Consider the following 72,089-nt stretch of genomic DNA (forward strand, 5'->3'; position numbering starts at 1 on the left):
GGAAGAATTCTTTACTGATTTCTTCCAGTCATTAATCATTGCCTACAGCCTCACTATTAGGGAAGCATCTCAGTCTACATATGTGCATTCAATTACAGGTTGATTGTTTTAGTTTATGGATTGTCTAGCTACTGTATTTCTTTTTCCCCCACCCCTCTCCATTTCTCTCCAGTCCTTATTTCCTAACGTAGTTCTTCACTGACTTTTATGATAAACGGAAGCATGGGGAGTGGAAAAAGTAAAATAAAATTAGTCTTTAGATCACTGTTACTAAAACTACCACCCAAATTTAGGGATATTCAAGCAATCTGTTATGGAATAAATAGATTATACAATTATTACATTTGCTTCTGTTATTCTTCCTGTCTCTTTCTGAAAAAGCAGCATAATGAAATGGGAAATTTTGATAAGCTGAGACTCAGACAGCTTGGCTTTGAATCCTGGCTCCATCACATAATAGTTGTGGTCTCAGCCAAATATCTGAGACTCAGTTTCTTATCTATGAAATCAATTAATGCCTTGACTTCCCACATGTATCATAGGAAAATCAATAATTTACAGTAAGATCCCCATTTAGAAGCTTTATGATATACGTATAAGACCATCTTATTATATAAATTCACAAAAGTTATACCAACTCAATCTATGTCATTACACAAGTATTCCAACACTGCTGCTTAAAAATTCACCTGAAAGCTCCGTCACTTAAAATACCCATCACACACTATCATGGTTCTGGGTGCAGCTGCAGAAGCTCATCTCTCCTGAGCTCAGGTTACTGGCTCCAGTCCTTGTATGCTTTCTCTGTGACCCAGACTGAACGGACAGAACCATTTAGGGAAGCTCTTTTCATAGCAATAGCAGAAATCAGGAGGCCCAAAGTTCAGTGGAACAGGCACTTTCCAAACCCCACTTTGTTCTATGTCTGCTCATAATTCATTTGCTAAGTAACATCACATTGGCAAGTTCAAAAAGAGACAGGGAAGTACATTCTGGCTTCAGAGGGAGAGACTGTGAAATTACACAGCAAGAGCATAGATACAGGAAAGGTGAAGTACTGGGGACAAAAATCCTGTTTATCCCACTTCTAATGACTATTCCAGATTCTGTCTGTCCTCTCCAGCTATCTGTCCTCTGGCCATCTACATGCCACTCACCCTTTAATATTTCTCATGTAAGAGGACATGATGTTTTATTGGAATCTTCAGTTTGTATTGTGAGAATGAACCTTATTAATTACATATTATACACAGACACCCATGCAGTATGTATTTTTAGGCAAGCCCATTTATATAAAATATTCAAAATGATTGATTTCTTCTTGCCATTTGAGAGGACATAATTGGGCTTCCCTGGTGGCTCGAATAGTAAAGAATCTGCTTGCAATATGGGAGACCCAGATTCAATCCCTGGGTCAGGAAGATCCCCTGGAGAAGGGAATGGCAACCTGCTGCAGTATTCTTGCCTGGAGAATCCCATGGAACCTGACAGGCTACAGTCCATGGGATCACAAAGAGTTGGACATGACTGAGCCACTAACACTGAAATGCTTAATCTTCCATAAACAAATTTTCAATGTAACAGGGCTATATCATTGAACAAATTTGAGTAAAAAAATTCTTGCTTGCAAATATTTCTAGGTTTCTCATATATTTGTTTGCCTTCTTATATGTAGAGCAATACACAGACACATATCTGAACTTTTGCAACCTAGGTCCTTGTGATACTGTGATTTATAATAGGAATATATTTTTGGGCTTCATCCAGGTTTTTGACATGGACAGATCTCCTGAGACTGTTGAAATTTCCTAGGCCCTGACAGTGATAAAGGTGCCTATTGTTGTTAATAGTGTGACTTCTGGAAAGCACCCAGGTAAATTTAGGAGTAGGGGCTGGTGTCTGGAAAACCTAACTATGTGACCAAAGGGTTGGAACTTTGAGCTTAACCACTACCCCCGAACTCTGATGAGAGGAGTGGGGCTGGAGGTGGAATCAGTTGCCAGTGGCCAATGATTTATTCAATCATGACTATGTAATGAAGCCTCTATTTAAAAAAAAAAAAAAAACAAGCAAAAAAACCCCAAAGCATGGCTTTCTGAGAGCTTCAGTGTTGATGGACGTGTAGAGATTTGGGGGAGAGTTGGCCAACAGAGAAAGCATGGAAGCCACACACACTTTCCCTATACCTTACCCTATGCAGCTCTTTCATCTAGCTGTTTCTGAGTTATAGCCTATTGTAACCTACTAAGTAAAATGTTCCTCTAAATTCTGTGCATTGCTCTATCAAACCCAGGGAAGGTGGGTTTTATTTGTGGTGGGCCAAGCTTTCAGGGCTTCCCTGATTGCTCAGCTGGTAAAGAATCTGCCTGCAGTACAGGAGACCTGGGTTCGATCCCTGGGTTGGGAAGATACCCTGGAGAAGGGAACAGCTGCCCACTCCAGTATGCTGGGCTGGAGAATTCCATGGACTGTATAGTCAGTGGGGTTGCAAAGAGATGGACACGACTGAATGACTTTCACTTTCACTAGCTTTTCACAGTGGCAGTATCATAGCCAATGAAGTTTATCCAAGGCATGATTATTGCTAATTGAAAACTTCTCCCTATTAGCTGGTGGGCCAGCAGCACAGGAAATAACCTGAGCTTGCTGTTGCAGTTTGAAGTTGAAGTTGGCCTGAGGCCAGAGCCTATGGAATCATTCAGTGCCTCAGTGGACATGAAGTATAAAATGCCAGTTTCAGCTCTCAAAGCTTATTTATTTCCCCCATGTTTTTATTATTTATTTATTTATAGTTTTAATCTTTTTGGTCGTGCTGCACAGTATGTACAATCTAGTGCCCTGACCAGGAATTGAACATGAAACCCCTGTACTGACCGCACAGAATCCTAACCACTGGACCACCAGGGAAGTCCCTCTCCAACTTTTTTGTCCCACATGAGAGCTTATCCCTCAGTTCCTCACTTCTCTGAATTGGTATTCCTCTAGTCATGTCAAACTTTTTTTTAACTCCTAATTTAATTCTTAATTTTTGAAAAAAAAATATAATGTAATTTCTCACTTTTTGACTTGGTATTTCTCTAATAACTTCAAACTTTTTTTTTCTAGTTTTCTGAGTGATAGGGCTGCTCCATGGCTAGTCCTTGACTGTCTGAAACACTACCTTCAACTATAAAGTATTTAAAGAAAAAAAATACAAAAACCACTTTCTAGCTTCCCTTGTACCACCATCCTGCTTTCCCTAAGGCTGTTATGTAATAGAGTCAGTTAGACTTAATAGAGAACAAATTGGGTGAATTATTTGTAGCTAGCCCAGGAGATAATGCTCCATATTTTTCAAGGCTTGTTATTCTGTTTAAAGCCACAGGGTTTTAATTATGACTTTGATTTGATCTTTCAAAAGAAACTATGGGAGTAATCACATTTATTTTTTGCCTTTACATCAGATAGACACTACTTATCCAAAGATGAAGACTTTCACTCATTCAACACAAAGGAGATATGTCACTACTCTGTTTAAAAAAAAAAAAAAATTGAACAACTGAACAACTTGACTTTTTTTTTTCTCTTCCATGTGACACACAGGTTCTAAAATTACATATCAGATATTCTATGCCTTTTGGGATAATATACTGGCTATGAGCAACCCTATTATTTTGGTAGAAGTTATTTTAACTTTGGATTTGGGAAAATGTAAATATTACTTCCCAGCCCCCAGCCCAAGACTGTGTGGTTCATGCCTCATTCAGCCCTCCTGCTGTGGTTCCAGTTTTTATCCTTCTCATCACAGAGTATGAAACAGCATATACTTCATGCTCCATTAGTGTACAAATTGTTTCATTTCTCTTCATTTCTTCCTATCTCTCTCTCCTTACCTTTGTCCAAAATCAGTATATGGCACTTAGAAAATTTTTTTTTTTTGGTGACTGAACATTTCTCATAGTAAGTAAATAAGTAACATTTCTCATTTCTCACTCAAAAGGGGCATATTTACTAGATTTCTAGTTCCTTGGTTTACAGTGAAGACCCTTGCTATCCCATGAACCAGGAAATTTACAAGTAAATTGTGTATTCTCTTTTATTATAACAAGCTAAGATGCTGCATAGGGTCTGTCTTCAGGGAGCCTACCATCTGGTGAGTCTCATTCCTTGCTCATAATGTGCCAGGCACTGTGATCAGCATTTGACAGTCATTGAATAAATATTCACTTAAATGTGTGGTTGAATGAAAAGAAGGAAATAAACTGCTGATGGCTGCTGCTGCTAAGTTGCTTCAGTCGTGTCCGACTCTGTGCAACCCCATAGAGTGACCATGAAATTAAAAGAATTAGATGTTTCAAATACGTATTATCAAGTTATACTAACTTAATGTGTCTACCTGCACAATAGTAATGCCTTTCATATGAGTACAAGGTCCGGATCCCTGTTTTACTTTATTACTCTGGGTGAGGCATGGTGAGACCAGATGCAGATAAAAGAGAGAGAAACCAGGAAGAATCCACAAACAGAAAGAGTTATGTTGTGCTTACAGCTTCCTGGAGATAGCACAGAGTACCCTGCAGAGCCACTCAGGGGAAGGATTAGGACTGGTCATAAAGCAGAAGCGAGGGGCACTGAGGAAAAGAATTTTACCATGGTTTCTATGGGAAGAAAAGACTGAGGCATGGCAAGTAGGTTTAGAATTGATTTATCTAAATAATTTCAGCATGCTCTGGGGCATCAGTGTTGTCCCTGGTTTTCTGGTATCAGACTCTGGGAGACTAGCATGGGTGTGTAGTGAACCAGACTGTAAGAGTTAAGTAAGGGAAGTATTGGGGATGTTGACTTAATCTGCCAGACAGAAGAGGGAAATGAGGGACTTCCCTGATGGTCTAGTGGTTAAGAATCTGCACTCCCAATGCAACATTTGTTCCCTGGTCAGGGGATCCCACATGCTGTGAGCCATGGCCAAATACAGAAAAGAAAAGGGAACTGACTGGCCTCTAGCCAAAGCCTCAAAAACTGGATCAAGACAACACATATACACACATACACAACAGTTCCTGCATCCCTCCTTCCAGCTCTGAAAACTTGTCAATGGCCTTGCCGGTACATGCTGCACAAATTTGGAAATCAAAATTTTAAAATAATAATAATAGAAGAGAGAAAAGAAAGATGGAGAGAGAAGAAAGGAGTAAGCTAATAAAATTTTCTCCTCATTCATGAACAAATTCTTGTAGATACAGTTCCAACTTGTAAGTAAGTAGTTATGCTTGCATATAGTTTCATTTTTTAAAGGTATCTTGGATTCTGAAAGCAGTAGAAAGAGAGATAAGATAAACTCTAAGTAAGAGACTTCTGATTGTTATCACTCTGTTCAACACTTATTTTCCGCTTCGGAGACAAAGGAAATGTGTAAGAAAAGTAAATGTCTATGCTGTAGATTGATTGTGTTTTTCTGTGAGCAATAACTTTCTGTTGCGGATCACCCAGTCTGTGGTATTTTCTTATAGCAGCCGGATGGACTAAGTCTATTTTCAAATAACTTAGATTAAGGGAATAAAATATTGTTTAATGGACAAGCAACATGTTGTTGTTGTTCAGTCACTCAGTCATGTCCGACTCTTTGCTACCCCTCGGCCTGCAGCACGCTAGGCTTTCCTGTCCTTCAGAATCTCCCCGGAATTTGCTCAAACTCATGTCCACTGAGTCAATGAAGCCATCAAACCATCTCATCCTCTGTTGCTCCCATCTCCTCCTGTCCTCCATCTTTCCCGGCATCAGGGTCTTTTCCAGTAAGTCGGCTCTTTGTATCAGGTGGCCAAAGTATTGGAGCTTCAGCTTCAGCATCAGTCCTTCCAATAAATATTCAGGGTTAATTTCCTTTAGGATTGACTGGGGCTTCCCTGATAGCCCAGTTGGTAAAGAATCGCCTGCAATACAGTAAACCCTGGTACGATTCCTGGGTCAGAAGGATCCGCTGGAGGAGGGATAGGTTACCCACTCCAGGATTCTTGGGCTTCCCTTGTGGCTCAGTTGGTCAAGAATCTGCCTGATCTCCTTGCTGTCCAAGGGACTCTCAGGAGTCTTCTCCAGCACCACAGTTCAAAAGCATTAATTGTTTGACACTCAACCTTCTTTATGGTCCAACTCCCACATCCGTATATGACTACTGGAAAAATCATAGCTTTGACTATACAGACTTTGTTGGCAAAGTGATGTCTTTGCTTTTTAATAAACTGTCTAGGTCTGTCTTAGCTTTTCTTCCAAGAAACAGGCGTCTTTTAATTTTATGGCTTCAGTCACCATCTGCAGTGGAGCAAAAAAAAATAAAGTCTGCCACTGTTTCCATTGTTTCCCCATCTATTTGCCATGAAGTGATAGGACCTGATGCCTTTGTTTTTTGAATGTTGAATTTTAAGCCAGCTTTTTCACTCTCTTCTTTCAATTTCATCAAGAGGCTCCTTTAGATCCTTTTTACTTTCTGCCATTAGGGTGGTGTCATCTGCATATCTGAGGTTATTGATATTTCTCTTGGCAATCTTGATTCCAGTTTGTGATTCATTCAGCCCAGCATTTTGCGTGATGTACTCTGCATATAAGTTAAATAAGCAGGGTGACAATATACAACCCTGAAATATTCCTTTCCCAATTTTGAACCAGTCCATTTTTCCATGTCGGGTTCTAGCTGTTCCTTCTTGACCTATGTTCAGATTTCTCAGAAGGCAGGTAAAGTGGTCTGGTATTCCCATTTCTGGTATTTCCATTTGTTGATGACATTGGAAAACCAAGTAGAAACAGTTAGCAAATGTTATGCAATATCTCTCATCATTCACTAAAATAAGGCTTATGAATTTTAATTGTAAAGATTTGAAAACTTATCTTGGGTTATAGATAGGTTTCTTATAGAGAAATTTTCTTTTAATAATATCAGAATTTATTTTCCTATAAAGTTTAGTCCGGCAAGAGAAGAGAGAAGAAGAAAAAGAAAAACATACAAACACATACACAAACCAACAATGAGCATTACCTTCCTTGATACTTCCTAGTGCTAACCATTGACTTGTCACCTGAAGGGAAAATTTTGTCAGAAGACAAAGATCCCAATAAATTAAACTTGATATTGAGTCTTCAGTTCAGTTCAGTCTCTCAGTCGTGTCTGACTCTTTGCGACCCCATGAATCCCAGCATGCCAGGCCTCCCTGTCCATCACCAACTCCTGGAGTTTACCCAAACTCATGTCCATCAAGTTGGTGATGCCATCCAGCCATCTCATCCTCTGTCATCCCCTTCTCTTCCTGCCCCCAATCCCTCCCAGCATCAGGGTCTTTTCCAATGAGTCAACTCTTCAAATGAGGTGGCCAGTGTATTGGAGTTTCAGCTTCAGCATCAGTCTTTCCAATGAACACCCAGGACTGATCTCCTTTAGGATGGACTGGTTGGATGTCCCTGCTGTCCAAGGGACTCTCAAGAGATATTGAGTCTAACTACTTGTATTTTTCTTAAAAATATCATGCTGTTGTAAAAACCAGTTGTTAATGAGGTGATTGACTCTGAATGTCACCTCAGTTGCTTTCTAATTTTTTTTAAGCATAATTTTTCAAGCTTTTAACCATAAATTGAATTCTACATGATATGTTGTCATACATTCTAAGTAGAGATAAAAATATGAAAATGTGCCATCCAGTTTTCCTGATACTACTGGTTTTCATTGGAATACAATGTAATGAGAGACTGCCGTAGTGGCCACCTATGTTGAATCTGCTGTGTAACCTACTGAGTCAAACAGTCAACAGTTGCCAGGTGGATGTCTAACAATGTATGGCACATTTAAGGGGACACTTTCAATGCTTTATTGGAATCCTGATCATGAACTTCCACATTTTTTCCTTCTCTTTAATATCAATCATCAAGAGTTTGCATGTTTTATTATAATTAGAGCACATAGCATGGAGTTGGAGAAACAGAAGGAAAACTATGAGCTGTGGAAGAGAATATCTCCAGGATTTCCAAGTTTATTCATTTTTTATTGTATTCTTTCAGCATACGTGCATTGTTTTCAACATGTCACATACACTCTTAAGTGCTGAAGGTACAGAGATGAAACCGGTGGTTGCTGTCTTTCAGGGTTATCAGAACAAATTGATTGTGCAGTATCACAATCCTCAAGATGAGTTTTGTTTTTAACAAGTGCCCTTGTATCTTTATGTAATGGCTGTATTGACGTATAAATGAAACGTAAAGGATGAGTTACTTGATATGAGACTTCAGATGAGAAGAGTCTTTTATCTTGAGCACCCTGTTCACGTGAGGATGTAAACAGCATGTATTATGGTTGCAAAATATTACAGAAGCAAATATATGAGTAATGCTGGAGTAGAATTTGCAAAATGGAGACACGCAAGAGATAAAGCTGTGCAAAACATTTAATAACTTTGAAAAGACAGAGTCATTAAAATTTTGACAGAATAATATCAGGATAAGATTTAATTGTTACTGTAATGACTACCTGATTCTTCTATAGAATGGATTACAGAGTATCCCAGTGAATTGTTTGTGTATTTTTCAGTCTGTTACCTGACCTTCTCTTGTTCTGGTCTCATTTTCAGGGTAATCATGTTTTCCAGAAACTTCTTTTCTCTGACTTCTAGTGTTCTTCGTTCAGTAAGACTCCCAGGTAGAAGTCTGGAAGGGAGAGAGAAATGATGTATTTTTAACCTTTTTTTTTGGCTTTCTTGTTGCCACTGACAATGACTACCTTATTTGTCAGATCCAACTCTCCTTCTCCTCCCTCCATCATTACATTTCACGTGGAAAGCTTGTGTTCTGGCTCCTTTCAGATGATTCTTCATTAATGGGTCTGGTATGCCTACTTTTATTAAACACACAGCTCTAAGGGTGTAGCATCATCCCTCTGTTGCTAATCTATGGATTTCCTTAGCATTCTCTCTTGGGCTTTCAAGTTTTTTCCTTACTAGTGTGAACAAGTGTCTATTGATCTATCTATTTAGCTCATATATAATTAAAGTATAATTGAATATATACTTGAATGACCTAGAGGCTCTTGTTTTCATGTTTAAAATTGTACTACCACCTTTAAATGAATTATGTATAACAGTGAGATGCACAATGCAATGGACTATCCTAGTATAAGCCCTCACTATCAATTATCCAGTGAGTTTAGTAATATAGAAAAGGATAAACTATATAAACTATTTAAAGATAGAATTACAATTTTGAAATTTTTTTATGGTAGTGAAAAATATAGGAGGATGGTTTAGGATTTGAGTCAATGAGGTGAACATTTAGTAAGGAAACAGAACATACAGATTAGGAATTTGTGTGGTAATAGTATCTTTGATGGGGTCATTCTGAGATGTATATTAAGCTGACTAATGCAAAAGAGGTATACATTATAGTTGTAGGATAGTTATTATAGATAAGCAGTGTCTGCCAGGGTACATTATATTTTGTATAGATTTGAGTTTGTGTCAGGTAATTTATTTCTTCTGCCTAAACAATTTTTTTTTCAAGTTTCTTGTAGTGCTGGTCTGCTAGTAATAGAGTTTCTACTTTTATTTCAGACTGATATATATATATATATATATATATATATATATTTTTTTTTTTTTTTTTCCCTATTTACAGTGCTATTCAAATATAGCTCCATCTCTTCTGGTTAGCATAGTTTCTGATAAGAAGTCTGTTATATATCTTATCCTTATGTAAATGCAATATGGTTTTTCTTTCTTTGTCTTCCTCCTTCAAGATTTTCTTTTGATCTTTGGTTTTCAGAAGATTTGAATATGATGTGTCTAGGTGTGCATGTTATATTTATTCTACCTACCATTCCAAGTTTCTTGAATCTATAATTTGACATCGTTCATTATTTTAAGAAAACTGTCATCATTTCTCCAAATATTCTAGGATTCCAGTTTCACAAATGTTAGTCTACTTGATATTTTCCTGTATTTCTTTATTATAGCATTATCTTTGTTTACTCTTATTCCTTTATGTTTCACATTGGATAATTTCTATTGATCTAGCTTTAAAGTCACTGTCTTAGTCAGCTTGGGTGGCAATAACAAAATACCATAGACTGAGTGGCTAAAAAGCAGGAACTTCCTTCTAATACTTCCAGAAGCTAGGAGGTCCAAGATAAGACGGCCAGCATGGTCAGGTTCAAGTGAGAGCCCTCTTCCCTTGCAGATGGCCTCCTTCTCACTGTATCCTTACCTAGTGAAGAGAGAGAAAGCTCTGACCTCTTTTCCTTCTAATAAGGAAGGAATCTTATCATTCATCATTCAATGCCACTCTCTTGACCTCATCTAAATCTAATTTTGTCTTAAAGACCTCCTTTCCAAATACCATCATAATGGAAGTTAGAGTTTCAAAATACAAACTTTGAGGATATACAAACATTCAGTTCATAACATTTGCTACTGCTCCCCCCGCCCCTGCAATTTTATATTCTTCTTACAGGCAAAATGCCTTCATTCCATTTCAACTGCTCCTATAATCTTAATTTGTTCTAATGTCAACTCTAAAGTTTAAAACTCAAAGTCTCATCTACTGTGAAGTTGCTCAGTTGTGTCTGACTCTTTGTGATCCCATGGACCATAGCCTACCAGGCTCCTCTGTCCATGGGATTTTCCAGGCAAGAATACTGGAGTAGGTTGCCATTTCCTTCTCCAAAAGGTCTTCCCAACCCAGGGATTGAACATGGGTCTCCCACATTGTAAGGAGACGCTTTACTGTCTGAGCCATCAGGGAAACCACCAGGGAAGTCTCATCTAAATATTACTTAAATCAGATATAGGTTAAACCCCAAGTACAGTTTATCCTGAGATTTTTTTTTTCCCTCTAGCTGTGAACCTATAAAACCAAATAAGTTATGCTCTTCCAAAATACAGTGGTGGAATTTGCATTTTTCTCATTTCAGAAGGAAGAAATTAGAAGGATGAGTCCCTATCAAGTTCAAAACCTAGGCAGAGAAACATCATTAGATCTCAATGCTAGTATTAATATAATCCTCTTTGTCTCAGTGTTACACCTTCCAGTCATACTAGGGTGGTAGTTTTACCTCTTTGATTCTACTAAGTAAGAATTAAGCCCCCAAGACCCTGGCAGCCCCACCCTCAAGGCTCCAGGCAAACATCATCTGTCCTGTTGACCTTGAGGCAATAGTGTTTCCCTTTGAAACCAATGAGAGAGACCTGATAATCTCTGACTCACCTTCAGCGTTATTCTCCTTTTGTCTTGAAGGCTTGTTGTTGTTGTTCAGTTGCTCAGTCATGTCTGACTCTTTGAGACCCCATGAACTGCAGCATTTCAGGATTCCCTGTCCTTCACTATCTCCCAGAGTTTGCTCAAACTCACATCCATCAAGTCAGTGATGCCATCCAACTATCTCATCCTCTGTGTCCTCTTCTCCTGCCCTCAATCTTTCCCAGCATCAGAAAGAAAGTGAAAGTGATGTCACTCAGTCCTGTCTGACTCTTTGTGACCCTATGGCCTGTAGCCCACCAGCTCCTCCATCCATGGGATTTTCCAGGCAAGAATATTGGAGTGGATTGCCATTTTCTTCTCCAGGGGATCTTTCCGACCCAGGGATCAAACTCAGGTCTTCCACATTGCAGGCAGACTCTTTACCCACTGAGCCAGAAGGGAATCCCAGCATCAGGGTCTTTACCAATGATTGGTTCTTCATATCAGGTGGCCAAAGTATTGTAGCTTCAGCTTCAGCACCAGTCCTTCCAATGAATATTCAGGGTTAATTTCCTTTAGGATTGACTGGTTTGATCTCCTCTCAGTCCAAGGGACTCTTCAAGGATTCTTGAAGACTAGCACATGTTTATGGACAAATATTTCTATGGTTCTGTCCTGTAGGCCCTAAGAAGTCTGACAGCTTTACTTAATTTTGTCTGATCTACATCTCTTTCAGTTTAAACTGATAGGGTTTCTGCTGGAGTGGATGATTAGGCCTATGATTCTCACCCAGACTAATCACTTTATCGAATGGTTGCTTGTACACACAATTAAAATTCTCTTCAGAAAAATGCTTTCTCAGTTTTGCAATATGGATAGGCTGAGAATTTTTCAGATCTTTAAGTTAAGCTTTACTTTGGTTAACAATTTTGTCTTCAAGTCTTTTTTTCTCTCTTCTGAAGTTTTCTATAAGCAATCAAGGGAAAACAAGCTACTTCTTCAACATTTTTCTTAAAAGTCTCCTCTGCTGCTTCTGCTGCTGCTAAGTCACTTCAGTCGTGTCTGACTCTGTGTGACCCCATAGATGGCAGCCCACCAGGCTCCCCAGTCACTTGGATTCTCCAAGCAAGAACACTGGAGTAGGTTGCAATTTCCTTCTCCAATGCATGAAAGTAAAAAGTGAAAGTGGAGTCGCTCAGTCGTGTCAGACTCTTAGCGACTCTGTGGACTGCAGCCTACCAGGCTCCTCTGTCCATGGGGTTTTCCAGGCAAGAGTCATGGAGTGGGGTGCCATTGCCTTCTCCTAAAAGTCTTCTCTACCAAATATCAAATTTCATCTTTTGCAAGCTGTATTTTCTACACAGCACTAGAATATGAACAAAATTCAGCCATGTTCTTTGCCGTATCATAGCAAGGATGATCTTTTCTCCATTGTCCAATAACATGTTCTTCATTTCTGCCTGACACGTCACCAGGATAACCTGTATTGTACACATTTCCAAAAATATTTTGCTCATAATTTATATAAGTATATTCTAAAACAACGTAAGCTTTCCCAGTAACTTTCCTTTTTTTTTGTTTTTTCCTGAGCTTTCACCAGAATCACCTTTAATAGTCCTTTCCTGACGGTCTTGGATTTTTCTATCCAGTACCTCAAAACTCCTCCAGCTTTTACCAATTATTCAGTTCTAAGATGCTTCCACATTTTTAGGTATTTGTTATGACATCAATCCACCTCTCAGTATCAATTTTTGTCTTAGTCAACTCAGACTGCCATGACAATAAGTAGTTTAAAAACAGAAATGTGTTTCTCACAGTTCTGTAGTTTGGGAAGTGAAAGATAAGGAGTGTCAGTATGTTCAGATTCTGGTAAGGGCCTTCTTCCTGGTTTGAAGACAGTTGCCTTTTCCCTGTGACCTCACATAGCGGAGAAAGAATAAACATGAGTCCCTTCCTCTACTTCAGTTCAGTTCAGTCACTCACACAACACTCAGTTGTGTCCAACTCCTTGCGACACCATGGAGTGCAGCACGCCAGGCCTCCTTGTCCATCACCAACTCCTGGAATTTACCCAAAATCATCTCCATAGTGTCTGTGATGCCATCCAACAATCTCATCCTCTGTTGTCCCCTTCTCCTCCTGCCTTCAATCTTTCCCACTATCAGGGTCCTTTCCAGTGAGTCAGCTCTTCACAGCAGGTGGCCAAAGTATTGGAGTTTCAGCTTCAACATCAGTCTTTCCAAAGAAAACTCAGGACTGATCTCCTTTAGAATGGATTGGATCTTCTTGGAGTCAAAGGGATTCTCAAGAGTCGTCTCCAACACCACAGTTCAAAAGCATCAATTATTCACACTCAGTATTCTTTATAGTCCAACTCTCACATCCATACATAACTACTGGAAAAACCATAGCCTTGACTAGATGGACTTTGTTGGCAAAGTAATGCCTCTGTGTTTTTTGTTTTTTTTTTTCCCCCTCTGTTTTTTAATATGCCATCTTTCTTCTAAGGAGCAAGCATCTTGTAATTTCATGGCTGCAGTCACCATCTATAGTGATTTTGGAGCCCCCCAAAATAAAGTCTGTCACTGTTTCCAATGTTTCCCTATCTATTTGCGATGAAGTGATGGAACCAGATGCCATGATCTTAACTTTCTCAATGTTGAGCTTTAAGCCAAAATTTCACTCTCTTCTTTCACTTTCATCAAGAGGCTCTAGTTTTTCTTCACTTTCTGCCATAAGGGTGGTGTTATCTGCGTATCTGAGGTTATTGATATTTCTCCCAGCAATCTTGATTCCAGCTGTGCTTCCTCCAGTCCAGCGTTTCTCATGAAGTATTCTGCATATAAGTTAAATAAGCAGGGTCACATTATATAGCCTTGACATACTACTTTCCTGATTTGCACCAGTCTGTTGTTCCATGTCCAGTTCTAACTGTTGCTTCCTGACCAGCATACAGATTTCTCAAGAGCCAGGTCAGGTGGTCTGGTATTCCCATCTCTTTCAGAATTTTCCATAGTTTGTGGTGATCCACAAGTCAAAGGCTTGGCTTAGTCAATAAAGCAGAAATAGATGTTTTTCTGGAACTCTCTTGCTTTTTTGAAGATCCAATATGTGTTGGCAATTTGATCTCTGGTTCTTCTACCTTTTCTAAAACTACATCTGGAAGTTCATAGTTCATGTACTATTAAAGCCTGGCTTGGAGAATTTTGAGCATTACTTTGCTAGCATGTGAGATGAGTGCAATTGTGCCATAGTTTGAGCATTCTTTGGCATTGTCTTTATTTGGGTTTGGAATGAAAACTGACCTTTTCCAGTCCTGTGGCAACTGCTGAGTTTTCCAAATTTACTGGCATATTGAGGGCAGCACTTTCACAGCATCATCTTTTAGGATTTGAAATAGCTCAATTGGAATTCCATCACCTCCACTACTTTTGTTCATAGTCATGTTCCTAAGGCCCACTTGACTTCACATTCCCAAATGTCTGGCTCTAGATGAGTGATCACACCATCGTGATTATCTGGGTCATGAAGATCTTTTTTGTACAGTTCCTCTGTGTATTCTTGCCACATCTTCTTAATATCTTCTGCTTCTGTTAGCTCCATACCCTTTCTGTCCTTTATTGAGCCCATCTCAGCATGAAATGTTCCCTTTCTATCTCTAATAATCTTGAAGAGATGTCTAGTTTTTCCCATTCTATTATTTTCCTCTAATTCTTTGCACTGATCACTGAGGCTTTCTTATCTCCTCTTGCTATTCTTTGGAACTCTGCATTCAAATAGGTCCCTTTCTCCTTTGCCTTTAGCTTCTCTTCTTTTCACAACTATTTGTAAGGCTTTCTCTGACAACCTTTTAGCATTTCTTTATCTTGGGGATGGTATTGATCCCTGTCTCCTGTACAATGTCACAAACCTCCATCCATAGTTCATCAGGCACTCTGTCTATCAGATCTAGTCCCTTAAATCTATTTCTTACTTCCCCTGTATAATCATAAGGGATTTGATTTAGGTCATACCTGAATGACCTAGTGGTTTTCCCTACTTTCTTCTATTTCAGTCTGAATTTGGCAATAAGAAGTTCATGATCTGAGCCACAGTCAGCTCCTGGTCTTGTTTTTACTGACTGTATAGAGCTTCTTCACCTTTGGCTGCAAAGAATACAATCAATCTGATTTCAGTGTTGAGCATCTGGTGATGTCCATGTGTAGAGTCTTCTCTTGTGCTGTGGGAAGAGGGTGTTTGCTATGACCAGTGTGTTCTCTTGGCAAAACTCTATTAGCCTTTGCTCTGCTTCATTCTGTACTCCAAAGCCAAATTTGCCTATTACTCCAGGTGTTTCTTGACTTCCTTCTTTTTCATTCCAGTCCCCTATAATGTAAAGGACATCTTTTTGGTGTCTTAGTTCTAGAAGGTCTTGTAAATCTTCCTAGAACCATTCAACTTCAGTGTCTTTAGCATTACTGGTCGGGGCATAGACTTGGATTACTGTGGTACTGAATAGTTTGCCTTAGAAATGAACCGAGATCATTCTGTCATTTTTGAGATTGCATCCAAGTACTGCGTTTTGGACTCTTTTTTTTTCACTATGATGGCTACTCCATTTCTTCTAAGGGATTCTTGTCCACAGTAGTATATATAATGGTCATCCAAGTTAAATTCACTATTTCAGTCCATTTTAGTTCTCTGATTCCTAAAATGTCGACGTTCACTCCTCCCATCTCCTGTTTGATCACTTTCATTTGGCCTTGATTCATGGACCTAACATTCCAGGTTCCTATGCAATATTGCTCTTTACAGCATCATACCTTGCTTCCATCACCAGTCACATCCACAACTGGGTGTGTTGTTTTTTCTTTGGCTCTGTCTCTTCCTTCTTTCTGGAGTTATTTCTCCACTGATCTCCAGTAGCCTAGTGGGCACCTACCAACCTAGGGAGTTCATCTTTCAGTGTCCTATCTTTTTGCCTTTTCATACTGTTCATGGGTTTCTCAAGGCAAGAATACTGGAGTGGTTTGCCATTCCCTTCTCCAGTGGACCTCATTTTATCAGAACTCTCCACCATGACCCATCCGTCTTGGGTGGCCCTTCATGGCATGGCTAATAGTTTCATTGAGTTAGACAACGCTGTGGTCCATGTGATTAGATTGATTACTTTTCTGTGATTGTGGTTTCAGTCTGTCTGCCCTCTGATGCCTTCTCCCAGCGCCTACCATCTTACTGGGGTTCCTCTGACCTTGGACATGGGGTATGTCCTCAGGCCACTGGTCCTGACTTTGAATGTGGGGTATCTCCTCTCGGCCCCTTGCCACTTCAGAGCCACACGACTGCTGTTCACCTTATAAAGAGACTAATCCCACGGTGGAAACTCCATGCTTATGATTGCATTTCAATTTAATTACCTCCTCAAAGTCCTACCTACAAATACCATCACTTTAAGAATTAGGGTTCCATAATACATATTTTGCAAGGACACAAGTCTGAATCTCTTTTGCCTATTTAGAATCCAACAAGTCAGTCAAAGGCATTTTGCATCTCTGCTACTATATTTTGCTTGGTTTGGTTTTATTTTAATCCTAATGTTTTCATTTGATTCTTATGGTTTCCATATTTTTACTAATCCCATCTGATTAAAATATCTACCATTTACCCCCAAAGTCTTGGCATATTAATGATAGGTATTTTAAATGGCTTTGATGTAAACTTACCTGAATCAGTTCCATTGAACTCAACTCAGATCTTCTTACCTGAGCCAGTCCTTATCTGAATCTAGTTCTGCTGATTATTTTGTCTCTTGACAGTGTGAATTATTTTCTTTGTATGTTGTTTTTGTTTTTTAGTTAAAATCTGATGATCAATGGGACAGTAAAGAACAAGATAAATAATACATATGCTTGGGAACAAGCATCTTCCTTACTCTATAAACCTTTGGTGTCTTAGTCTATTTGGGCTACTGTAACAATACTACAGACTAAAAAGCCTCTTGATGAAAGTGAAAGAGGAGAATGAAAAAGTTGACTTAAAGCTCAACATTCATAAAACTAAGATCATGGCATCTGGTCCCATCACTTCATGTCAAATAGATGGGGAAACAGTGGAAACAGTGTCAGACTTCATTTTTCTGGGATCCAAAATCACTGCAGATGGTGATTGCAGCCATGAAATTAAAAGACCCTTACTCCTTGAAAGGAAAGTTATGACCAAACTAGATAGCATATTGAAAAGCAGAGACATTCCTTTGCCAACAAAAGTCCATCTAGTCAAGGCTATGGTTTTTCCAGTAGTCATGTATGGATGTGAAAGTTGGACTGTGAAGAAAGCTGAGCACCGAAGAACTGATGCTTTTGAACTGTGGTGTTGGAGAAGACTCTTGCAAGTCCCTTGGACTGCAAAGAGATCCAACCAGTCCATTCTAAAGGAGATCAGTCCTGGGTGTTCTTTGGAAGGAATGATGCTAAAGCTAAAACTCCAGTACTTTGGCCACCTCATGCGAAGAGTTGACTCATTGGAAAAGACTCTGATGTTGGGAGGGATTGGGGGCAGGAGGAGAAGGAGGCGACAGAGGATGAGATGGCTGGATGGCATCACCGACTCGATGGATGTGAGTTTGAGTGAACTCCGGGAGTCGGTGATGGACAGGAAGGCCTGGCGTGCTGCAATTAATGGGGTCGCAAAGAGTTGGACACGACTGAGCGACTGAACTGAACTGAAGTATCAGTATAAGCAACAGAAATGTATTGCTTATGATTTGGAGGCTCAAATTCCAATTTGAGGGTGACAGCTTGGTTGGGTTTTAATGAAAACCCACTTTCCGGTTCATAGACAGTATCTTCCTGCTGTGTCCCCACATGTGGAAGGGACAAGAGAGAGCTTTCAGGCCTCTTTCACAGGGTATTCATGAGGGCAAGAAGACTCCACTTTCATGACCTTTCCAAAGGCCCCCACCTCCTGATACAATCACACTGTGCATTAGGATTCCAACACAGACGTTTGGTTGGGGGAAGAGGGACACAAAAATTCAGACCATAGCAGGGGGGCACTGGGAGCCTGAGTCATTCAGCTCAAAAGCTGAGCTGGCTTACAGATCACAAACAGTTGGACATGACTGAAGTGACTTCGCACATACTTAAATTCATTTGGTGTTACTGAATGGCCCAGATAAAAAGTGCTTTGCCAGAGAGATTTTCTGTGTTCTTGCTCCACTCTCAGCTTTAGCCTTCACTTACAAGCTTGATCTCCCAGAGGGTCTTTCTGCATCCTTTGCTTCTCTTCCCATGCCATAGTGCTGTTTTTGGTTAATTGTATTTTCTAGATTGTGAATGGGAGTGGATAGGTCTTGTGTGTGTGTGTTTCTGTTGCAGTGGTTCAGTCTTAAGTCTCAGGCAGTTTCTGTGTCTTTAGATTTAGAGGGTGGGGCTAAAGGAATTCCCCTGCTCCAGAAATGGTGTTCTCCAAAAGTCTGGGCTCAAGGTAATTTGCAGTCCCTCTTCCATGCTTCCTATCTTCCCACAAGCTGCAGCTACTCCCCTTCTCCAGGCGTGCTCCATGAGGAAAGCCATCAGTAGACGCCTGCCCTGACTCCAGTCTTTCTCATTGTCACCTGATGAGGTTCATTGAAAAGAATCTGAGAATGCCTATGGACTCTCCTTTGTCTGTTACTTCCATGGCTTCTGTATTTAGAAGCTATCAAATGCTCAGCACTTACAAATTCTTTAAATATATTAGCTGAGTTCTTTCCTAACTGTCTTCTTTCCTAACTATATGTCTTCCTCCTATGATTGGCCCAAGGTGAGATAGTATTCATGTCCCTTTTCTCCTTGGAGGCACTTTTTTATTCTTAGATTTCAGGCTAATTGGTTTCACTATAATTTCAGTTCCCTGATCAGTATGAGTCTGTATCTTATCCAGCTTTTCCTTGTTAGGATAAAAGAAACCCTCTTTCCAACTTTCTACATTCTAAGCAGAAGATGGAAGTCCTCAGAATACTTTCTATGTCATATTTTTACTTTGCCCTTACATCTTTAGTTATTCAGGGATTTTAGTTTATAATCAGTAATAAAAGCAAAATTTAACCTCTACTCATGACCATGTTAGTCACTTTCTTAATACTTCCCATATCAGCTCTGGGAAGAAAAAAAAAAAAAAAAACTTTGGGAAATAATGATTCTAGGAGTCTCCCTCCCCAAAATAACATATTTTTAAATGCTTCTTTGTTTGAACCCAGGAGAATTATCACAAAGGTGCAGTTCTTAACTATGTGGTGTATCTGTCTTAATGTATTTGGGCTACCATAACAAGGTAATATACACTAAGTGGCTTATAAACAACAGAAATTTAGTTCTGGAGGCTGAGGAGTTCAAGATCAATGAGAAGACAATGTCTGGTTAGAGTCTGCTACCTGCTTTCTTATAGCAGGAAGCCTTCTTCTTGCCATGTCCTTATCTGGTGGAAAAGAGAGGGAGTTCTCTGAGTTCTAAGACCACTGATCCAATTCATAAGATGACTAAACCATCTACCAAAGGCCCTACCTCCAAACACCATCTCATTGGGGGTAAGAATTTAATGTATGAATTTTGAGGGAATATAAATTTTTGTTTATAGCAGCATTTGTTAATATCATCTGGTCTTTTCATACATTGAAAGCCAGTATTTACTAATACAATGTAGAGTATTCGAATGTGTGTACAATGTATCAAAATATCTAACATTGCATCGAATCCTTAGATCTTTACATTGACTGTATCATCTTAGATTGGACATTCAAAATATAGACTCTAGGCCAACTGATGAGACCTCAGTAGCCAATACTTTTGCTTGTGTGTGTCTTTGGATCAGTGACATAGTCTTTTAAACACTGAGACAATTGTTTCATGGATCTGTGTACTATTTCCATGATTCTGATTCTCTGTGGTGATGAGAGGAATGTTAGCTTAGATTTCCTCTTCTCATTGCATCACTCTGATCCTTACTTTTTGAATGCAGAGTTCTCAAAAGTGACTCATCTGTCAAATTTCAACTCCAGTATTCTTTCTGAGTGCCTACAGTTTTACTCAGAATTAATGTTTACCAATCACACCATCATTACATTATATACAAATATACACCTGCTATATGAAAGGGCAGAGAACTCTTTGTACATGTCTGTGGTCAGGGTCATTGGAGCTATGGTTCTTTATAAACACTTACCAAGGATTAATCATAATAATTATAGAGTAAAAAGTGAACAGCATTTTAATCATGGTAAAATGAAGAGCTTCTCAGTCATTCTAAATATAGCCCACATATTTCATGTTAGCCAGAAAATAACATCAAAATTAAAGAGAAACAGCATTTATTATATATGTACACCTTCTTAGATATTATGAAACATGTTAAACAGAATATTTCTAATTCTCCTTGTTTAATCAAAATATCTTATATCCACAGAGATCAAGTCAGTTTCCTGAGGTCCAAGCAGAATATGAACTCAGCTCTCCTACATTCTAAGTCCTATACTTTCTGCCCTGAAATCACATGGATTATCTCTCATTGGAAGTGTTTAAACATATATGTTAAACATATAAGTGAATGAATGAATAAATGAATGAATTATGAAGTAACCTGAAGCTTAACCTCTGAAGCTCCATGTAATATACTTTCTTTTTTTTTTCTTGGTAGAGGAAATCTTCATCACTGTGGATTTATTATGATTTCTTAAATGACATCAAAAGCACAGCTAACAAATGAAAAAAATAGATAAGTTGAACTTCATGAAAATTAAAAACCTTTTATTCATCAAAGAATGCTATTAAAATGTTTTTATTTATGATGAGTAATTAAAAAAAATCTTTCTTAACTATTAGAAGTCTCCAAAATAGAAACAGAATTACTCTAATTTAATCCAAAATAATAAGAAATAAAGTTGTGTTGAAATTATTTTGGCATAATGTATAATTTGAAATTAAAAATGTGTCTGAAAAAGTTTATAGCCATTGATATCTTAAATTTAATTTCTGAAAAAATCTGAAAAAAAACCAACTGAAACATGTAATATGGAAGCTGTGTGTCTTGCTGTGTTTGGCTTCTAATTTCATTTAAGACTGAGGATTAAAACAAATGGAGAATCACTTTTCTGATTGGTAGTAGTAATAATGATGACCATTTGGATCATTCAAGGAAAAAGAAGTACACTCTGTTCATGATGTAGGTGAACACTGTGATCCCATTAATAAAAGTGAAAACCAGAAAGAAGTAAAAAAGGACACTTTGAGTTAAAACTCACAAAATGGTAGAAAATATTGCAAATTGTACATTTGATAAAGAATTAATACCCAGAATGTATAAATAACTCCTATAGCTCAATCATACCACTAAAACCTAGACCCAGTTATGAATTTATGAATGGTCAAAGGCTTGAATAATATTCAAATGGTCAATAAGAACATGAAAAATTCTTGTTTTGGGGAAATGCAAATCAAAACCACAGTGAGGTACCACTTCACACCCCCCAGGATGGCTAAAAGTTTTTTTTTTTTTAACTTAAATTTACTTATTTTAATTGGAGGCTAATTACTTTACCATATTGTATTGGCTTTGTCATACATCAGCTAGAATCTGCCACTGGTGTACACGTGTTCCCCATCCTGAACCCCCCTCCCACCTGCCTCCCTGTACCATCCCTCTGGGTCATCCCAGTGCACTAGCCCCAAGCATCCTGTGTCCTGCATTGAACCTGGACTAGTGATTCGTTTCTTATATGATATGATACATGTTTCAATGCCATTCTCCCAAATCATCCCACCCTCTCCCTCTCCCACAAAGTCCAAAAGACTGTTCTATACATCTGTGCCTCTTTTGCTGTCTCACATACAGGGTTATCATTACTAGCTTTCTAAATTCCGTACATATGCATTAGTATACTGTATTGGTGTTTTTCTTTCTAACTTACTTCACTCTGTATAATAGGCTCCAGTTTCATCCACCTCACTAGAACTGATTCAAATGTATTCTTTTTAATGGCTGAGTAATATTCCATTGTGTATATGTACCACAGCTTTCTTATCCATTCATCTGCTGATGGACATCTAGGTTGCTTCCATGTCCTGGCTATTATAAACTGCTGCGATGAACATTAGGGCACATGTGTCTCTTTCAATTCTGGTTTCCTCGGTGTGTATGCCCAGCAGTGAGATTGCTGAGTCATAAGGCAGTTCTATTTCCAGTTTTTTAAGGAATCTCCACACTGTTCTCCATAGTGGCTGTACTAGTTTGCATTCCCACCAACAGTGTAAGAGGGTTCCCTTTTCTCCACACCCTCTCCAGCATTTATTGCTTGTAGACTTTTGGATCACAGCCATTCTGACTGGCATGAAATGGTACCTCATTGTGGTTTTGATTTGTATTTCTCTGATAATGAGTGATGTTGAGCATCTTTTCATGTGTTTGTTAGCCATCTGTATGTCTTCTTTGGAGAAATGTCTATTTAGTTCTTTGGCCCATTTTTTGATTGGGTCGTTTATTTTTCTGAAATTGAGCTGCAGGAGTTGCTTGTATATTTTTGAGATTAGTTGTTTGTCAGTTGCTTCATTTGCTATTGTTTTCTCCCATTCTGAAGGCTATCTTTTCACCTTGCTTATAGTTTCCTTTGTTGTGCAGAAGCTTTTAATTTTTGTTAGGTCCCATTTGTTTATTTTTGCTATTATTTCCAATATTCTGGGAGGTGGGTCATAGAGGATCCTGCTGTGATTTATGTCTGAGAGGTTTTTGCCTTTGTTCTCCTCTAGGAGTTTTATAGTTTCCGGTCTTATGTTTAGCTCTTTAATACATTTTGAGTTTATTTTTGTGTATGGTGTTAGAAAGTGTTCTAGCTTCATTCTTTTACAAGTGGTTGACCAGTTTTCCCAGCACCACTTGTTAAAGAGATTGTCTTTAATCCATTGTATATTCTTGCCTCCTTTGTCAAAGATAAGGTGTCCATAGATGCGTGGATTTATCTCTGGGCTTTCTATTTTGTTCCATTGATCTATATTTCTGTCTTTGTGCCAGTACCATACTGTCTTGATGACTGTGGCTTTGTAGTAGAGCCTGAAGTCAGGCAGGTTGATTCCTCCAGTTCCATTCTTCTTTCTCAAGATTGCTTTAGCTATTCAAGGTTTTTTGTATTTCCATACAAATTGTGAAACTATGTGTTTTAGCTCTGTGAAAAATACCGTTGGTAGCTTCATAGGGGTTGCATTGAATCTATAGATTGCTTTGAGTAGTATACTCATTTTCACTATATTGATTCTTCCAATCCATGAACATGGAATATTTCTCCATCTGTTAGTGTCCTCTTTGATTTCTTTCACCAGTGTTTTATAGTTTTCTATATATAGGTCTTTAGTTTCTTTAGGTAGATATATTCCTAAGTATTTTATTCTTTTCATTGCAATGGTGAATGGAATTGTTTCCTTAATTTCTCTTTCTGTTTTCTCATTATTAGTGTATAGGAATGCAAGGGATTTCTCTGTGTTAATTTTATATCCTGCAACTTTACTATATTCATTGATTAGCTCTAGTAATTTACTGGTGGAGTCTTTAGGGTTTTCTATGTAGAAGATCATGTCATCTGCAAACAGTGAGAGTTTTACTTCTTCTTTTCCAATCTGGATTCCTTTTATTTCTTTTTCTGCTCTGATTGCTGTGGCCAAAACTTCCAAAACTATGTTGAATAGTAGTGGTGAAAGTGGACACCTTTGTCTTATTCCTGACTTCAGGGGAAATGCTTTCAATTTTTCACCATTGAGGATAATGTTTGCTGTGTGTTTGTCATATTTAGCTTTTATTATGTTGAGGTATGTTCCTTCTATTCCTGCTTTCTGGAGAGTTTTTATCATAAATGGATGTTGAATTTTGTCAAAGGCTTTCTCTGCATCTATTGAGATAATTATATGCCTTTTATTTTTCAATTTGTTAATGTGGTATATTACACTGATTGATTTGTGGATATTGAAGAATCCTTGCATCCCTGGGATAAAGCCCACTTGGTCATGGTGTATGATCTTTTTAATATGTTGTTGGATTCTGATTGCTAGAATTTTGTTAAGGATTTTTGCATCTATGTTCATCAGTGATATTGGCCTGTAGTTGTTGTTGTTTTTTTTTTTGTGTGTGTGGCATCTTTTTCAGGTTTTGGTATTAGGGTGATGGTGGCCTCATAGAATGAGTTTGGAAGTTTACCTTCCTCTGCAATTTTCTGGAAGAGTTTGAGTAGGATAGGTGTTAGCTCTTCTCTAAATTTTTGGTAGAATTCAGCTGTGAAGCCATCTGGACCTCGGCTTTTGTTTGCTGGAAGATTTCTGATTACAGTTTCAATTTCCATGTTTGTGATGGGTCTGTTAAGATTTTCTATTTCTTCCTGGTTCAGTTTTGGAAAATCGTACTTTTCTAAGAATTTGTCCATTTCTTCCACGTTGTCCATTTTATTGGCATATAATTGCTGATAGTAGTCTCTTAATGATCCTTTGTATTTCTGTGTTGTCTGTTGTGATCTCTCCATTTTCATTTTTTAATTTTATTGACTTGATTTTTCTCCCTTTGTTTCTTGATGAGTCTGGCTAATGATTTGTCAATTTTATTTATCGTTTCAAAGAACCAGCTTTTGGTTTTGTTGATTTTTGCTATGGTCTCTTTTGTTCCTTTTGCATTTATTTCTGCCCTAATTTTTAAGATTTCTTTCCTTCTACTAACCCTGGGGTTCTTCATTTCTTCCTTTTCTAGTTGCTTTAGGAATAGAGTTAGTTTATTTATTTGACTTTTTTCTTGTTTCTTGAGGTATGCCTGTATTGCTATGAACTTTCCCCTTAGGACTGCTTTTAAAGTGTCCCACAGGCTTTGGGTTGTTGTGTTTTCATTTTCATTCATTTCTATGCATATTTTTATGTCTTTTTGATTTCTTCTGTGATTTATTGGTTATTCAGCAGCATGTTGTTCAGCCTCCATATGTTGGAATTTTTAATAGTTTTTCTCCTGTCATTGACATCCAATCTTACTGCATTGTGGTCAGAAAAGATGCTTGAAATGATTTAATTTTTTTTTTTTTTTTTAATTTACCAAGGCTAGATTTATGGCCCAGGATGCGATCTATCCTGGAGAAGGTTCCATGTGTGCTTGAGAAAAAGGTGAAATTCATTATTTTGGGGAGAAATATGCTATAGATATCAATTAGGTCTAACTGGTCTATTGTATCATTTAAAGTTTGTGTTTCCTTGTTAATTTTCTGTTTAGTTGATCTATCCATAGGTGTGAGTGGGGTATTAAAGTCTTCCACTATTATTGTGTTATTGTTAATTTCCCCTTTCATACTTGTTAGAATTTGTCTTACATATTGTGGTGCTCCTATGTTGGGTGCATGTATATTTATAATTATTATAAATTATTATGTCTTCTTCTTGGATTGATCCTTTGATCATTATTAGTGTCCTTTGTCTCTTTTCACAGCCTTTATTTTTTTTTTTACTTATTATTTTTATTTATTTATTTTTGAACATTAATGTTCACAGAATAATTATTTATTTATTTTAATTTTATTTTATTTTTAAACTTTATATAATTGTATTATTTTATCTGATATGAGTATTGCTACTCCTGCTTTCTTTTGGTCTCTATTTGTGTGGAATATCTTTCTCTAGCCCTTCACTTTCAGTCTGTATGTGTTTTGAGGTGGGTCTCTTGTAGACAACATATATAGGGTCTTGTTTTTGTATCCATTCAGCCAGTCTTTGTCTTTTGGTTGGGGCATTCAACCCATTTACGTTTAAGGTAATTATTGATAAGTATGATCTGGTTGCCATTTACTTCATTGTTTTAGGTTCAAGTTTATACACCCTTTTTGTGTTTCCTGTCTAGAGAATCTCCTTTAGCATTTGTTGGAGAGCTGGTTTGGTGGTGCTGAATTCTCTCAGCTTTGCTTGTCTGTAAAGCTTTTGATTTCTCCTTCATATTTGAATGAAATCCTTGTTGGGTAGAGTAATCTGGGATGTAGGTTATTTTCTTTCAACACTTTAAGTATGTCTTGCCATTTCCTCCTGGCCTGAAGAGTTTCTATTGAAAGATCAGCTGTTATCCTTATGGGAATCCCCTTGTGTGTTATTTGTTGTTTTTCCCTTGCTGCTTTTAATATTTGTTCTTTGTGTTTGGTCTTTGTTAATTTGATTAATATGTGTCTTGAGGTGTTTTGCCATGGGTTTATCCTGTTTGGGACTCTCTGGGTTTCTTGGACTTGGGTGATTATTTCCTTCCCCATTTTAGGGAAGTTTTCAACTATTATCTCTCAAGTATTTGTTCATGGTCTTTCTTTTTGTCTTCTTCTTCTGGGACTCCTATGATTCGAATGTTGGGGCGTTTAATATTGTCCTGGAGGTCTCTGAGATTGTCCTCATTTCTTTTAATTCGGTTTTCTTTTTTTCCTTTCTGATTCATTTATTTCTACCATTCTATCTTCCACTTCACTAATTCTATCTTTTGCCTCTGTTATTCTACTGTTGGTTCCCTCCAGAGTGTTTTTGATCTCATTTATTGGATCATTCATTATATATTGACTCTTTTTTATTTCTTCTAGGTCCTTGTTAAACCATTCTTGCATCTTCTCAATCCTTGTCTCCAGGCTATTTATCTGTGATTCCATTTTGATTTCAAGGTTTTGGATCATATTCACTATCATTATCCAGAATTCTTTATCAGGTAGATTCCCTATCTCTTCCTCTTTTGTTTGGTTTGGTGAGCATTTATCCTGTTCCTTTACCTGCTGGGTATTCTTCTGTCTCTTCATCTTGTTTATATTGCTGAGTTTGGGGTGTCCTTTCTGTATTCTGGCAGTTTGTGGAGTTCTCTTTACTGTGGAGTTTCCTCACTGTTGGTGGGGTTGTATGGGTGGCTTGTCAAGGTTTCTTGGTTAGGGAAGCTTGTGTCGGTGTTCTGGTGGGTGGAGCTGGATTTCTTCTCTCTGGAGTGCAATAAAGTATCCAGTAATGAGTTATGAGATGTCAATGGATTTGGAGTAACTTTGGGCAGCCTGTATATTGAAGCTCAGGGCTGTGTTCCTGTGTTGCTGGAGAATTTGCGTGGTATGTCTTGCTCTGGAACTTGTTGGCCTTGGGTGGTCCTTGGTTTCAGTGTAGGTATGGAGGTATTTGATGAGCTCCTGTTGATTAATGTTCCCTGGAGTCAGGAGTTCTCTGTTGTTCTCAGGATTTGGACTTAAGCCTCCTGCTTCTGGTTTTTAGTCTTATTTTTACAGTAGTCTCAAGACTTCTCCTTCTATACAGCACTGTTTATAAAACATCTCGGTTAAAGATGAAAAGTTTCTCCACAGTGAGGGACACCCAGAGAGGTTCACAGAGTTACATGGAGAAGAGAAGAGGGAAGAGGGAGTTAGAGGTGACCCGAATAAGATGAGGTGGAATCAAAAGAGGAGAGAGTAAGCTAGCCAGTAATCACTTCCTTATGTGCGCTCCACAGTTTGGACCACTCAGAGATGTTCACGGAGTTATACAGAGAAGAGAAGAAGGAGGAAGGAGACAGAGGTGGCCAGAAGGATAAAAGGGTGGAGTGAAAAGGAGAGAGACATATCCAGCCAGTAATCAGTTCCCTAAGTGTTCTCTACCGTCTGGAACACACAGAGATTCACAGAGTTGAGTAGAGAAGAAAAGGGGGAGGGAGGAGACACAGGTGACATGGTGGAGAAAAAGGAGAGTCCAAAGGGGGAGAGAGCAGTCAAGCCAGTAATCTTGCTCCCAAGTGAAAATGAGTACTGAAGATTGGGTTCTTAAAGGTACAAAATTGATAACAAATACCAAAAAGCAAAGATTAAAAATCTAGAGTAGTTTTCAAAAATACAATACTTAAGAAAAGAAGAAAAAAATGTTGATATATGGCAAAACCAATACAATATTGTAAAGTTAAAAAATAAAATAAAATTTAAAAAAAAGAAAAAATTATAAAAAAATATATATATATGTAGTTTGCTTTAAAAAATAGGATTTTTTTTGCAAAGTAATAGTAGGTTATAAAAATGAAAATTAAAGGAGTAATAGAGGACTTAAAATTTTTTTAAAAAATTAAAAAAATAAAAGAATGATCGTAAAAATAGTAAAAATATATCTAGGACTTTCTCTGGTGTTGTGGGCAGTGTGGGGTCAGTTCATTTTTGGATAGTTCCTTGGTCCAGCTTATATTTCTCAAGATCTATAGGCCCCTTCCTATGTAGTCTGTACTAAAGACTAATCTATTGCTCCTGTCACTTCCAAGGCGGTTCCCTCTGTTTTAGCTTTTGCTGTTTGCTTGTCTCTTCAGTGCCTGATTTCCACCCTGACACAAGGTGGGGCAGTCGTGGACACTTTTTTTAGGCTCACTTGTTCAGTCGCGCTGTGGGGAGTGAGGGACGCTGCAAACAAATAACACTGGCATGTACTCACAGTGTCTCAGCCACACTGGGCCTGGCCCCGCTCATGATACGTGTGCCCTCCCTGCCCACACTGATCAGGCTCTAGGTTGCTCCATTGGGAACTGTCCAAGGCCGACCCTGGGCTGCATGCACCTCCCAGGTCTAAGCCGCTGAGGTTCAGGCAGTCGAGTAGTCCTCAGAGGTGCAGACTCAGTTGGGCCTACGTTTTGTGCCCTTCCCTGGTCCAAGCAGCTCAGGTAATGAGGTGTTTGGTGAGCACGGTCACTGTGACTTATCACCTCCCCCGTCCCTGCTGCTCGGTTTTCTGGGTGTACAACCGGCGCACCTTCTCAGGCGGATGTTGACTGTCCAGAACCCCAAGAAGTCTTAGTTAGCAAAGAAGCCTGCTTGCAGTTTGGTAGATAATGTCTCTCTGGGGCTGAGATTGCCCCCTTCTGGCTCTGGCTGCCTGTCACCGGAGTGAGATGGTCTGCAGCTGGCTAGTTCTGTTCAGTCTTTTGTTCTGTGTGCAGGCCTGGTGGTGTCTTAGGTTAGGGCTTTTCGCATGGTAGCTATCCCCACAGTCTGGTTTGCTAGCCCAGTTAGTTAGTTCCCTCAGATTGCCCTCGGGGCATTCAGGCCCGGTCCTTACTCTAAGCAATGCAGCCTGAGCCTCCCTGCCCAGCCCCCACTTGCTAGTGGCGGGGTGCAGGTATCTGCACTGCTTCTCCACTAGGGGAGTTACTGTTGAGCTCATAATCTGTGGGTTTTAATTATTTATTTATTTTTCCTCTGTGTTATGTTGCCCTCCGTGCTTCCAAGGCTCGGCACAGACTCGGCAGTGAGAGTGTTTCCTGGTGTTTGGAAACTTCTCTCTTTTTAAGACTCCCTTCCCAGGATGGAGCTCCATCCCTACCTTTTTTGTCTCTTTTTTTGTGTTTTATATTTTTTCCTACCTCCTTTCGAAGACAATGGGCTGCTTTTCTGGGTGCCTGATGTCCTCTGCCGGCATTCAGAAGTTGTTTTGTGGAATTTACTCAGTGTTTAAATGTTCTTTTGGTGAATTTGTAGGGGAGAAAATGGTTTCCCCGTCCTATTCCTTTGCCATCTTAGGACCACCGCTCTCCATGTAATATACTTTCTATGCATTTAGTTTCATCAAACCAGTTCTATGATACCAATTTTGTTGATAACAAAAACTATGACTGATGTATGACCTATAAAGACTATATAGCTTAGTTGAGAATATATATGTGTATATATATATATATATATATATAGAGAGAGAGAGAGAGAGAGAGAGAGAGAAGGAAAATTCTTGAAAAAAAGCGGTAATGTGGGTAGATAGATTGCAACCATAACCTCATTCCTTCATGCAGGAACAGGAGTAGGTTATTAGATCAATTAGGGAGTCAAACTTGTCTAAATTGGCTCCCAGAAGTTGTTTCTTACTATAGTTGTGGGGTAGCAATTGCAAGACATGTTTGGAATTGAATGCAGAGTAAGTAGACTATAGGTAGATGAAAATTAGTAGAATCAGTAAGTTAGGAAAGTAAGATCACAACATAAAAATTTTTTTAAAGTATTTAAGACATAGTAGAGTCAGTTTTTTCCTGGGCCTGAAATTAATAACAAATTAATGGTCTGCTGATCCAGAGAAGTGACAGTGTGGGTGGCCAAGAAGGGCCTGGTATGGTGAGGTGATACACTGTAGAAGGAAGGGGTGGTCGACCATGCCTTTGATGTAGAACAATATTACATGCAGAACTTCTAGGATACATCTCACTGTCTAGCAATATAAGTCCAAGGAGCCCCAAAATGAATAACAAGAAAATAGCTTCAATAGTAACAAACATAAATATTATCAATTGAGTCTCTAGTGTTAATTGGCCATATCTTACTAAATTAAAGATTACATTCATTCACTTATTTCTTCCTTATTTAGTTCTTCCCATATATCCATCTTCCCATACATTACATTCATTCACTTATTTCTTCCTTATATCCTCATCTTCCCATAAATATCCTGTGAAGTATTAATTATTATTATATTTGATAGATGAAAAAACTTGCCCCAGAGCTGCTTTGATAATAATTACAAGATTCAAACCCATATCTGTAAGAATCCATATCTCTTTTCATTATAATATTTATTCCTGGTACATCCTTTCCTATAAAATCCTCAATTAAAAAAAAACATATCTTTTAATCAGATGTAAGTTGGTTAAGTTTGAGCCTAAACATCTGCATAGATATCAGAGTCCTTGAAATGTAAGAGATATGGTTACAAGTAGTCCAAGTGGGAAATTAGGGGAAACAGTTATATTATTTTAGAATTGTTTAGTTATTTTTTAAAAATGTTTACTTGCTGTATTCTTATTACATCCAAGAAAAAAGGTTGAAGGAACATTGGATTATGCTATATCTAGATGACAGGACATTAATGATTACTGAATACCTACTGTATCTTAAATACTGTGGAAAATTTTTGCAATTTAAATTACTCCTATTTAATTCACTAAGAGCTATAAAATCTCATCCCATTTCACAGATGATGAAACTGGAAGGTCAAAGCTCTAGACTTCTAATGTCATAAAAACTCGAGCATTCTGATTTCCAAATCTACACTTTTTCCTCACATGAGTGCTCATTAGCTAGGATAAGGACATGAACAGCAGGGAGTTGTGCTGATGGGTGACTAACTGTCTTCCTTCTCTGTTACTAGTGTGACAGTCCTGGGAAATTGTTTGGAGGCAGCAGAGAAGTGGGAAAAGGCCATGACAAGGATAATTAAGACTTGTCTGATGAATGTTGATCCCCGAGTTCTGGGAACCTAGCAATTTCAAATATCTACTTTAGTCCTTTGAATAGATTTATGACTCTACACATGGACACACAAGATGGCCAATAAAAATCAGACTGCTTACATTCTTTACAGCCAAAGATGGAGAAGCTCTATACAATCAACATAAATAAGACTGGGAGCTGACTATGGCTTAGATAATGAACTCCTTATTGCCAAATTCAGACTTATATTGAAGAAAGTAGGGAAGACCACTAGACCATTCAGGTATGCTGCTGCTGCTGCTAAGTTGCTTCAGTCGTGTCCGACTGTGTGCAACCCCATAGATGGCAGCCCACCAGCCTCCCCCGTCCTTGGGGTTCTCCAGGCAAGAACACTAGAGTGGGTTGCCATTTCCTTCTCCAATGCATGAAAGTGAAAAGTGAAAGTGAAGTCACTCAGTTGTGTCCAGCTCTTAACGACCCCATGGACTGCAGCCCACCAGGCTCCTCCGTCCATGGGATTTTCCAGGCAAGAGTACTGGAGTGGGGTGCCATTGCCTTTTCCAGACAATTCAGGTATGACCTATATCAAATCCTTATGATTATACAGTGTAAATGACAAATAGATTCAAGCGATTAAATCTGATAGAGTGCCTGAAGAACTATGGACAGAGGTTCTTGACATTGTGCAAGGGGCAGTGATCAAGACCACCCCCAAGAAAAAGAAATGCAAAAAGGCAAAATGGTTGTCTGGGGAGGCCTTACAAATAGCTGTGAAAAGAAGAAAAGCTAAAGGCAAAGGAGAAAAGGAAAGATATACCCATTTGAATGCAGAGTTCCAAAGAAAAGAGAGGAGGGAAGGAAAGCCTTCCTCAGCAATCAATGCAAAGAAATAGAGGAAAACAACAGAATGAGAAAGACTGGATATCTCTTCAAAAAACTTAGAGATACCAAGGGAACATTTCATGCAAAGATGGGCACAATAAAGGACAGAAATGATATGGACCTAACAGAAGCAGAAGATATTAAGAAGAGGTGGCAAGAATACACAGAAGAACTGTATAAAAAAGATCTTCATGATGCAGATAACCACAATGATGTGATCACTGGACTAGAGTCAGACATCCTGGAATGCAAAGTCAAGTGGTCCTTAGGAAGCATCACTATGAACAAAGTTAATGGAGGTGACAGAATTCCAGTTGAGCTATTTCAAATCCTAAAAGATGATGCTGTGAAAATGCTGCCCTCAATATGCCAGCAAATTTGGAAAACTCAGCAGTGGCCACAGGACTGGAAAAGGTCAGTTTTCATTCCAATCCCAAAGAAAGGCAATGCCAAAGAATGCTCAAACTATGGCACACTTGAACTCATCTCACATGTTAGCAAAGTAATGCTCAAAATTCTCCAAGCCAGGCTTGAACAGTATATGAACCATGAACTTCCAGATGTTCAAGCTGGAGTTTGAAAAGGCAGAGGAACCAGAGATCAAATTGCCAACATCTGTTGGATCATCAAAAAAGCAAGAGAGTTCCAGGAAAACAACTATTTTTTTGCTTTGATTACGCCAAAGCCTTTGACTGTGTGGATCACAAAAAACTAGAAAATTCTTCAAGAGATGGGAATACCAGACCACCTGACCTACCACTTGAGAAACCTATATGCAGGTCAGGAAGCACCAGTTAGAACTGGACATGGAACAACAGACTGGTTCCAAATAGGAAAAGAAGTACGTCAAGGCTATGTTTGTCACCCTTCTTATTCAACTTATATGCAGAGTACATCATGAGAAATGTTGGGCTGGAGGAAGCCCAAGCTGGAATCAAGATTACTGGGAGAAATATCAATAACCTCAGATATGCCAGTGGCACCACCCTTATGGCAGAAAGTGAAGAAGAACTAAAGATTCTCTTGATGAAAGTGAAAGAGGAGAGTGAAAAAGTTGGCTTAAAACTCAACATTCAGAAAACTAAGATCATGGCATCTGGTCCCATCACTTCATGTCAAATAGATGGGAAACGGTGGACAGCATGTTAGACTTTATTTTTCTGGGCTCCAAAAGCACTGCAGATGGTGATTGCAGCCATGAAATTAAAAGACGTTTGCTCTTTGGAAGGAAAGTTATGACCAACCTAGACAGCATATTAAAAAGAAGAGACATTACTTTGCCAACAAAGTTCCACCTAGTCAAAGCTTTGGTTTTTCCAGTGGTCATGTATGGATGTAAGAGTTGGACTATAAAGAAAGCTGAGCACCAAAGAATTCATGCTTTTGAACTGTGGTGTTGGAGAAGACTGTTGAGAGTCCCTTGAACTGTAAGGATATCCAACCAGTCAACCCTAAAGGAAATCAGTTCTGAATATTCATTGGAAGAACTGATGCTGGAGCTGAAACTCCAATACTTTGGCCACCTGATGTGAAAAACTGACTCATTGGAAAAGACCCTGAAGATGGGAAAGATTGAAAGCAGAAGAAGAAGGGGACAACAGAGGATGATATGTTTGGATGGTATCACCAACTTGATGGACTTGAGTTTGAGTAAGCTCTGGGAGTTATTGATGGACAGGAAAGCCTGGTGTGCTGCAGTCCATGGTTTCACAAAGAGTTGGACATGACTGAGCGACTGAACTGAACTGATGACATTTTTATTTAAAGATGCACAATATAAACAGGCAACAGTCATCATCGTAGAGTAACACAATCAAATATACCTCAATCGTTATCAAATGGGTGCAATTCTCAATAATAAATTAGAAATAGTTGGCTTGCATTCATGCTCGGTCACTTTAGGCATGTGACTCTTTTCAACCTCATGGACCGCAGCCCACCAACCAGGCTCCTCTGTACGTGGGATTTTTCTGACAATCATACTGGAGTGGGTTGCCATGCCCTCATCCAGGAGATCTTCCAGACCCAGGAATTGCATCCACATCTCCTGTGTCTCCTGCATTGCAGGCAGATTCTTTACTGAGTCACCAGGGAAGCCCCTAGAAATAAATAGAACCATCACAATTATTTCCTGGCAAAGGGCATGGCAACCCACTCCAGTGTTCTTGCCTGGAGAAACCCATGGACTAAGTAGCCTGGAAGGCTACAGTCCATAGGATTGCAAAGAGTTGGACACAACTAAAGCAAATTAGCATGCGTGCACACATGCACAGGTATAAGCACAATACTAGAAAGAGACAGAAGGCAAGATTTGAATGTAAATGACTCGATGAATTAGAATACATAAAATATTTCAATAAAACAGAAGTTGATCAGATTTTAAGGTTAAAAAAAAAAATGTGGAGTAGGAGAGAGTCATATATGAAGTGAGCACCACTTGCTTAGAATTTTATTTGTCCTATCCAAATAAAAGGCTCCAGAGGACAACTTTATGCAACTCACCATGCCTTCCAGAAAGAGCCCTGAGGGGAAAGGAGAAAGAAAGCAGTATGGTTCTTCTCTCCTTACCCTTGGTTGCAGATTCCCCTAAGTTTCCTTCCTTTGAATTTTATTCTGCACTAAGTCTCCAACTATTTGTGGGGCTTCCCTGGTGGCTCATAGGTTAAACCTCCACCTGCAATGCAGGAGACCTGGGTTCAATCCCTGGGTCGGGAAGATTCCCTGGGTAAGGAAATGGCAATCCACTCCAGTATTCTTGCCTGGAGAATCCCATGGACAGAGGAGTCTGGTGGGCTACAGTCCATGGGGTTGCAAAGAGTCGGACACGACTAAGCAACTTCACTTTCACTTTCTTTTTCACCACATCCCCTGATATTTTCTCCTATGTAGGAGAATTTATCAACTATCTTATCCTAATACCCTTGAGTAATAAAATTCTATAACTCTTCTTGTTCTTAGTCCATATCTATCAAGGAACCATATTATTACAGTCTGAATTAAGCTAATAGGTAGAGACTATGCAAGTAACTTCAATTGAGTTTTTTAGAAGGCCAAATAGACTATTTGTTGTTTGGTTTATAATCATCCCAAAGATTTAAGATTACCAAGAGTCCATCTTCACAAATCCCATCAACCCAGAAATAGTAGAGTCCAAATCACTGAGAGTACAATTCTGAAGTTCCCTGGAGGACCAATGAATTAATAAATGTAGGCTATTCAGACTTTTGGTTTGGCACCCGTTAGAAAATCCCTAGATGGGGCCTGATACATCTTATTGTTGCATTTCACAATTTTTTCTTCTCAAAAAAATAAGTAATATTGATAGATGGGACTGCTATTCTCTCTCTCTCTCTCTTTTTTTTTCCTTTTAATTTTGGCTGCACCACACAGCTTGCTGAATCTTAATACCCCTGACCACAGATTGTACCCATGCCCACAGCAGTAAAAATGTGGAGTCCTAACCACTGGTGCACGTGCCCTAAGTCTCTTCTGTTGTGTCTGACTCTGTGTGACCTTGTGAACTGTAGCCCACCAGTCTCCTCTGTCCATGGGATTCTCAAAGCAAGAATACTGTGGTGGGTTGCAATGCCCTTCTCCAGGGCATCTCTCTGACCCAGGGATCAAACCCACATCTCTTGCATTCCCTGTTGGCAAGCCAGGTTCTTTACCACTAGTGCTACCTGGGAAGCCTGCGGAAATCCCAGAACTGATATTCTTAATATCGATTTCATGATACACTTTTCATAACCTAGGCTTCGTCTCTCAATATTGGAAAGTATTGTCTAGCACCTGTAATAACCTTTTAAAAACCCCTGGAGAACCCCTGCATGAAATTTTGTTTGTCTAAATAATATGGGGACCAAATTTTCTCCTATCCATCCACCTCACTCTTTTTCTGGAGGAGTTACCCTGTGCTTCTTATAGGGACTTCATTCTAGAAACAGAGGACTGAGTCACAACCTGGAGCCAAAGAACCAGCCATACAAGGTCTGAGGACCCAAATTAGTGAGACCACTGAGGAATCTCATGTTTACCAGACAAAGATTAGGGTCAGTGCTAATACCTGGGTAGTATTGAAGTTATCTTGGATAGAGAACATAAAAAAAAAATCAGCTGTTGGATGTACTTCTACCAATTGGTGTTTTGAGATTTGTGTCACTTTTGAGCAATAGCATTAAAACCCAGAAAACACTGTGTGTAGAAAGGATGTAACTTTAGTTATGAGAAGTTTCCCTAAGTATATCAACCAAGATTTAATCAAGAAAAATAACACTACTCTGAATTTCTAAAACAGAGAGAAATGATGAAGGGAGCTATTTACTCAGTTAGTGAAAACTTCAAAAGTCAGAGGACCATAAGGCATGCCAGACATTAGCAACAGAAGAAAGCTTCTACTATCCCATGCTTTAAAGAAAAAAAAAAAAAAATCAAAGGCAGTAATAACTTATTCCAGAGGAAAACAGGGACAGGTATGTCATTGTAGGGGCTTCCCAAGTGGTGCTAGTGATAAAGAATTGGCCTGCCAATGCAGGAGAGATAATCCCTGAGTTGGGAAGATCCCCGGAGGAGGAAATGACAACCCACTCCAGTATTCTTCCCTGGACAATCCCATGGATAGAGGAGCATGTGGACTATGGTCCATGGGGTCATATTCCATGAGCACTGGGATCATTCCATGCTCCTGCTGGAGAAGCAAGGAGATAAGCATCCTGGGGCTTTCTTGACTAATTTTTAAAATAAATGTTTTATTTTTAATACTTTTACAGAAAATTTTAAGAAATAATACTTAAGTTTACAATGGAGGATACCATATTGCATTTTGGTTTCACACACTATAGTTTTCACTTCTACTAGAGCTTTCCAAGGGAGAAGGCAATGCTTCAGAGTACTCCAGTACTCTTGCCTGGAAAATCCCATGGATGGAGGAGCCTGGTAGGCTACAGTCCATGGGGTCACTAAGAATCAGACATGACTGAGTGAGTGACTTCACTTTCACTTTCCACTTTGATGCATTGGAGAAGGAAACGGCAACCCACTCCAGTGTTCTTGCCTGGAGAATCCCATGGATGGAGAAGCCTGGTAGGCTGCAGTCCATGGGGTCGCACAGAGTCGGACATGACTGAAGCGACTTGGCAGTGGCAGCAGAGCTTTCCAAAGACTGAAATTAAGCAGAGATGAGCAAATAGAGGAATTGAGAAACACAGTCTGTAGGAATAAGTTTACCTGTGAATAGTTTAGCCCAGGAGAGGACAAAGTATCTCTAGGAGGACAAACGGGCACAGGATTAGCACACTAAATTATACCCTCTCTTTTTTATCAACATATTCTTTGAAGTTTTATATCTACTGAAGTCTTATCACCATATTAAAGTCACACTTGCATTATTAATCATCTGTATAAAACGTCTTCAAAGTTAGGTATCCCTGTCCTCAGGTCACAGAACCACTAATAAATAAAATAGTCAGGATTTAAACCCAATTTATTTGGCACTTTCCACTTGGCACATTAAGTTGTCAATTCAACATAGTCATTTCTTAACACTGTACCCAGATACCAAAAGCACATAAGCCATGCGAAATGCATTACTGTTCGATAACTGTAATCAAAGTTGGGCCTGTCTCTCCAGTTCTTTTTTTATTATTTTTGGCTGTGGTGGGTCTTCGTTGTCATGCACTAGCTTTTTCTACTTGCAGCAAGCAGAGGCTACTCTCTAGTTGAGGTGTGAGTACTTCACGTTGGGGTGGTTTCTCTTGTTGCAGATCACAAGCTCTAGGACTCATGGACTTTGTTGCCCCGTGCCACGCAGAATCTTCCAGGAATCTAACCTATGTCCTCTGCTTTGACAAGTGCATTCTCAACCAGTGGACAACCAAGAAAGTCCTCCATTTCTTAACAAGATTATTCATCTACAAAATGGGAAGAATTTCATATGATCTTAAAGTTCTCAATTCAAACAGCAGTAAGCCTATCTAAATTGTGTTGACCTTCTGACCGTGTCCAAAGCCCAATAGCAGTTGACTCTACCACCTCCCTTCCTGCTGGCTGAGTGATTTCACGCCATGTTCAAACAAAAAGTTAGTTTAGAATGGCACACTTGTTGTTCAAGGTGTGTAAAACAGTTTCACCATTTTTCCTACCCCAAAGAAGGAACACAATTATAAACATGTTGCAGGGGCTTGCTGCTTGATTTCTGTACAAATTCCATCAAAAATGTGCTAGCCTCACATTGATTCTCTGCATTCAAATGCTCAGCTACTGGACTGGAGCCATCAGGGCAACAAATGCTAGAGGAAGGCGTTTCAGATGTCAACACAGCTAAGCAGAAGGGACAGCTTTGTCTGTGGTTAACCACATATTGTATTTTTGCTGTTCTGTATCCATTTTTGTTGAATCCAATAACATTTTCATTTTTAGTGACCAAGCTCTGGACTTGTTATGTTTGTTCCCAGCAAACCACAAAGCACTGAAGTCAATTCATATAACTTGAGAAGCATGACATGCTCATGTACAGATTTCTCAAATGGTTAATGAGCTAAAGTGGGGACTTAGAATTCCATAATCACATCTCTCCCCTCCCTACAAACCCTCTTGTAACAATAGAGAAAAAAATAGAGAAAAACCACTGGGGAGAATATCATAATGGATAAGGAGACTAAATTAAATGGATTCAACTTCCACCTCTGTTTCTTATGTTTTCATATCCCATAAAAGTCATTGAATGCTCTGTGTCCAAAAAAAAAAAAAATCACTGATTCTAGAATACATTAATTGTTGCCTTCCTTTTTTTTTTTTTTTTTAATAAAATCTTTCCTCCCCCACCCCAACCCCCACCCCATATCTTCCTTCTTCAAGCAGCCCAGCATTTCTCTAAGGAGATTAACCTTTACTAGCTGGAATCAATTATGATGTTCTTACTTGTCCTGCCAATGATTGGTTTAGTAACAGGCCTGTGACACAATTCTCCTCGATGAGAAAAGATGCCAGAGGTTCCTGAGGAAGGGTTTTATCCAGGACAATGCTGCTTTTCTTCCTCTTGGATTGGGCATGTCTGGATGTGACATTTAGAATTACTACATCTTTCTTGAAACCGCATAGGCAGCCAAACCAAAATCAGGTCAATATGGAGTATGACAGTCAAGAAAGATTTGAAAAACTGTTATCCTCAATTATACTGTTGGTCTCTTTACTATCAAAAAGTGGGACACTTAAGCCTTGGATAAATGAGAACATAAATATTTTTAATCTTTCTGTTTTATTTTTTACATTTACATTAATTCAACACTCTATAATTTGGAATTTCCTGCTTGTTGTGAATATACCAAGATAATGGATAATGCAGTGATAAGTGTCTAATACAGTGTCTGACATGTGATGGGTTTTTAGGAAGTCTTCATCCTTTTTTCAGTGTTCCTCACTGCACATCAGGCACCCCAAGGACAGATCATATTTTCACTGAACCTGACAAAAGGACCCTAAGTCTGTGTTTGAATAGTCTGAGGATTTATATTGCAGAGATATAAGGAATAAAATAAATATTCTAAAGGAGTTTTGCTTTTTCCTGCCAGGCAAAGAGGGACTCCAGTTTCCGGGAGTGATGCTTCAATAGCAATATAGAGTGTAAGGATAAGAAATAAAATAAAACAAATCTCACAAAATCTTCAAAGGAGGCAATGAAAAAGAGAAAGGGCACACCAGCCCAGGAAGAATGGCAATTCCAGGGCATTTATTATATGCAATTACCTGCTCCTGCTTACAAACACCACTCTGAGAGCATCTCCACTTATTCCCACTTACTAATGTCAAAACTGTAATTTTCACCTGTCCTCTTCTCTTCTTTTGTGAATGACCCCTTTTGCCTGGCTGTTAACTTCCATCTCCCTGTTGTTCTGCTAATGGCATTCTACAGAGTGTCCTGACAGAGACACCTGGCATGACTGGAAGGTAGTAGATTCACTGTGATTTCTAGTCTCTTTCAGCAATTTGTTCCTCAGTCTTCTGGTGACACAGCCAACCAAGGTCAATACTTTTCACCCTGCTGTGAATGGAAGCATGTGCAGTTCTGTTTATTTGCCTACTGTCATTGGAAATGGATGTCTGTCTAGTCCAGAGGATGGGCCATAGTTATTTGCCATAAACAAAGACCCTCTTGTTCAGGAGACTCTATTTTGTTGGTAATTTACAGTACTGACTTTGTATGCAGAATTTCCATCTCTATTCTAAAACACTAGTATAGCATGTGAATAGACAGAACACAATGTGGCCTAAACAAAACCACAGAGCAGCGGTCAGTGTTATTACTTCCTTTAGCCCTTTGCATACAATTATATGAACAGATTGTTTAACTAACTGTCCCTTTCTCCAATTTGGAAAATTAAAGAATTTAGCTGATGAAACCCTGGGTTAGTAAAAGCGATCTTGGAAATACCATAAGCAATGATACAGGGCTGACAAGACATCCTTTTTAGACCACTTTCCCCAATACTTTCTGTTGGAGGTGTTTTGCAGATTCGGATACAAGTTCTCAGAAAAAAACATCCTGGTGAGCATGGCCTCCAGGGTCCAACCATCTTTATCTTAAATTTAAATCTGACTCCGTGTTTTCATCTCAAAAAAAAATTTTTTTTTTCTGGGAGATTGTTTCCACCTGTGTAACCAACTAAGAAACTCAGTGATCTAAATATCTATAACTCCAGTTTAGAACATTGTCTTGGAAATCTTAAAAGAAAAATATATTGGAATCTGTGGTTAGGCAGATTTGCGTTAAAATCCTTCATCATTACCTTAGTAGCTAAAAGATCTTAAGCAAGATTCAACATTTCAAGTATCCCTATCCCCATTTTTCAAATAAAGAATTTAATTGTCCCAATTTTTTTGTAGTTGTTGTTAAAAGAAGACAACTTAATATGATTATCTAGCACTCATAATAATCAGTGGATATTCAATACAAGTTGCCTATGAAAGCCCCTTAAGTTCAAGTCAAAAGTTCTTGAAAGACTAGCCAAGGCAATTCATTTTATTTTATTGAAAGAAATTATTGGGTAAAAGGATTGGTTAATTTCTTTCTAAACTAGAAGCTGTAAGGATAATAATGATTTTAAAAATAACAAGAGTATACATATATTTTCCAAATATTGAATATTTATAAATGGTAGAACTACCTCATTTAGGTAAAAAAAAAAAAAAAATTACCAAGATATGGAAGCGACCTAGGTGTCCATCAATAGATAAATGGATAAAGAAGCTGTGGCATATACACACACACATATATATATATACACACACACACACACATATATATATATATGTAATGGAATACTACTCAATCATATAAAAATAAAACTGCCATTTGCAGCAATATGGATGGACTTGGAGGATATTATGCTTAGTTAAATAAATCAGAGAAAGGCAAATGCTGTACATTATCACTAATATAAAATACAGCCAGTATTTTATAATAACTATAGAGTATAATCTATAAAATCACTCTTGTGCACCTGAAAATAATATAACATTATAAGTTAACTAAACCTCAATTTTAAAAAAGTGTTATATACATGAATGAGTGTCAGTGACTAGCTTTGGAGATGTGTATCCTATGTCATAGATAGCTAGATAGATATTATTTAGTTAATGGTATTTCAGAAACTTTTACTTTAAAAGATTTATCTTTCAATATCCCACCTAGACACTTGCGTTTTTGTTTATTAAGTATTTACTGTTGTATCTTTTAGAAAGAGAACTGAAATTATATATACCTATATACAAAATGACTTTCATTATAATACTTTAAAAATTGAATGATGCTAGGTTTCCAGTTGTCCCAGTCCCAGTAAACAGCCAGAGATCATGCTGAGCTGGATAAGCTTCCTCACATACTACTTCGAATAACTTACAAAGTTGATTCTCCTGCTCCAAAAAAATGCATGTCTGGCTGACAGCCACTTGAACCCTGCTGTCCTGAGCATTTCTTAAAGACCTCCAGGTGTGAGCAGTGCTTACTGTTATCTGAAAAATGTATCAAAACAGAAGCAGACATATGTTCCCCATGGGGTACTTACCTAAGGCTTCTGATAAAATTGAGACTTCTATGGAAGTGTGTGTGGATTGGGAGGGGGTGGGCTCGAAATATTCTGTGTCTCAAAGCCATTCTGACAGCATACATGATACTAGAATTAATTGTGCCTTGAAGATTGGGGCCCCAGGAACAACGCCATTTACAAAACAAAAATAAAAGGAGAGTGATTCTGGGGAAAGACCTATGAAAAAGTATACTGGGCTCTGTTGAAGACAGTGTAAATAATGTAATTACTAACTTCCAGGAGGGCATCAGAACAGCTTTGGGTGACTGATAGCCTTTGTTATCTTCTAAAATGAAGAGAGAGGGAGGAAGCATTTAGGGAAATGAACAAAGAAGAGATGTAAGGGCAGAAGAAAGGTGGATGAATGGCAGAGAACCCTGTCAGTGAGAATCTGATGGTTTAACAGCACCATTTCTTTTTTCATTCTCACCAAGAAAGGAGAGATTATAAGGGAGAGAAGTTCTGCTTCTTTATCCCTGACCAGTCTCACAGTTAGAGAGATTATTTTGATTATCATTATTAGTCTGTTTTGTGAGTTGGATGGCTGTTGAAATAAGGATGAGGGCAAGTTAAAACCTTGAGTTAAAAACAGGATTCCTGATTCGAGGTTATTTCTTCTCTTTTACTAATCTTGTAAAGCATAGGCAGCAAAATGCCTTCTCTGACTCACATTAGTGTTGTGTTGCAGAGAAAATTAAACTATGGATGTGAGATTCAAGACTGTAAAGTGTTCTTAACACTGGTTTTTTCCAGACACCCAAATGTAGACAGCCCATCATTAGGTGGTGGTAAGACCCTCTCTTAGGAAAGAGTTAACAGAAACCTTTGTAGAGAAGTGGGCCTTCAAGTACCACAAAAAGATTTTAAATGGGGATTGAAGTTGCCCAATTACAGCCTTTCAGATGAATCAAAGCCAAGGTCTGGTGATCTTCTTCTTAGGGCATGGTCTGAGGCTCTTTGGAGGGGAAGAGAAGAGAACAAAGAGAAACTGTTTCTCTATATGGATTATTAAATGAGAAACAACACTAGTACATCACAGGCACCAGAGTAAACAAACTACGCTCATCCCTTGTCTTGATTCAGTAGGTTTTGGTTTTTCTTTTTTCTCAAACAAATCTAGAAAATACACAAAGGGCTTTAACATCAAGGGAGCTGAAAGATGTCTTTTGCCTCTTTGTTGCGTTTGGCCTTTGTCGGTGGACAAAGAAGCAGTTTTTCTTTTGTTGTTGTTGTTAGACTTTATCTCTGTAAAATTACTACTGAAAATACAAACATCTGAAAAAAAAAATCTAAAGAAACCCACTTTTGTTTTTGTGAATGTATAGATTTTGAGTGTCTGTTTCAATTGCTTAAAAATACAGTCTCTCAGGTTCCCTTAAAAAAAAAAAAATAGGCAGCTTGTTTGCCATATCTTGTGTGCTGTAACTATCTGATGGATTAGAAGGTGCCTGCAACGAACACAAACAGAGATTGTCTAAACACTAAGTTTCAGCCAAATCTTACATAAAACCTGCCTCCCCAAGGGGTAATGATTCCAGTAGGAATGACCTTACCCTCTTCTGAACTTCCCCATGATCTTGTCTGTCTCTCAAGAAAAACCATCTTTTATTTGAACCAGAACACAGATAACTCTGACTTAATACCCATTTCTGAGATTCATGAGAAAATTAAGGATGGGATAAATAATAAGCATGAGTTCAGTATACATTCTTCTTAGTCACTTAATATATATTCTCTTGCTTCTCTTAAATGAGATACATATATTCTAACTTAATTGTGATAACTTCTGAGAATTCAATCATCCCTTTTACCCACAGTGAAATCTCAGGATCACAAAGTTACACTCACACAAGATCATGTAACTAGTAGGTTGAGATTTGGATCTAATTCTATCTTCAACTCTAGTAATGGTAACAATCATTTGACTTTTCTAGGTTGAGAATGGAGGCCATATCCTGTAGTCACACAACTTACTATCTATATATCGGTTCACCCAGGATCTTTGCTTAAGAATAGAAGTGATACAGGGGACTGAGATTTCCAGATATTAAACACACACACACACACACACACACACACTAAATACTACTAAGGGAATTCTGAAAGGTATACACACATCTCTGTGTTAAGTGCAGTGTGTATAAATGTGAAAAGATTGCTCCATCCAATTTACCAGAACTAAAATATAAATCTCCTCTCTTCCAACAGCTTATTAAATCACTTGGAAAAAGATTGTTGTCATTTGCATATTTGTTTTTGAGTGTTTCCTGTCGTGTGTCCTATTCAGGAAACTCCACAGCATAGCACAATAAGCAAAGGATTTGAAGTATACTAAGTTGCAGCACATCAGTCATGTATTCTATGTGTATTTTTGCATAAATTATTGTATTAGTCTTACAGTATTCAACTCATCTTCAAGTGAGAATGATTGCTTCACATGGTTGTGTTAAGAATTAAATGTGATTATGTATGTAAAGTTATCTACATTCAATAAATGCACGTTTTTTCACACTTTATAAATGATAAAGACAATGGTTATTAATTTTTAAGTACAATATAAAACTCAAGTCTTTTTATTGTCAAGTAATATGTCTCCTCTTCTAGTCTAAAATACCATGTCTTATATGCCCCCAGTGCCTGTTACAGTAAATATTGCAGAGGCATAATTCAATTACTACTGAATACATTTATTACCACTAGACTTAATTCAGTATGATCTTCAAAGGGAAAAGTTTTGAGATAATGCCTCTATTGTTGCCAAAATAATTGTCTCTATTCCACAGTCGTTTTTCTCCCACTTACTTAGACAAATCCACGCTGGGATTCCTTAGCCACTTGCTTAGAGTATCTGTATCTTAGCTCCTCAGGGGATTTACCTGAGGTCAGGTTCCCAGAAGCAGACACAGAAAGGAGAATCATGTATTAAGAACATACTTCAAAGAGAAACAGGGAAAATTGGACAATAGGAAATGGGGAGAATTTGGCAAGAGGAACAAGCCAAACAAGGGTAAAGTTTTAAGGACAGTCTCAGCTTCACTTCAGTAAGTACATGAGCTCTGTCTGAACTCTAGGGGGGGAACTGATCTTCCATAGTCCTGAGTTAGTCCCTCCTTGTCTTTGAGTTCCCCCTATTTGGAGGTTTGTGTGAATTGTAAACAACCATGCAATTCTAATTTCTGTCCTTTCAGGTAAAAGCAGCTCCAGTAACCAAAGGCTGTCCTATAAGAAGGTAACAGATACAAGACGGAAGAGACACAGGTTGCACAGGGCCACGCAGAACGGGTAAGAAGGGTTGGGGGTGGATTTGGGATAACGGTTTGGGCAGAGCACTGACAAAGTTCACTACCAGCCCCAAACAGACTCAAGTCTGTTTTAGTGCCTGTCTTAGGTTTATCTATGGAAATTTCATCACCAAAAAGTTCTAAACAGAGTCTAAAAACAACTATTTCATTTTTCTTCTAAAAGGGAAACTGGTATAGAAATGCAGGGAGCTTTCGGAAGTAGCAGACCAGAGCCGTCCATTTGTTCAGTTATATAAATTAATACTAGTCTTAACCTGCTCAGTCCCAGACTTCTTCACATAGCAACAATACTATTAATAATAACAAAATCCACACAGGTCTTGTTGGTTTGCAAAGTATGTTTGTTTCCCCTTTTATTTTCTTAACTGAGCCTCTCTCACAGCCCTTGGAATCTAAGTTAGGTACCAGTGCTTACATTTTGCAAAGAAACTCAAGGTCAGAGAGGTGATGTGATTTATTCAAGGTTACTCCCTAGTAAAGTGGCAGAATTGGGTCTAATATTTATTATTTTGTCTTCAAATCTTGTCTTCTTTCCTTGTATATATAAGTAAGTATGAACTTCAGTTCTAAACACTAGGTATCCATAAAAATAACTCTATATATTACCCTGTATTTTTTTTTCCCAGCTCTCAAGCCAGTCCTTATAGACTAGAAGGATAACTTCAACAAAAAAGAAATAACCTATCTTATACATTCTTCTGAGCTTCCCAGGTAGTTCTAGTGGTAAAGAACCCACCTGCCAATGCAGGAGACACAACAGATGCAAACTTGATCCCTGGGTCGGGAAGATGCCCTTGAAGATGGCATGGCAACCCACTCTAGCATTCTTGCCTGGAGAATCCCATGAACAGAGGAGCCTGGCGGGCTACATTCCATAGGGTCACAGAGTCGGACACAACTGAAGCGACTTACATGCACGCATATATTCTTCCATGTCCCCAGTATTTCCTCTCTCCAGACATTTGTCAGCTTCAATATACTGATGAGCAATTACTTGCATCCCAGTTGGTCAGTAAGCTCTATGATGGCAAAACCTTGATTGGATATATTTTCTTGACGTTTGAAACCCCACTACCTAGCTCCATACCAAGCGCAGGACAGGTGTTCCTTAGGAAGTTGCTGCTGAATACAGCAGTAGGTGAGGCCCACAGCAGAAAGGCAATAAAGTTAGCTTTCATTCATGTTTGTTCATTTATGCATTCATCTTTTTTTCCAAGATTCAAGCTTGTTCCAGTGTCTGTCTCATATTTATCAATGGAAATTTCACCCCCCCAAAATCCTCAAGGGATGAATCCTCTACTCCAAATGTCACTCTCCAAAGTTACTTCCCTTTGTTTTATGAAGACCTCATGTCCCTTTCCCTAACAGTTCTCTCCATGACTCAAAGATAGGAAGCAAGTACTTTGTTGAATGTTACAATTTTCCTAATAAAGCTTTTTTTTTTTTTTTTTTGCTACCCCAAGTCTTCTTAGTTGAGGCCCTCAGGGTCTTCCATCAGCATGTGTGATTTTTTTTTAAGTTATGGTATGCAGGATCTTTAGTTACATCATAGGAACTCTTATTTGCATGGGAACTCTTACCTGCAACATGGGGGATCTGGTTATCTGACAAGGATTGAACCCAGGCACCCTCCATTGGGAGTGCGAAGTCTTAGCCACTGGACCATCAGAGAAGTCCCTTAATAGAGCTATTGTTTATCCATCTCTTTTTATATTGACAGAGGGTAAGGTCAGGAGTTAGAAAAACAGCAACTAGAAATGGGATTGTCTCTGATTGAAATGGATGATAATAGATGACTACTATTTGCTGCAACTGTCTAGCAGAATGGCTGACACAATGCTAATTCCAAGAAAAGTCTTCTTGTTGAGAAGAATACTTTTTTTTTTTTTTTTCAGAGGGAATAGTATCATTTTATCTTGGTTTCACATTTCAAAAATTACATTGTCTGCATTTTGAATTAAGTGAAAGAGTTGAGAAAGGTCACTTTTTCTCCCTTATATCTCAAAAATAAACTGACTTTTAATAAGTTTCAGATGTAAAACAAGAGGTCCACCATAAACATTTATTTCAACAAAGTTATTTAAGATATCCCCTTTCTTAAAGTGCTCCAGGAATCAGATGAGTGACTATGGGCTAACCCCATCTTTATCAAGTAATAACAAAGGTTATAGCTGGGAAAGCCTTTGCTTGTTGAATGGAAGAGGGATCATAGAACTGAGTAACTTATAATACTTTGATCTTGAATCAGGTTAGGTCTTGATCTGTTTCTAGTCAGTTGATCTCTTGAAATATGTGGGCTGTGCAGTAAGATTTTGGTTTCTCTATGATTTTTTTCTTGCTTCTGTGTTTCACATATTCTTAATTTGTTTTACAGATCAATCTTTTCTTCTTTGGAATAAACCAATGTAGATAAGGGATCCCAAAAGGGAATTAATCAGTTTTGGTGCATATTTTGAAGACATCTTCAAAGAACATATTGCTCTGAAGTTAGGGTTAAACTGACACTTTCCATTAGGATAATGCAGAGGACAACGTTCTCTTAGGTGAAAGTAAGCTTTCTAAGCTTTCCTCTCCAAGACATCTTTCCTCAGGCACTGAGACTGCAGTCTTCCAATACATGGGGACAGGCAGAAAGAAGAGACTTCAAAAGTCAAATATATTTCAATAGCTAGTTTTTAGCAAGTCTGGCAGTGAGATCCTTAAATTCTTCTCTCTTCTTTGTGATGTGTGTAGGAGTGAGTAGCTGCCATAGTGATTCTGGCTATGGTCTGGAGAAGTTCTGACACAAGGCCTCAGTGTTACATATTGCATACATCCCAAAGTCATAGCTGCTTTGTTGAGGAGGGCGTTTCTCTTCCACAATGGCCAGTTTGTTTCCTTTTCTGCCTAAGAAAGCTTCTAGTTTCTCTGCTACCTGCTTTGCATGAAATGAGTGACTAATACCGTAAGAATCATAATGAAAAAAGCTATTTTTATCCTGTAGATAAACCAACAAGCTCCAGTGGGTTCCCCCAGCTGTATGGTTGGAGTTATCATTGATGGCCAAATATATAACTCTCTTATTTGGTAGGTTAAAGGGTTCAAGGAACATGGCTATCTCTGCTGGGTTGCCAGTGCACTTGATGAACTGAGTGGTCAGAGCAGTCATGAAATTGACTGTTGGAAAAGTACTGAAAGGCAAACCCAATAACATGGATATTGAGCCAGCTTGGAGGATCCAGTAGTGAGACATTTGATTGCTGCAGTAGACTGTCTGTGTAACTCAAGACTACTAGGTCCATTTTGTACCGACCAGGGCTGCTCAGAAATTCCAGAAGCTGCTTTGGGCCTCACCACCCCTACCCGCCTCCAAACAGTTCTGTACTGGCTAAAAAAAGCCCATTTTAATGGAAAAATATATACGCACACACATAATCTTGATAAAATTTGCTGTAAATAAATAGAAAGGGTAGATATTTCATTATCAAGACATCCAAGGATGGTTTCATACTCTTTCCTACCTAAGCTACATTAAAAGATATATATATATATTTGACTGCTCCAGATTTCTGTTGCAGCACATCTCCATTGCACAATGTTTGTTGCAACATGAGAACTCTTAGTTGCAGCATGTGGGATCTAGTTCCCTGACCAGGGGACCCAGACCCACTGCATCAGGAGTTCTGGGAAGTCTCTAAGCTGCATTTGAGAAGTATAGTCACTATTAGACAGTAAGAGAGATATGAAGTGGTGTCTCTGCAACCAGAGCCTCATAGAGAAATACATTGGAAACTTTTAGAAAGTGATGATGACTGAGCTGAATCAAAAAAGACAATCAGAATTAGCTGATGGGTAAAGTAGAAATTTGAGAGGAAAGAGTAAGCATAATGGTAATGAAGGCAATGTGTATAGTCCATTATTAATAATGGTTAGATTAACAGGACACGCTATGGCTGGAGTTAAGAGAGAGGAACTTTGCCTGGTCTGGTAGTGTTTGCAAACCATGAGAAAGAGCTTGTTTTTTGACTTGGGTGGTGTGGAACACTGTACCAATTAAAAAGATTTTCAGAAGGTTTGTTGGCCATGGAAATGTTAATATACCAAGTCATAAATACACACACATACATACATACACAAAATCTCTGCCAAGTGATTTAAAGATTTTCTAGTCTTATTGAAGTACAAATCATTTCAATATTGATTCACTTCTTAAGGAAAAATAAGACATGCTAAAGAGCTTGGGATAATGGAAAATGCAATTGTTTGGCATGTTCACAGGGAAATGAGAAAGGAAAAGTGAAAGTCTTTCAGTCGTGTCTGACTCTTTGAGACCCATGGACTAAGTCCATGGAATTCTCCATGCCAGAATACTGGAGTGAGTAGCCTTTCCCTTCTCCAGGAGATCTTCCCAACCCGGGGATCAAACCCAGGTCTCCAACATTGCAGATGGATTCTTTATCAGCTGAGCCATAAGGGAAGCCCAGAGATGGGAAAAGTGAGGCACAGTTGAGATCTGGCCAAAATTCTCCTGAAACTGGACATGATGACAGGTGAACCAGCACAACACATGGGATAATGTGTATCTTAACAAGGAATTTTATCACTTCTTGAAGGAGGAGGCATTTCAGAGGCAGGAGGGGAAATAATCAACAATATGCATGGAAGGGTATAGCAGAAGTTCAGATTTGAATTATAGAAAGTATGCCCACTCTGTCCCCTGGGAGAAAGTCTGGAGAATGAGTAGCCTGATAATTGACTTGAAGCAGGAAGTGCTATTGAAAAAGTATCTGAGAGATAATTCCCTGGCAGCCCAGTGGTTAAAACTCCACGCTTTCATTGCAGAGTGCCTGGGTTCAGTCCTGGGTCTGGGAATAAAAATCCTACATGCCTACGGCAGGGCCAAGTAAAAAAAAAAAATATGCCAGGCTAAGGGACCAATATAAAGATCTTGCCTTAATCCAGCTATTGTTCCTCCTTCTCTCACCAAAGGAGAGATATTCTAATAGGACGTATGGTGTCATATTCTTAATATTACCAAGAAAATGCTTACTACAGAACTCTGGCAAATGAGGATGAGGAGTATAGTTCAGATTTGAGGCAAAAGGTGGGTTACCATTTCTCTGAATTAAATGCTAGAGTTAAACTCAATTCTTTGTAGACCTTGAGGTGACCGCATAGACCATGCACAGGCTGGAGGAAGACAGGAGGGTGTAGAAATGAGGCAGAAGTTTGATGGCTATGTCTGATCTAAGATATACAGGTGAGAGATAGTACAGCTCCAGGTAAAGCGACACTGGGTAAACAAATCAACAGAAACTTATGAAAATTGTGAATACATATAAAAACAGAGAGAATAGCGTAATAAATTCCAGTGTACTTAATATGGGCTTCAGCAGTTATTAAAATAAGGCAAATAAAATTTCATCTATGCATCAAGCCCTAAATAATTACTATAATGAAGATCCAGGGCATTCTATAAATGCATCTGTAAGCTCTTCAGTTTGTATATCTAAGAAATAACACCCCCAGGCCCCATTTTATAAGATTTTAATCTTTTAGAATTCTGATCCAAATAAAATAGCCTGGTCCTTAGGATAAGGGTGAGATGTGCCTGTAACTTTCTCCTTCTCTCACCTACATATGCACAGGACATCCAGTAACATGTCATCCATGGGGTTTGCTATTTTAGCTTCAGCTGAAAGAACTTTAAATCAGTATACAAGTGTCACCTTCAAATGGTAATACTGCAAAGAAAAGAAACACAGGAACTTAAATGGAAAAAAAAATTTAGAATAATTTATAGGGATTTGCATAGCAATATTTTACAGGAGTGAAAAATTAGCCCCAGTATATTGTCTTAAAATTCAAAACAAAACAAAGCAAATTTTCAGCTCTCAATCCTGTTAGATTTTCTTCAGCCCAATATCACAAGCAGGATATTGCCTTTCTCACAGCTAGAGAATAAAGTGGATGAGGAGGAGGGGACAATGGGGAAGCCAGCAGGGAAGTGAAATCTGATGGTCAGATATCAGGCTTGTACCTTGATTTTATTGACGACTGAGCAAATTTAGACACAGAACAGCCCCAAATCTCATACCTATAAGTCTGTTTATGAACAACTGAAACAGTTCAGAGAAGTAATAGACATTAATCATTTTGGCAATTCACATAACTGTTATTGTAGGGATAATAGTATCAGTATTTCTCACAGATTTGTAGTACTTTATAACTTTTTTTCATATTTTAAAACAAATCATTCATGACATTAAAGAATGATCAAGTGAATAGTTGCAGCTTGATTACAGAGTTAGAATTTTCAGTATTTTAAATACAGTCTGTTTGTATTTTAGTAATATTCACAGTGTATTTTGGAGGGACTTTAATAACAATGAGGGACAAACCTGTTTTCCTTGATATCAGCCAGAGAAGATTAACTTTTCTAAGTAAAACAATCTTTTCTGAGAACTTTCATGTGCCATCTCACTTAAGCCTCACTCATCCCAATGAGGTGGATTAAAAATCTGCTTGCAGAGGTAAAACCACTGGCCAAGCTGTATAAATATCACGTAGTGAGTCCTGCCTTTTCATCTCAATTGAATTTTCTCTCTTTCTCTCAGTTTGCACTTACTTCTGTGTATCAGTATCTACCATATGTCATTTCTTCTAGGGGAATAATCATCCCTCTTTGCCTTAATAAATCCTAGTCATCTTTCAGGTATGGATTGACTTCCATATCACTTCTTTTGAGAATACTTCCTGGCTTCCTTTCTCCCAGGCTATTAGGTACAAACTTGTCATGCTTTTATAGTGTTGGTAATTTTATTTATCATGCTCCTATGAGCTTGTGCTCAGTGGTCTCTGACGCTTTGCCACCCCATGAACTGTAGCCCTCCAGGCTCCTCTGTCCATGGGATTCTCCAGGCAAGAATACTGGAGTGGGTTGCCATTTCCTTCTCTGGAAGATCTTCCTGATCCAGGGATCAAACCTGAGTCTCCTTCATTGGCAGGGGAATTCTTTACCACTGCTGCTAAGTCGCTTCAGTCATGTCCGACTCTGTGCAAGCCCATAGACGGCAGCCCACCAGGCTCCCCTGACCCTGGGATTCTCCAGGCAAGAGCACTGGAGCGGGTTACCATTTCCTTCTCCACTGAGCCACCTGGAAATGTTCGTGCTATGCTGTGCTTAGTTGCTTAGTCGTGTCCAACTCTTTGCAACCCCATGGACTGCAGCCCGCCAGGCTCCTCTCTCCAGGGGGCTTCTCCAGGCAAGAATACTGGAGTGGGTTGCCAAGCCTTCCTCCAAGGGATCGTCCCAACCCAGGGATCGAACCCAGGTCTCCTGCATTGTGGATTCTTTACAGACTGAAACACCAGCAAATCAAACCAGGGTCTCCTGAAATGCAAGTGGATTCTTTACCAGTTGAGAGCCTGGGAATGTTCATATTAAGCAATAAAGTCTTACAATTCTCTTCTAATTAACCAAAATGGTTTAATTAACACTACATTTTCTGGGTAAAAATACAGACACTCAGCCAACAGGCTCCTCTAAGATGCCACTTGCTGCTACAATTTGCATTATAATTTCTTTATTCAAATATGTTGTTGTTTCCAACCCTATTTATTTCATTTGTATTTTACATTGCAATTATTTATTGTGTTTCATTGTGTTTATGCAATATTTAATTAGGGTAAGAAAAGGAAGAATTGCCACATTTATGAAAACAAAATGGAATATTTCATAAAGACACAATAAAGACTGTAGCAAAAAATAAAGTTCTCCTACTTTAGGTGAGCAAGAAACAATATAAGAGTGGGAGAAATTCCAAACAGATACTGCACTTATTTTACAAGAATAAGTTCTCATATCTCTACTAAAATTGAAATCATAAATTTGACAGCATAAATTATATGTGAGAATCATTCAATAAAGGCAAGTTTGAATTCTAATCAAGAAGCACATAGTCTGAGAAAAAATATTCTCATTATATTGAAAGACTGATGAGTGTAAATTTATATGTTTAAGTTGTTTAAGTTTTTTAAGTTTTGAATACTGATTTTGATTCCCAGTTTAACCTTGTTTATAGTTATGCTGGCCATATCATCAATGAAACACTTAGGATCATTCAATTCATAAAAATTTAGTGAAAGGACATTTGCAGAGATGTGAGCCAGTTCACAATGGATAATGAAACACCTAACTTTTGGCAGCCAAATGACAGTCCCATTTCTAGACCTAAAGAAGAAAAAGATAAAGTCGTGTTACTAGAACCAGGCATGATCTGGAACCTTGAAAAAGAAGTTGCTTAGAAGGAACTATGACAGTAAGTGAAGGAATATATACCTTTCTGGAACCACAACCATAAAGAAAACAGATGAAAAAGAAATATCCTGACTTCTCTTCCTTCTGGCTGTTCTCTCTTGGATGGCGCCTCACACTTGCCCAAATTCAGCTGGTGTCCAGAGGAGCCTGAATGATGGAGTCGAACAGTTTTCAGTCTCCCAGGGTTCATAGCAAGGCAGAACGTGTTTAAAATGGATGTGGGTAACAGCATAACCAAACCACTGACCAAGAACCAGATCCCATTGTAATGAGTAAGTAGGTTTCCACCAGCTCTATTTACCATTTACATTCTTTTTTAGATTGTAAGCTTAGTAAAAGGAAAAACATGCCCATTTTGTTATGTTCTATAGCCAGCAGTATTAAGTAGCAGCAGTAAATACCTGTCATAGCTTGGACAATCAATCAATGTTAGTTGACTTACTGATGACTTTAAACATATATGTCTCTTTCTTTATTTGGCTGCTCTGGGTCTTAGTTGTGGCATGAGGGATCTTTAGTTGTTGCATGTGAGCTCTTCATCACAGCATGTGGGGTCGAGTTCCCTGACCAGGGATCGAACCCAAGCCCCCTGCTTTGGGAGCATGGAGTCTTAGACACTGGACCACTGGGGAAGTCCCTTACTGATGATTTAGAAGAAAGAGAGGTTCAATTTTAAGACTGAATTGACTTAAATGCAAGATCATTATATGACTTGGTGACAAGGCACTGGCTTAAGAGATTGGATTTTGCCCTTCCATTTAGTTTCCACAAACATTGAAACAGTGAGCTGCTAGATTTGGTTCTGATCACTAGAAGCATGTGCTGGATTTGAACCAGTTATTCAGATAGAAGAAGCACTCTAGCCAAGGCTTTCAGCTGTGTGGTTCCTTCAGTAGAAACATTAACTTAATTAGTTCTCAAGACAACACTACATCTTTTATTGTTCAGCATTTTTTTCCTTTCTTCTTCTACAACTAATTTATTTCACCACGTTCACAGAATAGCTCCAAAAAGTAAATTATATACTCTCACAATGCAGTTGATTTATAATCCTTTCCTGGAAGAAAACAACTCATGTAAAACTCTGAGAATTAGGTATTCCTCTGTTGTTTCTCTCAATTTATTTTATTTTCTCCCTTTTGTAATAGCACTTTGCCTTTTTGCATACATATCTTTGTAAGCATTAAGACCTAGAAAAGTACTTTTATGCCTCAGATTAGGTAGAAATGTAAGAAAAATAATAATATGCTGGGGAAAACATTAGGATGAGTTGGGAGACATCTCAGTAGATGTAGACTGTTAGAACTTAAAGATATCTTAGACAGTCTTGCACCAGTTCATTATTTTAAAGTTGCTGAGGACTAAACAGGAGAATTGCTTTGCATATGATAACACAGAACCAGTAAAGAAAATTCATTCTCTCTCTGGAATATTATATAGACAGGATTTCAAGATTCTTCCTAATTGGGTTCCTCCATTTCCAGACCTAATTCTCAGAACATTAACAAAGGTCCTGGGATGGTATTTTGTTTGACAAGATGTTATCTCACGGTAATGTGGAAATTTGAAATTTCAGTCTCAGGTTATTGTAATCATCTTTTTCTATACCATCTTTTACTTCATATCTCACATTATTTGTATACCTTTTTAATTTCCCCAGGAAACTGAACTCTCAGAAAGCAAGGATTGTGTTTTAAAGATTTCTATTGCCTGCACAGGGCAAAGTACTTAGTTGCTGCTGCTGCTAAGTCGCTTCAGTAGTGTCCAACTCTGTGCGACCCCATAGACGGAAGCCCACCAGGCTCCCCCGTCCCTGGGATTCTCCAGGCAAGAACACTGGAGTAGGTTGCCATTTCCTTCTCCAATGCGTGAAAGTGAAGTTGCTCAGTCGCGTCCGACTCAGCGACCCCATGGACTGCAGCTTACCAGGCTTCGCCATCCATGGGATTTTCCAGGCAAGAGAACTAGAGTGGGGTGCCATTACCTTCTCCAAGTACTTAGTACAAGGAGCCAAACACATAGCATTTTGTGGACAAACCAAACCACAGAGCAACTTATATCCCCGGTCCTTACCAAAGGATATTTCACTATGTTTTTTTCACTGACTTTTTTTGAGCACCTTTCTACAAACCAAATGGTGTTTCACACTACATATTAGAAGGAATATATCTAAAGCAAATATGAAATAATTTTGTTTCTGTCACTTACGCTGTGCATTATTAAACGAGGAAAATGTTAAAACAATTAACACATGGAAACCAAAACCTCAACCACATTAGGCTCAAATGCTATTTCCACAAAATTAAATAAGTCAAAATAGTCATGACTTCTTTTCAATTCCACAGATTAGATCAGGGATTTCTGACTCCCCTTTGTTCCTCCACATTGTGTGCAGAGCTATAGAAACATGTGTTTACAAATTGTTCTTTTGTATTTTCTACTTATCTAAACCCCTCAGATGGGAGTTTGAGAACAGAATTACAGGAAACCAACTTAAATCTGACAGTTTAGCCTGCAACTGAGTGCTCAGTAGCTTGAAAGGGAAGACTCTTGACTGCACAGGGGGAAGCAGAGGTTGTTACTGGCAGTGGTAACAGCCCTGGGTAGGTGGATCAAAGATGGGGAAGACAGCCATAAGCAGACACCCGCACCATGAGACGGGGTAGCAGCGATGGGTATGGGAAGTCAGGAGCACTGGACACACCTGAAGCCAGAAAGTCAGTGTTTGTCACTGAGGGGATGAATGGGAGCAAGTGGAGGTTGGTTGCCAAAGGTGTTAGAAACCAAGCTTCTCTACCCAAAATTATGAAACTATTAAGTTCTTAACTGTGACACTAAATTCTGGGTAATGGACTCTATGAAACATTCAGTTTTCCTACATTATAACTGCTTAATAAGTCAAACATTTTCATTTATTTATGTATTTATTTACCGTTTCATGGGGTCTTCCATGCTGCACTCAGGATTTCTCTAGCTGTGGCAAGTGGGGGCTTCTCTCCTGTTGTGGTACATGGACGTCTCCTTGCTATGGCTTCTTTTATTGCAGAGCACAGGCTCTAGAACATGCAGCCTTCAGTTGTTCAAGCTCATGGGCTCAGTTGCCCCTTGCCACATGGGGTATTATTTCCTGGACAAGGGATCAAACCCATGTCTCCTGCATTCATTTACAGATGAACTCTTAACCACTGGACCACCAGGGAAGTACCTCAAACTATTTTTTTTTAATTAATAAGCACACGCACACATTCTTCTGCACACGTACAGGTATTTAGCAACATATATCCAGCACTTGCTATATGCCTTTCATGATCCAAAACATGTCACAAATATAAACCTATTTAATCCTCCAAACACTTGCAAGGTAATTACTATTATAGTTTTAGAGGTGAGGAGACTGAGGCATCCAAGGACACTGAGGCATATAATTTGGAAATAGCAGAACAAGATTTTGAATCTGAGAAGTCTAGCTCCAGGTTTACATGGCTGCTTACCGTATCAGACTGCCTCTTGTGGCATAATACAGTCTTTCATAAAATATTGAGCACATGCTTTAACCACACTCTATTGTTACACCAGAGTAACAACAATGAAGCACTCAGAAGTCTAGTTATCATGGCGCTTACATTCTGGTGTCCAAGACAAGGATAGATAAGTGAACCAAAGTAAGAAATAATTTCAGATACAATATCAAAATCAACAAAAAATAAAATACAGTAAGTAAGGATGGCTTTGAGGATATGGTTTATTTATAAATTGATGCACAGCCATCCTTATGAGGAAGAACACTCCAGACAGAGGGAGCAATAGGTACAGAAACCTAGAGGCTTGTTCTAGGAACAGAGAAGAACTTTGTGCCTGGAGTATGAGCAAGAGTAGAAGGAGTTAGTATGGAAATGGGTGTTCATCTAGCGGGACCTATTAAGGAGTTAAATAATGTTGCCCATGAACCTAATAGCGGGGAGATATCAGATGAAAATGCTATTTGCCACTCTCAGCTTTTGCATGAATGCTTACTCTTCATCCTAGCAAATTTTTTCCAGTGATTAAGATTTTGTATTTATAGAATGCTTATTAGTATAGTTATTTATTTTTTGGCTGGCTTAACCTGTTGTCTGATTTAATATTCTGATATATTATGTGGGGGAAAAAAGTTTCTCCCCATCTAAACAGCAATGCCCAGATCAACTTCCAAGTGCAAAACTAAGACACAGACTCTGAAGTCCATGTTCCTATCTCCAGATTACTAATTAAAATGAGGGCAGTATCAGTAATGGAATGGAAGAATTAACTATTTGGAGAGAACATAATGGAGTTTTCACTCAGGGAGCATCATTAAATGATTTTGTTCTTCAAAAAAAAAAAAAAAATACATCTTTATCTGCATAGTTTGTAGGCATTTCTATTTATTTAAATCAGATTAAATTTTTCTGAACAAAATAATTGTTCAGAAGAATTATTAAAGAATTAACTTAGTAGTTGAAAAGAGTTCTGATTTTAAGTTTTATTAAAAGGTTCTAATGCATAGTGTGAGTTTAAAATCTAGGTTGCTCATATTAAACTATCTGCATTCTGTGGTTTGGCTCATTCTAGCCACTATGGAAGGGGTAGTCTTCAACTTATGATTTTTCTCATGAAAATGATATTCCATCTCAGGTGAGAAATATGTATTTAATATATTTCATAAAATTCAAGATTGAATATCTTTAAAATAAGGAGGAACAAGGGTAAAAGCCAACTAACAGTTTTACAGATGAAGATGATCAATTCTTAACAGTAAAATCCATTTTAGAGAAAGTAATTGAGTTTGGAAAAGCAGTGACCTTTGGGTCAGGAAATTTGAGTTTTAGACTCTGCTTTATAAACTCTACACAATTTAATCATTTTATAATCACCAAATTAAAAATTTTCAACAAAATGATGCTTACTTAAAATTTATCCAAGCAACTTATTGATTAAAAGATTTCAAAAATATTCCAATAAGCCATGCTTCATTTTTTCAGACCTGTTTCCCATTAAATTGCAAGTGGCAGAGATCATGCCCATCTTTGTTGAATCCTCAGGTTCTAATACATAGTAGCTACTCAATAAATGTGCTAGTGGTATGTATTAAATAAATGTAGAAGTATGAATAGATGAATATATAAATTAATAAAGGCAAAATAAAAACTTAAAAAAAAACTATTTTTAGGAGACATATTAATTAGATTGTAATTGGTCAATAACTCAGTAGGTTTTGTTGTCCAAAACATAAGCTATTAGTTTCTATATTTTCTGTAAGACTTATAAATGCTACTTAAAAAAAAAAAAACTTTCAAAAAATATGACAAAATTTAACAGTTGAAAAAAAGATTTCTAAATGCTATGTTTAAGATATTTTATCTAAAGATTTCATGATCTAATGAAATACTTTATATGAAAACATTTTTATAAGCTAAGTAATATGCAGAAATGAGTTGTGTTCAGTTGCTAAGTCTTGTGGAACTCTTCGGAACCACATGGATTGCAGTGTACCAGGTTTCTCTGTCCTCCACTCTCTCCTGGAGTTGGCTCAAATTCATGTCCTTTGAATCAGTGATGCTATCTGAACATCTCATCCTCTGTAACCCCCTTCTCCTCCTGCCCTCAATCTTTTCTAGCATCAGAGTCTTTTCCAATGTGTGGACTTTTCACATCACATAGTCAAAGTATTAGAGATTCAGTTTCACCATCAGTCCTTCCACTGAGTATTCAGGGTTGATTTCCTTTAGGTTTGACTAGTTTTATCTCCTTGCAGTCCGAGGGCCTCTCATGAGTTTTCTCCAGCACCACAATTTGAAAGCATCAGCATTCCTTATGGACCAACTCTCACATTCATACATGATACTGGAAAAACCATAGCACTGACTATACGGACCTTTGTCAACAAAGTGATGTAGAAATGAGTAGCCAGTAACAAAATGACCAATGTGTCAAACTCTGCCTTTTTCTTCCAGGTCTGCCTTCCACCCTTCTTCCAAGTTATCTTAATGCCACAAGAACCACCTGTGTGTACCAGAGTTTCTCTGTTCTTTTGCTTCTAGTTGTATTAATAACAGATTATAGACCTGCATCAGGGGAACATAGTCAGAAAGTATATTTCTATGGCTTACTTTTGCAGAGTCCACTGCAGATAAACTTTCTTGAAAATGCCCTATTTTGAGACTTTTTTCCCCTGAAACCCTGAGTGATAATCTACCTAAACCCTCTAAACCAGTAATCCAACTTGCCTTTCCCAACTTCATCTCTCTAGAAAATGCCAGTGGAGGAAATCTAATAAACTAAAACTTCTGGGCCAATCAATCACCATTTTAATGATAAGAAATCTGAGGCTTAGATAAATTAAAAGTACATTATCTCACTTCAGTGTACATTTCCTAAGAGTCAAGGATTTAGTTAAGATCTTCACTTTCCTGATGGGGTTTGGAAGTGTATATGGTAAAAAAATTTGGGGGCTCCAAAATCACTGCAGATGGTGACTGGAGCCCTGAAATTAAAAGATGCTTCCTCCTTGGAAGAAAAGCTATGACCAATCTAGACAGCATATTAAAAAGACCTTTGCCAACAAAGGTCTGTCTAGTCAAAGCTATGCTTTTTCCAGTAGTCATGTATGGATGTGAGAGTTGGACTATAAAGAAAGCTCAGCACCAAAGAACTGATGCTTTTGAACTGTGGTTTTGGAGAAGACTCTTGAGAGTCCCTTGGACTGCAAGGAGATCCAACCAGTCCATCCTAAAGGAAATCAGTCCTGAATATTCATTGGAAGGACTGATGCTGAAGCTGAAACTCCAAAACTTTGGCCACCTGATTCAAAGAACCAACTCATTGGAAAAGACCCTGATGCTGGGAAAGATTGAAGATGGGAGGAGAAGGGGATGACAGGGGATGAGATGGTTGGATGGCATCACCAACTCGATAGACATGAGTTTGAGCAAGCTCTGGGAGTTGGTGGTGGACAGGGAAGCCTGGCATGCTGTAGTCCATGGGGTCACAAAGAGTTGGACATGACTGAGTGACTGAACTGAACTGATGGTTAAAAAAAAAGAGTTTTATTTTATTTTCTCACTTAATCCTAAAAAAAGTCACTGAGATTTTTTTTTACAAAAATCAGCACTTTATTTTATTTGATCATTGGATTCTACACAGGCAAAAGAGGTTTAGTGATTGTTACAGACTAGATGTTTGTGTCTTTCCAAAATATGTTTGATGGAACCCTAATTCTCAAAGTGATGGTATTTGTAGGTAGGATGTTGGGGAGGTAATTAAATTTAAATGCAATCATAAGCATAGGGTTTCCATCCTGGGCTTAGTCTTGTAAGTTGAGAAAGAGACTAGTGCTCATTCTCTCTCTGCTACATGGTGTCACAGGGAAAAGGCAGCAGGGGGAAGAGGTGGTCCATTCAAAAGAGGTTTTAAAGAAAGTTTAATGGAGGGTCAGAGTACAAAATAAGTGATGGTAAAAAAGCACCTTGGGAAACAGCCACTGCAAAACTGTAGCTAAGAAGGGAGAGAAACAAAGGACTAGAGAGCCTGTTATGTGCATTAGGCAGTAATCCTCCTCCAGGACACATAGCAGGAAGAAGAAAAATGAGAATACCTTTGGAGCGTCCGCAGGGAATACTTAAGAAAGGACACATGTGTGATTTAAGGTTTGGAAAATGTGATGGTTAGCTTTATGAGTCAACCTGACTGGGCCAAGGGGTGCCCAGAGAGCTGGTTAAGCATTATTTCTGGGTATGTCTGGGAGGGTGCTGCTGGAAAAGATTAGCATTTGAGTCTTAGATGGAGTCAAGCAGATTGCTCTCCCCAATTTGCCTGGACCTCATTCAATCCACTGAGGCCTTGAAGAGAAGGAAAAGGCAGAGGGAGAGTGAGTTAGCTTCTTCTTGACTATTTGACATAGGAGATTGGTCTTCCTCCCGCCACTGCCCAGGATTTACACTTTTGGCTGTCCAACCTTAACTAGGTTAAACTAGGAGTCGTACAACTGTTCTTCCTTGTTCTCTGTTCTTGGGGTTGGAACTATATGGATATACTACCTGCTTTCCTGGGCCTCCAACTTGTAGACAACAGCCTGTGGGACTTCTCAGCTCCACAGGCACATGAGCCAATTCTTTGTAATGAATCCCTTTCTCTATGGATAGAGATATAATGTGTGCTCAGTTGCTCAGACCTGTCTGACTCTTTGCCACCCGATGGACTGTAGCTCACCGGGCTTCTTTGTCCATGGAATTTTCCAGACAAGGATACTAGGGCAGGTTGCCATTTCCTACTCATTCTCTCTAGTGGAGAGAATGTGCGACATTTAGTATGTGGAGAGAGAGAATCCTCTCTCATTCTCATAGGTAGGGGATCTTCCCTACCCAGGGATCAAACCTGGAGCCCCTGCATTGGCAGGCGGATTCTTTACCACTGAGCTACCTGAGAAACCCTAGCTATAGATGATATAGATATGGATATATAGAGATCTGCATTTCCAAGGGAAGTCACCCTGTTGCTATGAGGAAGGCAGTCCAAGCAGTTTTTATATTGCCATCACCCAAGGTGAGCTTGTCAAAGAAGGACTCTGCCATGCCAGTTTCTGGAACACCCATCTTAGGCAGGTTGGTGAGATGGCCTCCCAACTCTTTGATTTCACCTGCTTGTGCCAGTAGTGACAGCTCCAGAAGCCACACCTGTGGGTGTTGCTCTTGGTGGCCGGTTGGTATGGATCCAGCAGGCTCAGGTTCATGCACTTCTCCCAGTGGAAGACACACCCCATTGCCCATTGCCTCAGGCTGGTCTCCTAATCTTTGTGATTTGCCTTCTTGTCATAGAAGTGGATGTGGCCATGGGGTTGCTTTTGCAGCCCCATTAGCTTCTCTGAGGGCTCCCACTCCTTAGGCCACTGGTGCAGAAAATATTGAGCAAAGAAATGGGCCGTGGACAGGTACAGGTAGGAGACGTAGAGTTCCAGGTGGGTCTAGCTGTTGATGGCAGCCTAGCAGCCTGGCTGGCAGATCTGGTGCACCTGCTTTGAGAGGTGCAATATTCACAGCTGGTAGCCCGGGCATGGAAAGCTGAAAGGCAACACGGAAGTAGCAGGACAGGCTGCAGAGAGGCCTCAAGGTGTTCCTGATGGCAGGCAGTTTCCAGGATACACAGACACTTAGTGTTGTGTTCTCTCAGCTGGGACAAGGGGGGCCAGCACCCCCAGAGAGGTGCCGGGTAAACAGACTGGTCTTTGAAATGATTTTTGGCAAAATAGAGTGAAATAGTGAAACAGCAACTAGAGAAAAACCTATGCACCGCAACAAAAGTTCCCATTCCCGCAACAAAGATCCTATGAGCTGCAGCTTAGTCTACCCGGCCAAAAATAAATATATAAAAAACTATTTTTTTAAATCCTAGAATCATGATCATACATCAGAGCAGTGAAATCGCATTTCCTCAGACTGAATGTAAGTATTTCTGAAGTTTCCTAGGTGATCCTCAAACATGTTCGAAGTTAGGAATCTGCAGTGTAACGCAATGTTTCTCAACCTCAGCACTGATATTTGGGCCACATGATTCTCTGTTATGGGGGCCTTTCTGGCCGTTGCAGGATGCTTTGCAGTATTGCTAGCCTCCGCATTCTAAATGTCGCACATTCCTAATATCAACCAAAAATGTCTCTGGATACTGTTGGATGCCTCCTGAGGGTAAAACCCACCCCTAGTTGCGAACCAGTGGTGTCATGGATATAAACTCTATTGTAATTAAATCCAGCTCCTGCCCCTGTGGAATTAAGCTCTCCCCCATGAATTAATTATCTCAAGATTTGAGGTACCATATTAGTTTGCTCATCTGTAATTTGGGAGTACGGTTTTTAAAGTATAGAGCATTTGATAGTATAGTAGGTAGTGTAAAATGATTATTACTCTGCTTCAAATTTTTAGTGACCATTAAAAGTTCTGTTGATTTTTTTTCCTGGATAATATTTTGAAATGTATACATTTTAATCTTGGCAAAAGAAACAAAAAGTTATTCTCAAAATAGGCTAGTATTTTAAGATATGAAGACTCCAAAGTTATAGTCAAATCTTGCTCTAAACTGCAAGGATATCCAGCTTAAGACATCACCATCACAGGAGAGCAATTCCCAGGTCAGCTTCAGTTATCAATTACCAGGAAAGTTGTGAAAGCAAAGCACGTCTTTGCCAACCAGTGGTTTTTACACTTGTTGGTCTAGTAGTATATAGACTGCAATAGTACAAACAATTGCCACTATTTGAGAGTAAAACCTCTTATAGGATAATCCCAAAACACTCATTTTTCCAAGTTCTCTTGTTAAGTACTATTTAACCTTAACTGAGATTTGGTTTTTGTCACCTAGTAATTGTTGGAAGGGTTATTTTAGCAACTTATAAAGTGAAATGGAATAAATACACAGAGAATGGATACATTTAGGAAAGATATCTTTTTCACCCTTTTTCTCTTATGACATAGGTCATGCACATCACATAGGGCTGTGACTGCTGATTCAAGGGAGTTCTATTCATTTCAGGTTTCAGAAATGAGAGTTAATTTACTCAAAAATTATATTTGGCAATTACTGATTTTCCCCTGAGGGTGGCCCAGGACCTTCCTCTCATCAGACATATATTTGGTTTAGCATGCATTTGGATATGACATTAATTCAGTAGCCTTATTATTTATTTATTTAAAATTTTATGGTCATATCATGTGACATGCAGTAGTTCCCTGATCAGAGATAGAACCCGTGCCCCCAGCATTAGGAACATGGATCCTTAACCACTGGGCCAGTCCCTCAATATCCATTTTAAAATTTTACTAAATGTACAAGGAAGAGGTATAATTGGGAAATTCAAAGTATAAGAAAATCACAAATGCAGAATCACAGAGGTACACATAAAAAGGACATGCCAAATGGAAGGAGATCAGTTTGGAGAAGATAGAAATTGCAGTCTGGACCTTGGACTTGACGTACTTTGTATAAAACTGATAGTCATTCTGCTTCCTCATTTTATCAAGGATGAAACTTAAGTAGTAAATTTGACCAGTGCAGAGTCTTACTGTACTTTATGTAAAGCAGATTTTTTGAAAATTAGTTTTTTTTAGGAAGTCTCCATTCCACTTCACTTATGGAAGATTTCCATACATATTTGAAAACATGGCAGATTTGACCTGCATATTTCTACTTTTCCTTTTTATTGTTTCCAGATAGCATGAAATGAGAGAGGTAGAGTGATGTGGCAGTTGAAATATACCTGGGTATTGTCAGGAAGAAAGGAAAGAGGCAGAGAAATAGGAATCTTCCAGTCTTAGGTTATGGTAATGTTAGTTCACTGTTCTTATGGAGGGAACTGATTGTGAGTTTCAAGCCCCTAAATTGCATGCTAAAGCTCTTACTTTCCATATGCATCCTTATAGTAAATATCTAGAAAACAGAAATAGCTAAAAACCTAAAAAATGTTTGAAGAATATAACATTGCATAGGAAAATCATTTTATTTATTACTGACTTACTTTATGATGACAAGATTATTTATTCTAGGGCAGATTCTCACTAAAGGAAGATCAACATCTCACTCAACAGTTTAAACATGCTAAAAACAAGTATTTTTTTGATGCATTAACCGTATGTAGTTTTTTGCTGTGCATGGAACAGAGAAAGAAGTGATCCAACAGAAACACTCTCTTGGGTCTAAGAATACATGTGTGTGTGTGTGTGTGCATGCACATGTGTGTGCATTTGTGTATTTCCTTTCTCACAGATATTTTCCCTCTGATTGCTATCTCTTAAGTCCTGAATTTTATTGTCTCAGACAAGGAAGTATATAGACAACTGTGAAAGTGTAAGTTCACTGCAGACATTGGGTGGGTAGCAAGTAACTCTGACAATGCAGAGAAGAGATACTTAAACTGGATTTCTAAAGAGAAGATAGAACGAAGAGTTGACATTTCATTAAAAATAATAATATGGAGAACAGGAAATACTCTCTGGATTTTAACAGTGTATCAGGAGATCCCTAAGATCAACAGAACTATACTTTTAATGCAAAGTATACAAAAATTAGATATTTATTTTTAATGTGAAAATAAATATAGATTAGAGTCCAGTTGCTAAAGTTCAAGAATTCTTGGTAAGAACTTTACTTTTGAGAGAAGAGGAGGTCCTGTGGACTTTTTTTTTTTTTGAAGGGAAAGATAATATGGGAGAAAGGCAAAAGACAAATGAAAAAATAAATTATTCAACTTCTTTTTTTGTGTAAAAAAAAAAGGGCTGGGCATGTTGAAGAATCAGGAAAACCAAAATTTATAAAAAATGAACACAAGTAAATATCTATTATCTGATTCTTTTAACCTGAGTATTCTCAGCAGACTTGAGTCTTCCTTTTTTGTATTTCCTATAATTATTATTTTAGGAAAAGAAGTGAGAAGTGATGGGAGGGTTGAAGGAAAAAAAAGATGGAAGAAAAGGAAGAAAGAGAAAGTAGGAATGGTGATTGAATTCTATCAGGATACATACAATTCACAGAAGAAACTTCTACTTATATTTGTTCATTTCTGCAGCACTGTTAGAGTTCGTGCAGCATAGCAGTAGCAGGATGACTTTAGAGTCAGGCAAACCAGTTGGAATCCTTTCCTCACTTATAAAGTAGTTAATACTTACATTCAATATACTTCTGTCATTCTTCCCCCTAAACACACACACGCATGCATGCACACATGTACCAAGTTTACTTTAAAAGTGCTGTGAGGAGGTAGAGTTTTATAGAAACTCAGAGAGGTTCACAGAAAACCATGACCTAAGGTTGAAATACGATTAACATTCAGTGAATACAGAAGTCTCCACAACAGGCTGTTGTTTCAAGTGTACTGTTTATTGTCTGTCTTCTTCACAGAACGGTACCTGGAGAGCTGATGTTACGGCTCTTTAGTTCAGTGATGTTATCCAATTATCTTGAACAATGTCTACGAGAATAAACTAAAAATAAATATTAGTTAAATTAGTGAATGAATGGATAGATGAACAGATAAATGGGGCATACAGTTGAATACGTAATCTTATTGCTCTGTTACTACACTTAAAATCTACAATGGCAGTTTTGTGATACTAATGTGTACATTAGTTTCAATAATTTTAAAGGGAAGGAAGCATGGCCAAGGAAAATGCCTTTCAAGTACAATGTGAAATTGTTTGACTTAGATTCTGGTGAATCTTGATTCTCCATTGGCTATTGACTTTTTTCTTTTTTAAGTTTTATTTTATACTGGAGCATAATTGATTAAAAATGTTTAGTTTCAGGTGTACAACAAAGTGATTTTGTTATACATATACATGTAAATATTCTTTTTTACATTCTTTTCCCATTTAGGTTGTTATAGAATATTGAGGAGAGTTCCCTGTGCTATATAACAAGGGTCCTTGTTGGTTATCTGTTTTAAATATAGCAGTGTATACATGTTGGCCTCTCCTTTATTTAAGAACCGAGTAGTCACCCTCCCCCTGTTATCAGTATAAGCTTATTGTATATCTGCAGCTGGAGAGGAGATTCAGCAAGACAGTGGCTTCTCTGATGAGTTCAAAATAGTTCTTAGAATAAGCCCATATTTGTACTGTGTCATGTTTCTAACAGACATAGTGCCCTCTGAGTCCCAAATGAAGGCTTTTTAAAAATTTCTTTCTTTGTTTATTTTTACTGCACTGGGTCTTCGTTGCTGCACATGGGCTTTCCCTAGTTGCAGCAAGCCGACGCTACTTTCTAATTGCGGTGTGCGGGCTTCACGTTGCAGTGGCTTCTGTTGTAGAGCATGTGATCTAGGGTGTGTGGGCTTCCGTAGTCGCAGCACATGGGCTCAGTTGCCCTGAGATGAAATCTTCCAGAACTAGCGATCGAACCTGTGTCTCCTGAATTGGCAGGTGGATTCTTAACCACTGGACCACCAGGGAAGTTCCCAAACAAAACTTTTTAGCAAATCACTGCTACTGATTCATGAGGGAAAGCAGATTTGGGTACCCCTCAATTGAAGGTATTGAGTGGGAATAAAGAGATCTAGGTCTCTCTGAGTTGTAGTGCACATTTCCAAGGGCCCACTGAAAAGAGAGATTACTTAGGCTCCCTTTGGAGTAAATTGGGCTTCCTTGACAGCTCAGATGGTAAAGAATCGGCCTGCAATGCAGGAGATCCAGGTTTAATCCTTGGGTGGAGAAGATCCCCTGGAGAAGGGAATGGCTACCCACTCCAGTATTCTTGCCTGGAGAATTCCATGGACAGAGAAGCCTGGCAGGCTACAGTCCATTGGGTCCCAGAGAGACGGACTCGACTGAGGAACTGACACTTTCACAGTTTCACTTGGAGGAATTTAGGGTTCTTTAAGACTCTAAATACGGCAGGATGTTGGGAATATGGTCTAATCTTAAACCCAATTTAGGAGAACATTAGCCTGCATCCCTTGAGCCCATGTCTCCAAATGTGAAGTGAAGAATTTTCCACTAATGAAGACAGAGGCTTCAAGCAGAGGTCATTTCAAGTCTGCAGGGGGAAGACAGAGGGTGCCTTTCCTGGCTCTGCCAGGGAGCTTTTATTTGTAACATTGTTCCCAGAACTGCTTGACAGCCATCTGCATGGGACACTTAATAGACCCTCCCTGCAGGAGGAAATACAAGAGGGAACGTAAATCTCATTATTGAGGGCTCTGTGTTTTGTCAAGATTTGGAAATTGTGAAGGTATTTTCTTTTCTTCACAACGCTGATGTGTTCTTAATGGAGGCAGTGGATAAGAGAAAGACAAATTCACAGAGAGAACTGTATCGACCACCCTGATTGGTCAGATCTATTGCCTTCTGTTTCTATGGTCTGAAAGAATGGGAAACTCTTTATGATTAATTGGGTGAGAGAAGGAGAATGTATCTTAATAGAGTTCAAGGCAAATATTTGCCAGACAGAAAAATGGGACTAACAGCCCCTGCCCTAACTACCACAAGGATTGCCGTGTGGACTGGGCAATTTAATAAGTGAAACTGAGATAATTAAGATTTTGACTACTTCAAAAGGTAGAAAAATCTCCACCTCTTCTCATCATGAGGAAAAGTATTCCACAACCCTTCCAGGCAAGAGTAGTCATAATGAAGAACAGAAGTATGAGAGAGGTGAGGGAGAGAGACTGGAAAATATTTAGGGAGTAAGGCTTCATGTAAATGTTTGAAGGTATTTTGCAAGCGCTAAATTAGTAATGATTTCTATTACACATTAGTCTCTCTTAACTAGCCCTGGGTACCTAAATAATTTTAGTATCTCACTCCCCTGCATTTCAGTGAGATGCCTGTAAAATCATTTTGCCTTAATATGGATAATATTCATGCCAGGAGGGAATTGATTTTCTAACTGTCGTTCACCTTCCATTCAAAATTGTGATGCCTTTCTGATTTTATGGGCTGTGAAGTGTTGTTTCCATAGTCACCTCCTGCCTCTCTCAGCCTCACTTATATTTGGTCTGTGTTCTCTTGCAGATATCAAAGAGTATGGCTCTAAATAAGTTTACCTTCTCTAAGACTCCTAAGGAGACTCCATGTATACATTTCTTAAGCCCTTATTACATAAACCTGCCACCTTTATCTTCATTTTGCAACTATCATTTATTGAATATTTATGATACACCAGGCAGCATACTAAAAATTTATAAAATCATCTCTTTAATTTGGTACAACTCAGGGCAGTGATTATTTTGAGCCCTAACTTACCAATAAGGATGAAAAAGGGTCGGAGGGTTTAAATAAGGACAATAAGTAACAGATGGACATGGACTTCCCTGGTAGCTCAGATGGTAAAGAATCTGCCTGTGACGCAAGAGACCTGGGTTCAATTTCCGGGTTGGGAAGATCCACTGAAGAAAGGAATGGCAACTCACATCAGTATTCTTGCGTGAAAAAGTCCATGGACAGAGAAGCCTGGTGAACTACAGTCCATGGGGTTGCAAAGGGTTGGAGCGACTGAGACTTTCACTTTCAAGTGGCAAATATTGGGTTTTAATTCAGGTCCTTCTGTCTTTGCCTTCTTAAACTCCATAACAAATTTCCTCCTCTTAAAATTCCTTTCGTTTAGTATTCCAAAGCTTAATTTCCCACTTAATATACATATTTTTTTCTTACTTCCATAATTCATGGTAACTGGAACTTGAAATTTCATAATTTCCTAAAATAATTACCAAAGTAAATTTATGCATAAATTTTTGGCTATACAAGAGTAATTAGTACCAAAACTTTTCCTTCTAGCCAAAAACCCATAAAACTATTTATTAATTCTCATTATAATTAATGTAAAAATGTGCTGTTACTATTAATGGATATAATTACATACTGCAGATAATCATAAACTCTATCATTATAGCAATGAAATGTAAAATATTCCTGAAGGAACCAAGAACTTTGTAGCAGCTGAAATATCAGGATGCAGTATTTCAGCAGTTTCCTGGAGACTGGAGCAAGGCTTGCGAAAGTTTTGAGAACAAGCTTTGTACAACATCCAGGTGATTTTGTTTTTTTTTTTTTTTTTTAAGGTTAAACAGAGTATTGAAACAGGGACATAGACACAGCACACAGAGAGTTAGCTCAAAATGCTCAGGATTCAAAAAAAAAAAAAAAAAGGCAGCACAGTTCCATTCTGCACAAATACCACCTCTTCAGAGAGGCCCCCTCTCACTGCTCTCTCTAAACTCTCCTCTCTCGTTACTCTCATTCCATCTAAACTGCATTTTAAGTCATTGCATTTATTTATTTACTTTTATTTCTATATTGACTGTGTAGGGAGGAAAAAATCATTTTTCCTCCACCCTTGTTACCAAGGAAGGGTTCCCTGCCCAACATGCATAGAAGCCAATACTGTGTTACCAGCTTCAGAGATGAATAAAGCAGGGTCAACTGGCAAGGAGACAGGAGGCAGGGCTCAAATCTCTCTGCTTGACCCAGGGTCTGGGTGAAATTTAAGGGGTTAGGGGAATTTCAAACTTGAAATTTGATTGGCCAGTTTTGAATAAGTCCATATAAGCTACTCGTGTTGCTGGAAGCTAGATCGTTCTTATTAAAGAACATCTTGCTTTGTAAAGGCCTCGAGTAGCAACATTTCCATTCTCTGAGTTTTAAGTAGATTGAAATTCGTGGTTCCTGGGTCATCATGGAGACAGGGGTTTTGTTGCACATTTGTGCTATGCTGTCTCTGGAACATAACTCAAGGCTTTATAATCTACCAGCCTATTTAAGGAGAGAGAACTCATTTAAGCTGGTCAGTGTTTTATCTGCTATTTCACTCTGCTAGGTTCTTGGCTGAGACCTCCCTGTAACAGAAAGACAAATTAACAAGAAAGAAAAGAAGAAACAAACAGAAGTTTAAAACATATATACCTCCTGTGTACTTGGGAGAGGATCAGGACCACTAAGTACTATTTCCCCCAAATGGCCCAAACTGTCACCTTAAATACTGTCTCCAGCTAAAGACCAAAGAAAAATGGGGTGGGGGTGGGGGTAAGGGAGGCAGTTTTAGGAGGTTACCAGGAAAAGTACAGCAAAATAACGGTGTGGTTGTTATGCAGATTGATTTAAATCACTTCTTTTTCATTGGCAAGAGTTTCTAGTTGTTGTTCAGTCCCTAAGTCAAGTCTGACTCTTTATGAGCCCATGAACTGCAGCATGCCAGGCTTCCCTGTTGCTTCACTGTCTCCCAGGGTTTGCTCAAACTAATGTCCACTGAGTTGGTAATGCCATCCCATCATCTTGTCTTCTGTTCTCTTTTTTCCTGCTGCCCTCAATCTTTCCCAATCAGAGCCTTTTCCACTGAGTCATCTCGTTCCATCAGGTGGGCAAAGTATTGGAGCTTCAGCATCAGTCCTCCAAATTAATATTCAGGGTTGATTTCCTTTAGGATTGACTGGTTTGTTCTCCTTGCAGTCCAAGGGACTCTCAAGAGTCTTCTCCAGCACCACAGTTCAAAAGCATCCATTCTTCGGTGCTCAGCCTTCTTTATGGTCCAGTTCTCACACCTGTACATGATTACTGGAAAAACCACAGCTTTGACTATAGCAGCTTTGTTGGCAAAGTGATGTCTCTGCTTTTTAGTACCCTGTCTAGGTTTGTCATAGGAACAGGCGTCTTTTAATTTCATGGCTTCAG

The 72,089-nt window shown here is 38.6% G+C and overlaps 2 pseudogenes; one reads left to right on the top strand and one right to left on the bottom strand.

The window, feature by feature from the left end:
- The first annotated feature begins 2,527 nt into the window (after window positions 1-2,527).
- Window positions 2,528-2,682, top strand: LOC139177411 (U4 spliceosomal RNA; annotated as a pseudogene).
- Window positions 2,683-48,297: 45,615 nt separating this feature from the next.
- On the bottom strand, window positions 48,298-48,940 carry LOC109572217 (sentrin-specific protease 8-like; annotated as a pseudogene).
- Window positions 48,941-72,089: the final 23,149 nt, after the last annotated feature.

The sequence above is a fragment of the Bos indicus genome, chromosome 18 (assembly GCF_029378745.1).
Source record: "Bos indicus isolate NIAB-ARS_2022 breed Sahiwal x Tharparkar chromosome 18, NIAB-ARS_B.indTharparkar_mat_pri_1.0, whole genome shotgun sequence".
In the NCBI taxonomy this organism is placed as follows: Eukaryota; Metazoa; Chordata; class Mammalia; order Artiodactyla; family Bovidae; genus Bos; species Bos indicus.